General features: G+C 46.0%; 1 protein-coding gene across 3 annotated transcripts; it reads right to left on the bottom strand.

Moving 5' to 3' along the window:
- Positions 1-13,565: 13,565 nt before the first annotated feature.
- timm21 (translocase of inner mitochondrial membrane 21) lies at positions 13,566-59,599 on the bottom strand. 3 transcript variants are annotated; one of them, XM_085993425.1, is made up of 7 exons: positions 59,172-59,593; positions 42,484-42,546; positions 39,863-39,960; positions 21,931-22,065; positions 20,017-20,090; positions 16,782-16,884; positions 13,566-14,049 (listed from the first exon to the last, which is right to left on the bottom strand). In XM_085993425.1, exons 1-7 carry the CDS (start codon positions 59,491-59,493, stop codon positions 13,957-13,959), a joined length of 888 nt encoding a protein of 295 aa, XP_085849551.1. In that variant the 5' UTR covers positions 59,494-59,593; the 3' UTR covers positions 13,566-13,956. The 3 variants fall into 3 exon arrangements, with proteins under 3 accessions (XP_085849551.1, XP_085849552.1, XP_085849553.1); XM_085993426.1 differs by lacking the exon at positions 42,484-42,546 and having other exon boundaries at positions 59,172-59,599; XM_085993427.1 differs by lacking the exon at positions 21,931-22,065 and having other exon boundaries at positions 59,172-59,585.
- Positions 59,600-60,948: the final 1,349 nt, after the last annotated feature.

Genomic DNA, 60,948 nt, shown 5'->3' on the forward strand with positions numbered 1-60,948 from the left:
CTTTGCATCACCTAACTTACTTAAAGGTACTCACTAAAATAAAATAGTCTAAAGTAGACTGAAGAACCAAACTGTAAAGCATAACACTAGTGAATTATTAACCATTTGCCTTTTCCACTGATGATTCAAAGGACTTTGATCCAGTGAAAGCTGTACTTCGCTCAACACAAGAACCTTCAGTCCCAAAAGTCCCAGCTTCAAGTCCTATTACAGTGATGCCTCTAACTGTCAAACCTTTCCTAATAATGGTTTGCAAGCTCAAATATCAACAGAGACTTGGACTGAATTCTAGCTCCTCCAAACCAAATAATCTGCAGCTGGAATTTCAGCATAGTTCTCCTGATCTCCCACTGTAATTTTGGCAGAGAAACCTCAAGATAAACAGCATAAATGTTTAAAAACGGCCGTTTATGTTGTGCCTTCAAAGTTTTCGCTGATCTCACACTGAAGTTACAATGGAGGATCAGTAGAACATAGCGGGAATTCTCCCTCGATGTTTTCGAGCTGGAACTATTGTTCTACCCATATGACTGTTATTTATAACTGCTCTATCAGCTCATAATAGACCAAAAATGTACAAGCGTTGTGTCCTCATGGGCTACTTAGGTGCCTGCTATGGGACATTGTGGGCCACCTCTAAATTTTAAATCATGGCTTCTATGAATTTACATATACTTCAAGCTGTGAACACTAACAGGTCTAAAGGTTCAAATTTGGAATGTATCCACCAATGTAGTAATAGTGCTCAGAACAGATTTTTTTAAACCTGCAGGCCCATGAAATTCAACAACAACTTGCATTTAAAGGACACCTTTAACATAAAGAATGTCCCAAGGCACTTTGCACATAGGCTTAAGGCAAAAGGACACCCAGCCAGGAAAGGACAGATTAAGTGCGGTGATTGAAAGCTTGGCCAAGGACATGGGTTGTGAGGAGGTTTGTAAAGGCAGGAAAATGGTGGCAAGGTCAAGAGATTTAGGAAGGGAGTTCCAGAGGACCCAGGCAGTTGAAGACTCTGCCATCAATGGTGGAGAGAAGATAGCAGAAGTTGCATAGAAGACTAGAGTCAAAGGAACACAGCATTCAGCAGGAGACATTGGGGTGGGGGAGAATGCAGAAATAGTCCAGGGAAAGGTTTTCGACTCGAATTTCCATGGATGTTCTCCTGATCTCCCACTGTGACATTTTCAGAAGATTGGCGGAAATGCAGGAGAAATGGCGTAAATTGCCATTTTTCATTTTTCCACCAATTTTCTGCTGAAGTTATAGCAGGTGATCAGGAGAACTCTGCAGAGGTTCTACCCCGTTGGATTTAATGCATTGGAGAATGAAAGCCAACATAGCTCAGTCAAGGCAGGAATGATAGGCTGGTGGGACTTTGTGCGGGACAGGATATGTGTAGCAGTTGGAGTTTCTGGAGGGTGGAGGATGTGAAACCAGCAAGGAAAGCATTAGAGTGTTCAAGCCTGAGGTTCATTGGGCTTTTGGCAACACTGGTGCTGAGCTAAGGACAGAGGTGATCAATGTTGAGCAGATGTGGGATTTCAAGCTCAGCTCAGGGTACCAATCATGAATGGTCTAGTTCAGTATGAGAAACTGGCAGATGAAGTCAATGGTAAGGGAGTGTGGTTTGTGCTGGGGACTGAAGGCAGCGGTTTTGATCTTCCTGATGTTGAGCGGGAAGAAGTTGTAACCAATATGAGACGCTGGCCATGATATTTACGGGGAGGCGGGGATAGGGTGGGATATGTGTCGGTGCAGGCTCGATGGGCCGAAATGGCCTCTATCTGCACTGTAGATTCTGTGATTCTGTGAAGGTGGCTCAACACCACCTTCTCAAGGGCAATTAGGGATGGGCAATAAATGCTGGCCTTGCCAGCGACGCCCACATCCCATAAACGAATAACAATTGGACACAATACTCCAGTTGAGGCCGAACCAGTATTTTATAAAAGTTCATCATAACTTTTGTACTCTATGCCTCTATTTATGAAGCCCAGTATCCTGTATGCTTTTTTAACCGCTTTCTCAACCTGTCCTACCACCTACAACGATTTGTGCACATATACCCCTAGGTCTCTCTGTTCATCCACCCATTTTAGGATTGTACCCTTTAGTTTATATTGCCTCTCCTCCTTCTTCCTACCAAAATGTATCACTTCACACTTTTCTGCGTTAAATTTCATCTGCCACGTGTCCACCCATTTCACCAGCCTGCCTATGTCCTCTTGAAGTCTATCACTATCCTTCTCATTGTTCATACATTGGCCCAGAAATTCGGGTCCCCACGGGTGAGTACGCGCTGGGTACTCACCCGTAGGCCCAACGAAAGTACCGATTTCGTGCATGCGCGGGAAACCGGAACTTCCGTTCCCTTAAAGGAAGGGGTTCACAGGTCAAACGCATGCACCAGAGAGGCAGCGCGTTCGCCTGGAACTTCCGTTTTTTTTGCAGCTTTCTCCGGGAGGGTAAGTCTCCAGGAGTTACACTTTTAAAAAGCAGTCGCAAGGCCTGATTTTAACCAGGTAAGTGGTAAATTAAGTAAATTAAAACATTTTTTCCACAGGTTTATTATTTTTAAATACTTTAAAGAAAGGTAAGTTTATTTTTAGCCCCGTTAGAAACTGTAATTAATTTTTTCAAAAATTTAAATTATTGTTTAAAATAGTTATTTTATGCAATTTACAGTTATTTTAAAAATGTGATTTAAAAAAAAAAAAAATTATTTGAAGTTTTAGTTATGTTTTGGGGCTGATTTGTATTTATAGTTTTGACAGCTCTTCCTGTCAAATTTATGAATGGGCATTCCCTGCTACCATTGGCTCTCCATGGCCCACGTGATCCATGGGGACGCTTCGAATTAACTGCGCCCCTGGGACACGCAAGCACTGCGCGCCGGCAGTTGGAGGAGGCCCAGGATCAGAATACCATGCGGGCCCACAGCACAACGGCCGGCGCGCTAGGTAAGTGGAGGTCGGAGGCTTGCACCCGCGGGAAACCTCCAACCCGAATTTCTGGGCCTATATCTCCAAGTTTAGTGTCATCTGCAAATTTTGAAATTGTGCCCTGTACTCCCACATCCAAGTCATCATTATATATCAAGAAAAGCAGTGGTCCTATTACCGACCCCTGGGGAACACCTTCCTCCAGTCCGAAAAAAAACCTCTCTGTTTCCTGTCACTTAGCCAATTTTGTATCCATGCTGCCACTGTCCCTTTTATTCCATGGGCTTCAACTTTGCTGGTAAGCCTATTAGTGGCACTTTATCAAACGCCTTTTGGAAGTCCATATCCACCACATCAACCGCATTGCCCTCATCAACCCTCCCTGTTACCTCACCAAAAAACTCATTCAAGTTAGTTAAACATGATTTGACTTTAATATATCTGTGCTGGCTTTCCTTAATTAATCCACACTTGTCCAAGTGACTGTTTACTGCATGTTACGCAATACAGCGAGGCATTGTTGCAGTTCTGAGGAGAGGATGGCAATGGAAACAACAAGAGGCTTTGTAACCATAAGTAGCATCGAAGAAGACATAATCAGACATCGAATTGCTGGTTAATTTCCTTGGTTAATTGTTCCATTAAGATTCTGAAAACTTTAACTACAAATCATCAAATAGTGAAATGAGTGGTAGCTGGTGCAAAGTCTGGTGCTTTATTTTGCAATTGATTTTACTTAATTTGCAGTCCCGTCATGTTATGGTTTACTGCACTTGGCATATAACTTACAACATTGACATGCATTATGTACAGTACAGTTGACATGTGGTTGTGGGTGGCTTGTGGATGACATGGTACTCTGCTACTTACTGCTTCCCTTGGTGTTGAGGCGAGACTTTTCTTATATAAATGGCTTAGCCCCAGCTTGGCACTTTTGATGTCTTATTCATAATCAACAGAAACAGAAGTCATCCATCACACGACTGTGTGAAGTCTACACAACCCAGGTTGGAAGCTGCTAAGTATGAGTTACAAGGGATCTACTTGATCTGTTTTTACTGTCCTTTTTTATTCCTTCCTGGGATATGGACATCATTGGCAAGGCTGACATTTATTGCCCGACCCCATTTGCTCCAAGTTTGATACAACTTGCTGGGTACCTTAGGAAGGCAGTTAAGAAATAATCACTTTGGTATGGAACTGGAGTCACTTATTGGCCAGCAAGGACAGCAAGTTTTCTTCCCCAAAGGACATTAGTGAACCACTTGGGTCTTTGCGACAATCCGACAGCTTCATGGTCACTTTTACTGAGACCAGCTTTTGATTTCCAGACTTTTTAAACTAATTCAAATTCTCAAACTACCATGGTGGAATTTGAACTCACGTTCTCTGGACTTTTAGTCCAGACCTCTGGCTTAATAGGAACAGGAATAGGCCATTCAGCCCCTCGAGTCTATTCTGCATTCAGTTAGATCATGGCTAATCTGTATCTTAACTCCATTTACCCATCTTGGTTCCAACAACAACTTGCATTTATATAGTGCCTTTAATGTAGTAAAATGTCCCAAGGTGCTTCACAGGAGCGTTAATAAACAACATTTGACAACGAGCCACATAAGGGGATATTAGGACAGATGACCAAAAGCTTGGACAAAAAGATAGGTTTTAAGGAGTGTCTTAAATGAGGAAAGAGAGATAGAGAGGTAGAGAGGCGGAGAGGATTAGGGTGGGAATTACAGCCTCGGCAGCTGAAGGCAAGACCGCCAATGGTGGAGTGATTAAAATTGGGGATGTGCAAGAGGCCAGAATTGGAGGAGCACAGATATCTCATAGGGTTGTAGGGCTGGAGGAGGTTACAAAGGGAGGGGCGAGGCCATGGAGGGAATTGAAAACAAGGATGAGGATTTTAAAATCGAGGCGCTGCTTAACCAGGAGCCAATGTAGGTCAGTGAGTACAGGGGTGATGGGTGAACGGGACTTGGTGCGAGTTAGGACACGAGCAGCAGAGTTTGGGATGAGCTCAAGTTTATGGAGGGTGACAGATGGGAGGCTGGCCAGGAGTGTGTTGGAATAGTCAAGTCTAGAGTTAACAAAGGCATGGATGCAGCAGGTGAGCTAAGGCGGGGCCGAGTCGGGCGATGTTATGGAAGTGGAAATAGGCGGTCTTGATGATGGAGCGGTATGTGGTCGGAAGCTCATCTCAGGGTCAAATATGACACCAAGGTTGCGAACAGTCTGGTTCAGACTCAGACAGTTGCCAGGGAGAGGGATGGAGTCGGTGGCCAGGGAACGGAGTTTGTGGCGGGTACCGAAGACAATGGCTCCGGTCTTCCCAATATTTAGTTGAAGGGAATTTCTGCTCATCCAGTACTGGATGTCGGATAAGCAGTCTGACAATTTAGAGAGTGGAGGTGTCAAGAGAGGTGGTGGTGATGTAGAGCTGGGTGTTGTCAGCGTACATGTGGAACCTAACGTTTTTTCGGGTGATGTCGCCGAGGGGCAGAATGTAGATGAGAAATAGGAGGGGACCAAGGATAGATCCCTGGGGGACACCAGAGGTAACAGTGCAAGTGTGGGAAGAGAAGCCATTGCAGGTGATTCTCTGGCTATGATTAGATTGATAAGAGTGGAACCAGGCGAGTGCAGTCCCACCCAGCTGGACGACGGTGGAAAGGTGTTGGAGGAGGATGATGTGGTCAACCATGTCAAAAGTGGCAGACAGGTCGAGAAGGACGAGGAGGGATAGTTTATCACGGTCACAATCACATAGGATGTCATTTGTGACTTTGATAAGTGCCGTTTCAGTACTGTGACAGGGGCGGAAACCAGATTGGAGGGATTCAAACGTGGAGCTCCAGGAAAGGTGGGCACGGATTTGGGAGACAACAACACGTTGAAGGACTTTGGAAAGGAAAGGGAGGTTGGAGATGGGGCGGTAGTTTGCAAGGACAGAGGGGTCAAGGATTTGTTTTTTGGGGAGAGGGGTGTTGACGGCAGATTTGAAGGGGAGGGGGACAATACCTGAGGAGAGAGAACTGTAACCTTTATTACCCTTGCCTAACAAAAATCTATCCATCTCAGTTTTTAAACTTTCAATTCGCATAGCTTCAGCAGCTTTTTGGGGGACAGAGTTCCAGATTTCCACCAACCTTTGTGTGAAGAAATGCTTCCTGACATCACCCCTGAATGTCCCCTTGTTCTGGACTCTACCACCCGAGGAAATAGCTTCTCTCTATCTACCCTATCAAATCATCTTAAATGCTTCAATTAGATCGCCCTTTAATCTTCTATACCCAAGGAAACAGAAGCCTAGTTCTATGCAACCTGTCCTCATAATTTAACCCTTGTAGCCCCGGTATCGTTCTGGTGAATCTGTGCTGCACCGCGTCCAAGGCCAATATATCCTTCCTGAGGTGCGGTGCCCAGAACTGAACGCTGTATTCCAGATGGGGTCTAACCGGAGCTCGGTGCAGCTGTAACATAACTTCCACCGCTTTGTATTCCAGCCTCTTTAGATAAAGGCTAACATTCCATTAGCCTTTTAAATTCTTTTTTGTACCTGCCCAATAGTTTTCAGTGATTTATGTACTTGGACCCCTAAATCTCTTTGCTCCTCTGCAATTCCTAGTTTCTCATCATTTAGAAAATGCTCTGATCTATCTTTCTTGGGTCCAAAGTGGGTGACCTCATATTTCATCACATTGAACGCCATCTGCCATAGTTTTGCCCACTCACTTAATCTATCAATGTCCCTTTGCAACTTTCTATTCCCATCTACACTATTTACTGTGCCAGCTAACTTAGTGTCATCAGCAAACTTAGATATACTACTCTCTATTCCTTCATCCAAATCATTTATAAATATAGTGAAAAGCTGAGCCTGCTCCCACCCCTCTTCATCTAACCCTGCCAGCATAACCTTCCATATTTTTATGAATTAATTTTACTAATAATACTACTACATTGTAGAATACGATACACACGCATCTGGAAGTACAGACTATTCCTTATTTTTTGTTCGTTCATGGGATGGGGCATCACTGGCAAGGCCAGCATTTATTGCCCATTCCTAATTGCCCTTGAGAAGATGGTGGTGAGCCGCCTTCTTGAACCACTGCAGTCCGTGTGGTGAAGGTGCTCCCACAGATTTTGACCCAGCAACGATGAAGGAACGGCGATATACTTCCAAGTCAGGATGGTGTGTGACTTGGAGGGGAACTTGGAGGTGATGGTGTTCCCGTGCGCCTGCTGCCCTTGTCCTTCTAGGTGGAAGAGGTTGCGGGTTTGGGAGGTGCTGCCGAAGAAGCCTTGGCTTCCCAACAGAAAAATAATAGTATTGGGCAAAATGTTTTTATGGAGCTATCATGGCTTATATATAAATATATTGGCCTGGATTTTGTGGTCGGCGGAGTAATTATTGTATTTTTCTAGGGAGAATACAGCAGCTAATGTTGATAAAAGTTTTATGCAGTTTGTACCATGAAAGGTCAACTGAAGATACAGTGAGGGGAATAAGGGAAGTGCATTTTTGATTTTTTTTTCATTTGCTAAACTGTCAATTTCCTGGAGAGTCTCTCACTCTAGTCAGTCTGGATTTATATTCCTTTCATTAATTTAAACAAAAAAGCATCAGGTGAAGATTTTTTTATTGATGGGTGCCCCCTTGCGCTGCGCCTGTTTGCACCAGCCATAAAATTTCTGTACGTAATTGCTGGGCAGTTGGTGGGCAATTAGCCCAACTCTGTGCCAGCAATGAGGATATCAATGTTGGAGCGGATTTTCTGTCAAGTCGGAACTTGACAGATCGCAAGTTCGCCATTTAATGCACGTGTAAGCGGAAATCCCGAACTTTATTTATTTATTTATTTTAATTTATTCATTATTAATTGCCCTTGAGCAGGCGCTTGTGAGCTACCTTCTTGAACCGCTGTTCTTATTAGCGGTTGTGTACAACTGAGTGGCTTGCTAGGCCATTTCAGAGGGCAGTTAAGTGTCAACCACATTGCTGTGGGTCTGGAGTCACACATAGGCCAGACCGGGTAGGGATGGCAGATTTCCTTCCCTGAAGGACATTAGTGAACCAGATGGGTTTTTACGACAATCCAGTAGTTTCATGGTCACCATTAATGATACTAGCTTTTTATTCCAGATTTATTTAATTAACTGAATTTAAATTCCCCTTGCTGTCCATTTCAAAGGTGGTATGACGTCATACTCTGAGAGTACGCCAACATACCGACCGCAAATTCTGCCCCGTTATTCTCATATTACTTGCAGACACCCGTGCCATTGCTTACAGTGAGTTGGAGGATATGTTGGGGTCAATTTTAACCCACCCTGCCCGATGGGAATGGGGTGTGGGGACCTTTAAAATGGAGCATTGTGACCTATCCCCCTAGCTCCTGTGGTAATTGCACTGGCCACCACTTTAATGGCTCACTTCAGTAGGTGGCTGGTGCAGTCACCAGAAGCAGGAGACCTGTGAATTTATGGAAGTTGGGGTCCTAGTACGTTAATGGGAATATGATTGCATTTTAACCCGGGCCTGAACCGGATACTGCCACGGCTTTGCCGGCACATGAAAGCAGGTCAGAGCTGTCAGGAAGGATATAGAGGCCCTCCAAACACTTTCCTTTGTGGTGCTGGGAAGAGCAGACTTCCTTTCAGGCCTCACAAGGAAAGTCACCGCCTCCCCTGCCCTGGACTGCCGCCCTTCCTTCCTGCAAGACCCTCCTGAAGCAACCTTCCCGCAACTTACCTGCTGGCTGGGGAGAAATCCTTCGGTGCTGTTTGGCAATCTATGGCCGCCTGAACTTCCTCGTCCGTCCGCTGGCCAGCTGCCCCTTTCTGGGATGGGTACCATGCAGAGATGAGACCAGGGAGTTAAAATACCCCGCCCCGCAAACATAGGTCAGCGAGTGTGTTTTGCACCAAAACCCGCCGGGTGTTAAAATCAAACCACTGTTTTGTAACAATAGGGGTGATACACCATATAATGCACAACTTAGCATGCATTATCAGGGCCACTGATATACAGTAGTTGAATAACTCAAATTCTGTTCTCATACATGGTATTTTGAGATTGTTTTATTAGTGTTTTAGGAATGATTTCCATGAGTGTTCTGTGAAAACTGTAAATCCGTAGTCTTAATTACTCCTATTGCCAGTTGTGGCTCAGTGGTAGAACAGTCATCTTTGAATCAGAAGGATGTGAGTTCAAGTCCCACTCCAGAGACTTGAGAACATAATCTAAGCTGACACTTCAGTGCAGTGAGTGCTGCACTGTCGGAGGTGCCGTCTTTCAGATGAGATGTTAAACCAAAGTCCCGTCTGCCTGCTCAGGTGGACAGAAAAGATCCCATGGCAATATTTCGAAGAAGAGCTTGGGAGTTATCCTCAGTGTCCTGGTCAATATTTATCCCTCAACCAACATAACAAAAACAGATGATCTCATTGCTGTTTGTGGGAGCTTGCTGTGTGCAAATTGGCTGCCATATTTACATTACAACAGTGACTACACTTCAAAAGTACTTAATTGGCTGTAAAGTGTTTTGGGATCTCCTGAGGTCATGAAAGGCACTATATAAATGCAAGTTCTTTCTTTCATAAATTAATAGCCTTTATTTTACACATAACGGGCCAGTAATTCCGGTCCCAACGCGTGAGTACGGACGGTGTACTCACGCATGGGCCCATTGGAAGTGCCGGATTTCAGCATGCACAGCGCATGCGCGGGAAACCGGCATTTCCTCTCCATCGAACTAAGGGGTTTAAGAGGTCCAACGCGTGCGCGCAGGACTCTGCGCGCACGCGTTGAACTTCCTTCATTTTGACAGGTTTGCGCGTGTGCAAGGGCCTGGACTTTTTAGAAATGAAAAAAGGAGCCGTAAGGAGTGGATTCTTGAAGGTAAGTGGTCTATTATTTAAAATTATTACATTTTTTCCACAGCTTCATTGTTTTTAAGGACTTTACAGTAAGGTAAGTTTATTTTTAGACCCGATTTCGTAAAAAATTATTTTTTTCAAAAATTGTATTAATTGTTTTAAATAGTTTTTTTAAGTTATTTATAATTTATTTAATTATTGGGAGTTTTTTAAAATTTTAATTAAAGTTAAACTAGTCTTTTGGGTGCCCGTACTTTTCATGAGTTTGACAGTCTTTACTATCAAACTCATGAATGAGTTTCCCCTCCCCTGATTGGCTGCAGAGTGCTCACCTGATCCCAGCCGGCACATCGCACTAACTATGCCGCTGGATCAGGTAAGCACATCGCGCCGACATCTGAACCGGGCCAGTGACAGGAAATGCAAGCAGGCCCAGGCTTCAGATGTCAGCGCGCAGGGTGAGTGCAGATCGGGGGCTTGCACGCGCGGCAAGCACCCGATCCTAATTTCTGGCCCATTCTTTGCTTCCTGTAAAGCTGAGAATACACAAGATGGTATGCAAGATGTACCAGATTGGAGGTAGGGACCTGCTGCACCGCTGGAAGTGTGGCAGGGCAGGAATGCCAGATATCAACTGGCTCCATCACAAGGAGTCATTTTAAGAATCAGGATGGGCGGCCGAACTACAGAGGTGTCCGCGTGGAAGAAGTGCCAGGAAATCAAAGTGGCACCTTGGGTCTCCAATTTAGTCAACTCTTGACACTTTTGCTCAGTAGGGGGATGGGGATGTGCGATTCCTGTTCCATCCAAGAATTAGTGGTTTGTGGGGTAATGGTGACTATGGCTTTGTTCTTGTTGGGGCGGAGGGGGCGGGATGTGTTGGGAAATGAGATTGGCCGAGAAATTGGAGAATGCTGGAAACCTGCCGGTAACATCGGCGGCCAAGGATAACAGCCACTGGCCAAGACAGCGCAGGCAGTACCAGCATTTTGGTACTGCCTGCTCATTAACATCAGGGTCGCATTGATTTTCTAGTGTAACGTGATCTTTGCAGCGCTAATCTCAGGAGGCCAAAGGTCGCCTCTGTCTCCCACTTGCAGTCCAGGGGAACGTGGAAGAAAGGAGTGACCCAAACAGTTGCCATACTTGCTTCAAAAATATTAGAGGCCGCCCAATGTTTGTTGATTTTTTAATAGTTTATGATATGAATGCATCTGTGTTCTCTGTAACACTAATTTTTCCCCAATGGTTACTCTTGAAAGTGTTTAAATGTGTAGTCATTGTGGCAGCTTGCAGTGGGTCTTGCATACTTGACACAAAATAATTATTTGATAAATAATTGGTTATGGAATTTTGAATAAATTATTTATTATTCCTTAAAATCTTAAGCAGTTGAGTCCAGATTTGCTAGGGCTGACATTCTGGTGAGGCTATCATCATAAAGATAAAAGATCTTCAGAGATGATCTTCAATTGTTGCAATGGAGTTCATCCATTGATTTACTGACCCCGCAAGACCCACAAACACTGCAGGTCACCCGTGAGGAAAGCTGTCAGAAAATGCAACCCCCGCCACCCCCTCCGCCACTGATGGGCAAAAAATGAAAGTTTAAAAGAACCATGGCAAAGGAGGCGCTTGAAGTTCAAGCACCCATCTGAGATGTTTTCCACTTGTAAGTCCTGCCAGACTCCTCATGGCCGTTAACGCTGCTGAAAGACCTTTTAATGGCAGCAAATACTGGCGTGACTTAGTGCAGGCAGCAATGCGAGCAGAGAGCACAATTTCTACTCCAATGCTGGCTTGTTCTACCCCATTACCACACAGATGCCATTCTGCTGGGGTTAATAATTTGCAATATTCTCTGCTTGGTTTAGTGGCTACTGGAAAGCTACAAATGCATTTTTTATGTTTGGGGCTGCCCTGTAATGTTAGGCCCTGCCCCATTGTTTTCAGTTTGTCATGTAACATTACATTCACAGCACCAGCTACTGCCACAATACCGTTGGAACCGGAGACCAGCTCATCATTTTTAACATTATAATTCATACGTGGGTAGATCCCGTGTGTTCCTCATGTTTAAAAATGTTGCCTTGTCGTTCCTTCTATGGTTAGTGTTACCCTTGGACAGTGGTAGCACTCTTGCGCCTGTGAGTTTGAAGATTGTGGATTCAAACCGCAATCGAGTGACTTGAGCACATAACCCAGGCCAACACTTCAGTGCAGTACTGAGGGAGTGCTGCTCTATTGGAGGTGCTGCTTTTTGGCTGAGTCAGAAGGTTGTGGGTTCTAAGTCTCACTCTGGAGATTTGACCACATAATCAAGGCTGCTACTTCACTGCACTGACAGTGCTGCACTGTTGGAGGTGCCGTCTTTCAGATGAGATGTTAAACTGAGGCCCTATCTGCCTTCTCAGGTGGATATAAAAGATCCTATGGCATTATTCGAAGAAGAGTAGAGAATTCTCCAGGTGTCCTAACCAATATTTATCCTTCAACCAACATCACGAAAGTAGATTATCTGGTCATTGCTGTTTGTGGTATCTTGCCATGTGCAAATTGGCTGCCGCGTTTCCTACATCACAACAGTGACTACACTTCAAATAGTACTTCATTGTCTGTGAAGCACTTTAGGACATCCGGAGGTCATGAAAGGTGCTATATAAAGACAGGTTTTTTTTCCTTTGCCACTTCTTTTGCCTCCTTTAGTTGATGAGCATTTCACTTTTCCCCAAGTTATTAGGTTTAAAATGATACCCATTCCATACATTTCAATCCATCTTTCCTCACCAGCAGCCCATTATAAGTGCACTCTTCTACCATTTTGTGTGAGGCTTCTATAACAGAAGTTCTTTAATAAAACTGTCAGCAGGTGGGACAGTGGGCCATATATCCCTCTGTTAAATAATTTTATCAAAAAAGAAAAAGGGATGAAAATTAATTTTTTTTTTTTATTATTAGCACAATCCATTTCCATTGCAGATACCGTAGCCTGGAAATTCTTGGGGCCCGCTCCACGGGCTAAAATGCAGCGAAGAGGAACCACTCCCCCCAAAACGCGTCCTGATCCAGGCTGGAGACCCCATCCTAAATTCTAGGGACAGGGTCATTTGCATAGTTAGGGCAGACCACTAGGACCTGCAAGAGCGCATCAGTGGCAGCTACCTCTGCCGGAGATCAGCCACACTTTCAAGGAGGTTTGAGGTCTTTAGAAGGCCTGACGCACCAGGTCTCATGCAAAAAGCTTAATGTATTCTCACCAGTTAAACTCTGATGATCAGCTGGAGAATGGGGGCAAGGGCTTTTAACTCCTTCACAATTTCAGATTTCTCAAAGCCTGGTTAAGCCCAAAACACCATTTTTAAATTACTGTGCGCCTTGGAGCATCAACGTACAAGTCATGTCACTAAATGATAGGAAATGGGATAGTGTCCACAATTCCCCAATGGAATTCTGATCTTCAACGTGTTTGGAGGGGGATGCGGAGCAGAGATCAGCTGCTTCACCACAGGGAGGAAGGGAAGGAGGGATAAATAGGAGGAAGGGAAAGTACAGCAGGAAGAAGGGAAGGAGGGAGGAAGAGGGGAAGGAAATCAGCTCCTATCCTAGTAGCCTGCTTAAAAGTAGTATTGGTAGAGGCCTAAAAGCAGGCTGCTTGTGTGTCTGCTCAGTGTATGGTGCATATCTTGGGCAGGCCTATCAAAGAAAAAAGAGCAGATAATAATTTACAATAACAGATTATCACAATGTGTTTTATTTATAACTGTTCTTACAATTTTTTGGTACGACATAATTGAATTCCATTTGTTCAAAAAAAAGGACTAGCAATTAGTCCTTAAACTTGACATTATCTGTAAAACTTTTCAACATAACAGGCTAAACTCCATGATTTAATGCAGAGAGAGCACATTAATCAATAGACTGTATAAAAAGCCAGTATAATTTGCAGAAATTGTATTTCAGACCCTGAGTCTGGCCCCCCTGCATGATTAAATTGGGATGACAGCACCTGAAAAGCTTGATTAATTATCCAAATCTTTTCTCATTCACATGATTTATTCAATCTACAAAAGTATGAAGAAATCGCTGGTTTCGTATTGGCGCATGGAAAAGAATGCATTCAACTCCTTTACCGGTTGTCTTCAACAATAATGGTCCTTTTAGGATAGGTGTCAAAGTCCACAAATAAATAACGAAAGTCATACCTTCCACTTTCAGGGTTCTGCAATAAAGAAAACAAGACAGCTTTGTTCTATAATCAACATGCATTTTGTCTTCTCTCATCTATAGATGCAGAAACAAATGGCTTTGTATTCTGGGTTTGATGCCTCTTTGAAATAATTTTGATTTTTCTTTTGTCAATGTGGAAACTAACTGAAAATTCACTTTAAAAGCGAAACATCCCATCGAATCAGAAGCTAAACGCGCTGTTAAAATAGGTTTGCTGGCTTGTTCTGGTAAGCTGCAGGTAGACAACATTACTTTGAGAGATATATGAGCATTCAAACTTCTCACGGTGTTTCAAAGAGCCCCACTGTATTCTAGAGCAGAGGCTTTTAAGCAGATGTATGCTTTTAAATGAATGATGGAAATCTTGTGGGCATTTTATTCCAAATCCACTTTTTAATTTTTTAATTTTTACCTGTGCCCATCACAAATTAAATTCAATTATCCACTTCTTCTCACTTCCAGTTTGCAGCTGGAATCTACAATTAAACCCAGCTATTCACAATATATATTAATGATCTAGACAAGGGAACTAGATGTAATATCTCCAAGTTTGCAGATGACACAAAGCTGGGTGGGCCTGTGTGCTGTGAGGAGGATACAGAGAAACTCCAGTACGATTTGGACAGGTTGGGTGATTATACTGCATCTGCCATGCATCTGCCCAATGTGGATAAATGTGAGGTTATCCACTTTGGTGGCAAAAACAGGAAGGCAATTATCTGAACGGCAATAGATTGGGAAAAGGGGAAGTGCAACGAGACCTGGGTGTCCTTGTGCACCAGTCGCTGAAGGTAAGCATTCAGGTGCAGCAGGCGGTTAAGAAGGCAAATGGTATGTTGGCCTTCATAGCGAGAGGATTCAAGTACAGGAGCAAGGATGTCTTACTGCAATAACAACAGAAAATGCTTGAAAAACTCAGCAGCCCAGGCAACATCCGTGGAGAGAAATCAGAGTCGACGTATCGGGTGAACATTTTTCAAAACTGGAAAGGAAATGAAATAGATCGAAGGCAGGGCTGCGATAGAACAAAAGAAGTAAAGAGACATTAAGAGGTATTCAAAACCAGACGAGATGGTAATAGGACAAGTGGAGACAAAAGACGGCTCAGATTAGGTGTGAAGTGTACTGGCAGAATGAGAGGCAGCTGCCATGTGGGAGAGAGAAAAAAAAGGAAAGGGGGGGTGGGGGGAGGGAAAACCCAAAACAAAGAGGTGGAAAAAAAATAAGTAAAAATGTAATAGGGGCCGAGGTTATGATCTGAAATTGTTGAACTCGATAGAGTCCGGAAGGCTGCAAAGTGCCTAATCGGAAGATGAGGTGCTGTGCCTCGAGTTTACGTTGCACTTCCGTGGAACAATGCAAAAAGCCAAGGACGGCGAGATCCGAGTGGGAATGGAACGGTGAATTAAAATGACACGCGACCGGAAGCTCGGGGTCACCCTTACGGGCTGAACGGAGGTGTTCTGCAAAGCGGTCACCCAATCTGCGTTTGGTCTCCCCAATGTACAGGAGACCGCATCGTGAGCAGCAAATACAGTATACCAGATTGCAAGAATCTAATTTATCTCCATGGATGTTGCCTGGCCTGCTGAGTTTTTCCAGCATTTTCTGTTGTTATTTTGGATTTCCAGCATCTGCAATATTTTGCTATCGTACTAATGTCTTGCTGCAGTTGTACAGGGCCTTGGTGAGACCACACCTTGAGTATTGTGTGCAGTTTTGGTCACCTTGTCTGAGGAAGGATGTTCTTGCCATGGAGGGAGTGCAGCAAAGATTCACCAGATTGATACCTGGGATGGCAGGAATGCCGAATGAAGAGAGATTGGGTCGATTAGGCTTATATTCGCTAGAGTTTAGAAGAATGAGAGGGGATCTCATTGAAACTTATAAAATTCTAACAGGACTAGGCAGACTAGATGCAGGAAGGATGTTCCCGATGGCAGGGGAGTCCAGAACCAGGGGTCACAGTCTAAGGATAAGGGGTAAGCCATTTAGGACTAAGATGAGGAGGGATTTCTTCATCCAGTGAGTGGTGAGCCTGTGGAATTCTCTACCACAGAAGGCAGTTGAGGCCAACTTATTAAATATATTCAAGAAGGGGTTAGGTATATTTCTTAAGGCTAAAGGGATCAAGGGATATGGGGAGAAAGCAGGGACAGGGTACTTGGATGATCAGCCATGATCTCATTAAATGGCGGAGCAGGCTCGAGGGGCCGAATGACCTACTCCTGGCTCCTATTTTCTATATTTCTATGTTAACAGATGCAAATGGCAATACATTTTCAAAAATTATTTTAAAAAAAAATACAACTTATTTGTCATTTTTAAAAAATGTTGCAAATCCCCATTCTTCAGTCTGCATTGATTCACACTTCTGCCACCAACCTTCTCCCTGAACTAGGCTAATGACTGGTCGCTGAGTTACCACTCAAGCCTGGACTGCCCCACCCAATGTTCTCTCCTTCCTCACATCCTAAGGAGACACCACAGCCTCCAGTTGGCATTCCCCTCCTTCTACCTTGACTTTGTGCACCTCAGAGTAGGGGACACGCACAGCATCTGACTGTTCTGTGATGCTCACCATCGCTGCTCCAACACCCAGCATCACCCCAGTATTTTTTTAATTGTATCTTGGAGTCGGGTGGTGGGGGCGGGGGGGGGGGGGGGGAAACTTGACACTTAAAATGAAATTAACAAGTTCTATAAAACAAAAAAATAAATGACCTCCTTTGCATCCAAGTGCACTGTTCCTTTTATGGGCTCGGAGCCCTCAATGTAAAATTTGAGTTGAATATGCTTCACACCATCCTTCATGTATTCAATATGGCTGAAAGACAGAAAAGCAATATTACATCTCAAGATTTAAGAAAGGAAGAAGGAAGCAAGGAAAGAACAAATGTGCATTTAGACGGCATATTTTGTATCATCAGGATGTCTCAAAATGCATTACAGCGAATAAATTACTTTTGAAGTGTAGTCATCGTTGTTTTGTCGGCAATCAAAGCAGCTGATTTGCGCAGAGCAAGATCCCATAAACAGCAATGAGATGAATGACCAGAGAGTCTTTTTTTGGTGGTGTTGGTTGAGGGATAAATGTTGGCCAGAATACCAGGAGATCTCCCCTGCTCTTCTTCAAAGTAATGGAATGGGAATTTTTTTTTTCCATCTGCCCAAGAAGGTAGACAAGGGCCTCGGTTTAACGTCTCATCCGGAAGACAGCACCTCCAACAAGGCAGAAGTCCCTCAATATTACGCTGAAGTGTCAGCCTAGATTATATTCTCAAGTCCTGGAGTGGAGCTTGAACCCACAACCTTCTGACTCAGAGGTGAGAGTGCTACCCACTGAGCAAAGACCGAAAAGATGAACGAATACTTTTATAAGGAATCTTACTCCAACACTTCAGTGAAATAAATAAGCTAGCCCACTCTTGTCCTAGGATAAGCTCTAAAAAAAAAATCAATTGTCCCAGGAACCAATTTGAAATGAAGTCAAACATGAATGATTAGCTTCTCCAATTACAATTAAGCCAACCCCTACAACAGTCACCATAAACTATGTGCTCTGTGCTCATGCAATAATAATGCGGAGGTAACCTACTTCCCCAGATGAGAGTAATTAAAAAAATAAGAAATCTAGATAAAGAGCCAAGGCCTGGCTGCCAAGACTATTAAAAGAAAGAGAGCAGATGAGGTAAACTAGGAAGTAATGATTATGTGGCAACAAGTTTGGGGCTTAAAAGCCGGTATGTTGTAGGAGGAACGGAAGAATGAGAAAAATAAGATGCCTGAACCATCATCGGTTCAGGCTTCCTCGACTGCCGCCGCCAGTTGTGGGAAAGCCGGATATCGGCTGACTCCTGCGCTAAGCTGGCCCGCAAATCAGGTCTTGGGGTGGGGGGAGAAGATGCAGCGTGCAGGAATTCTTGTTCTAGGCCCCGGAGGACCACTCCTGCTACTCTAGGGTCCACAAAAATAAAAATGTTAAATTTGCTGAGCCAGTTTTTGAACAGCCTCTAGCATGCTCTTTAAGGACCGCTGGTTAGACTGCTTAATGTCTGGCACAAATGGGCGGAGCATGCGCGGACCAAACCCTGCCCATTTGTACAACCGTGTAGGACCCAGATTTGCATGTTTAAACAGTCGCAGGAAGCGGCAGACTGGTGCTCGGCTATTTACAGACATCACTTGGGCTTTGGCGTTAATGGGGAGGATGAGGTGTCTCATCCAAATTTTCAACTGCCAGCCAGCAGAGGAAAATTGCTTCCTTTTGTTTTTTAATACAAGGGACAGCTTTCAGTGCACACTCGATCCACAGCACATAAAGGCAAACATGTTTTGTCTCTCGTTAACTGAAAACCAGACTTTTCTTTGCAAAATGCCCTTTGTTTTGAGGTTAAGACTCCTGAATTTTCCTTAAGTGTCCTCACACCAAACAACATTGCTGATCGAAGAGGGCTTGCGACCTGTTCAACAACTTGTATTTCTATAGCACCTATAATGTAGCAAAACACCCCGAGATGCTTCACAGGAGCGTTATCAGATAAAATGTCACTGAGCCACATAAGGAGATATTAGGACAGGTGACCAAAAGCTTGGTCAAAGAGGAAGGTTTTAAGGACCATCTTAAAGAAGCAGAGAGAGGTAGAGACACAGAGATGTTTAGGGAGGGAATTCCAAAGCTTCGGGCCTAGACAGCTGAAGGCATGGTCGCCAATGTTGGGGCGAAGGAAATCGGGGACGCACAAGGTCAGAATTGGAGGAACGCAGAGTTCTCGGAGGGTTGTAGGTTGTATTTGTAGAGTTTTACCAATGATACTAAAGCCGTAGGCAGATGGACGTAATTTTAATCTTTAGTGATATCAGATCGGCTGTTTGTTATATATCTCTCCTGATTTTCCTGTCTATTGAAATCAATGGAAAGGAAAATCTGGAGAGATATAGAATGGTCGCCGATCCCATATTGCCCGTTCTACACTTTCAGTAAGAGTTAAAATGACCCCCAAGATGTCCAAAAGCTGTCCAACGTGACTCCCCCTCCAATATTTCCTCAATCCTTCTGCAGAAACCCCTGGGTTCTCCACTCTGTCGAGACATGATTTGAGATAAAGAGCTCAGCACAGACAATGACAGTAAATCTGTATCCTATAGGTGCTTGGGGGGGTAGTAGATTGGAAGTCAAATGCATCAGCTAGGATCTCCTTATTGCAGAGTTGGCTGAGGTAACATTGCACATCTCTGCCCTGCCTCAGCTCTTCTGCTGCTGAAACCCTCATCCATGCCTTTGCTACCTCTAGACTTAACTATTGCAACGCACACCTGGCTGGCCTCCCATCTTCCACCCTACGTAAACTTAAGCTCTTCCAAAACTCGGCTGCCCTAACTCACACCAAGTCCCGTTCGCTCATCACCCCTGTGCTCGCTGACCTACTTTGGCTCCCGGTTAAGCAACGCCGCAATTTCAAAACTCTCATCCTTGTTTTCAAATCCCTTCATGGCCTCGCCATCTCCAATCTCCCCATGCCCCACAACCCTCCGAGATATCTGCACTCCCCCCAATTCTGGCCGCTTGTGCATCCCCTATTTTAATTGCTCCACTATTGGGGGCCGTGCCTTCAGCTGCTAAGGTCCTATGCTCTGGAATTCCCTCCCTAAACCTCTCCACCTCTCTTTCCTCCTTTAAGACGCTCCTTAAAACCTACCTCTTTGACCAAGCTTTTGGTCACCTGCCCTAATTTTCCCTTATGTGGCTCGGTATCAAAGTTTGTTCAGTAATGGTCCCATGAAGCGCCTTGGGACATTTTACTACATTAAAGGCGCTATATAAATACAAGTTGTTGTTGTTGAGGTGGAAGGTAAAACAATCCTTCAATTGCTAGAAAAAGTACTTTTTTTTTTAATGTGCTTAACGCTACCCAAGAGGCACATAACAACTTTACTATATATCTACTCTTTAATTTACCTGACATGTCGTCTTCTACCCCGTCGTGATGTCTCTCCATAACCTTTTATAGGTTCTCCCAGCGCACCAATTATCTGTTAACACAAGTTGTCTTTAAATCTAAATATTTAGATTATAACTATATACCACTGTAAGTCTTGTAACATTAATTACAAACTCTATTCCATATTCAGTGCAAAAAAAAGCTGTGTTATAACCTGATTTTTATATACTAATCCATCACTTCGGAAAGGAACCAACGGACACTAAGCAGCAATATGGATTTAGCAGGACTTTACTTCCATAAGGATTGCGTGCTGTACATACTGATACATGTACATTGTATAGGCAGAGGAGACACATTATGCAGGCACATACACTTCGAATGCACCTCTGTAATTATTTTCGCAGAGAAACAAATGTCAGCTCCTCCACCAGCAGCACAGCTTGTCTTCATCTTAAGTAAATGTTAGCTCTTCAGCAATCGTGAGCTCGCAAATTCAAACAGGTCTATAGCACATCTGTACGTGCAAGCATTGATGAGCTCCATACCACATGGGAGGCAGCACTGAGGGCTTACTCAAGCCCCAAAATTGGACAAGTATACAAAAACACTTAATGCATTCTCTAGAATTTCTCTCTCCAATACATAGAGGCATAGAGTACAAAAACAAGGAAGTTATGATGAACCTTTATAAAACACTGGTTCCGCCTCAACTGGAATAGTGTGTCCAATTCTGGGCACCGCACTTTAGGAAGGATGTGAAGGCCTTAGAGAGGGTGCAGAAAAGATTTACAAGAATGGTTCCAGGGATGAGGGACTTTAGTTACATGGATGGACTGCAGAAGCTGGGCTTGTTCTCCTTAGAGCAGAGAAGGTTGAGAGGAGATTTGATAGAACTATTCAGAATGATGAGGGGTCTAGACAGAGTAGATAGAGAGAAACTGTTCCCATTGACGGAAGGGTCAAGAACCAGAGGACACAGATTCAAGGTGATTGGTAGAAGAACCAAAGGCGACATGAGGAAAAACTTTTTAATGCAGCATGTGGTTAGGATCTGGAATGCACTGCCTGAAAGTGTGGTGGAGGCACACTCAATCATGGTTTTCAAAAGGGAGTTGGATAAGTACCCAAGAGGAAAAAATTTGCAGGGCTACGGGGAGAGGGTGGGGGAGTGGGACTAGCTGAAGTGCTCTTGCAGAGAGCCAGCATGGGCTCGACGGGCCAAATGGCCTCCTTCTGGAGCTGTAACCACTCTATGATTCTAGTGGCGGCATTAACCCAGTTATTTTAAATGGGTTAGTGTCACTGCTAAAATAGCAGAGAGGAATTTCAAACAAATGTGTTACGTGTTTGTACTCTAGTATTGCAGGGGTATACTTGGGGTGGAACGTGTCTGACATATTGTGGCACAAGTTTTCATTATTAAAAGACAAGATTAGGCACTATTTTAATTAATAGTGGCCTAGTGGTTATGATATTGGACTAGCAACCCAGCGGTTGAGTTCAAATCCCATGGCAATATGTTATATTGAATTCAATAAGAAAGACTATTTTAATTAATCTGGTTTGGCTCATTCTTTTCCATTGCGAGACTCGTTAAGTATTAAACACGTGTCATTTTTAAAATTCTCTTCAGCTCTTTTTCCCCACCTTGAAGTCCTGTGAAAGAATGAATTAGAATCAGAAATATGATGACACGTAATAACCCAGCGAGGATGTAGAGAGAAGGAAGAACACGTACCATGTTGTATTTAGAACTCAGGGACAAGAGGAGGTGGTTCAGAAGACCAATGACATTGTGCATAGTATTGATAAATTGAGAAAAGGTTGTGACGGGAAGAAAGATAATTTAAAGGCTACAAGAGGGAAGAACTGATGAAAATACAGTTTGAACATTTAGCTGGCTAAAAGCGAACAGAGAAATAACCTACATGACAACTGTTGCAATCAATTCCTGCGTTCAAGGTGTTAATCTGCATAGTCCTAGAAAATCCTCTTTGCTGGAAGATAGCCACGTCTGCTAATTGGGAACAGGTTACAAACTGCTTCACGGACCAGTAATTTTGCTTAAATGGAAATTTAAAAATTGCTGTTAAAATGATGTATTAAGTTTCAATCATCATCAAGCCTGGAACCAGTTGTAATCTTTGTGGAACTATTTTAAGTGTGTCCTTTAATGGCTGGATGGATATTCGATAATCATCAAACAAACATCAGCTTGGACAGGCAAGGATGCTACTTACAGGGGAAAATACAAGCTCTCTTACAGCTCCATCTGTTTTGTTCTTCCCCTCCCAAAGGAGCCAGCTGAAGCAGATGAAACTCATTAAAAGTTGGAATCCAGTCAACACCAGAATAGAGGCTTGCAGTTAAAGAGATAGGAAGTTAAGCGCCTTAAGTGAGTGTGCAGTTCTGTCTTACACCAGTATATTGCAGTTTAAAGGATACAGTATTTTAGTCTGAATTTTCTTGTCAAATTTTAAAATAAAACAATTGTATTTACTCAGGAACGGAACAGTTTAAAAACTTGAACTATTTCACCCTCCCCTAAACCTTTCCTAGTTTAGAGAAACTATACCAAAAATGAACATGAATTAAATCAGTGCCAAACTATTTCCATGGTGTGGAGATGCCGGTGTTGGACTGGGGTGGACGAATGTAAGAAGTCACACAACACCAGGTTATAGTCCAACAGTTTTATTTGAAATCACAAGCTTTCGGAGCGCTGCTCCTTTATCAGGTGAAGTGGAGAGATGCATAAAGACACAGCTTATATAGTCAGAGAATAATGCCAGATGATTACAGGTAATCTTTCTAACTGCCATTTATCACACCTCGGCAGAGAGATAATCACAGCAATCAAAGGTGTGAGTGGTGTCCAAACAGGTTAGTCAGGAAAACATTACATCAAAGAACAATGAGGTGGGGTCACAAGGGGTCAAATGTTGCAGATGCTGGGGTCTGTATGAAAAACAAAAAACAGACAAAAAGTTTTTTTTTTGCTGGCAATCACAGCAGGTCTGGCCGCATCTGTGTAGAGAGAACAAGCCAATGACGACTCGAGTCTGGATGACCCTACGTCAGGTGGGGTTACATGTAGCGTGACATGAACCCAAGATCCCGGTTGAGGCCGTCCTCATGAGTGCGGAACTTGGCTATCAGTTTCTGCTCTACGATTTTGTGTTGTCGTGTGTCTCGAAGGCTGCCTTGGAGAATGCTTACCCGAAGATCGGAGGCTGAAGTGTTCCCCGACTGGGAGGGAACACTCCTGCCTGGCGATTGTTGCGCGGTGTCCGTTCATCCGTTGTCGCAGTGTCTGCATGGTCTCGCTGATGTACCATGCTCCGGCGCATGCTTTCCTACAACGTATGAGGTAGACAACGTTGGCCGAGTCACATGATGGGTGGTGTCCTCACGTGTGATGATGGTATCTGTGTTGATGATCTGGCATGTCTTGCAGAGGTTGCCGTGGCAGGGTTGTGTGGTGTCGTGGTCGCTGTTCTCCTGAAAGCTGGGTAATTTGCTGCGAACGATGGTCTGTTTGAGGTTAGGCGGCTGTTTGAAGGCGAGTAGTGGAGGCATGGGGATGGCCTTAGCGAGGTGTTCGTCGTCATCGATGACATGTTGAAGGCTGCGAAGAACATGGCGTAGGTTCTCCGCTCCGGGGAAGTACTGGACGACGAAGGGTACTCTGTTGGTTGTGTCCTGTGTTTGTCTTCTGAGGAGGTCTATGCGATTTTTTGCTGTGGCCCGTCGGAACTGTTGATCGACGAGTCGAGCGTCATATCCCGTTCTTACGAGGGCGTCTTTCAGCGTCTGTAGGTGTCCATCGCATTCCTCCTCGTCTGAGCAGATCCTGTGTATTCGCAGGGCTTGTCCATAGGGGATGGCTTATTTAACGTGGTTAGGGTGGAAGCTGGAGAATTGGAGCATCCTGAGGTTGTCCGTGGGCTTGCGGTAGAGTGAAGTGCTGAGGTGTCTGTCTTTGATGGAGATTCGTGTGTCCAAGAATGAAACCGATTCTGAGGAGTAGTCCATGGTGAGTTTGATGGTGGGATGGAACTTGTTGATGTTATCGTGTAGTCTTTTCAGTGATTCTTCGCCGTGGGTCCATGGGAAGAAAATGTCGTCGATGTATCTGGTGTATAGCATTGGTTGGAGTTCCTGTGCAGCAAAGATGTCTTGCTCGAACTTGTGCATGAAGATGCTGGCGTATTGGGGTGCGAATTTGGTCCCCATGGCTGTTCCGTGTGTTTGGGTAAAGAACTGGTTGTCGAAAGTGAAGACATTGTGGTCAAGGATGAAGCGGATGAGTTGTAGGATGGCGTCTGGAGATTGGCTGTTGTTGGTGTTGAGTACTGAAGCTGTTGCAGCGATGCCGTCATCGTGGGGGATACTGGTGTAGAGTGCCGAGACATCCATCGTGGCGAGGAATGTTCCTGGTTCAACTGGCCCGTGGGTGCTGAGTTTCTGTAAGAAGTCTGTAGTGTCGCGACAGAAGCTGGGGGTTCCCTGTACGATGGGTTTCAGGATGCCCTCGACGTATCCAGAGAGGTTCTCACACAGGGTTCCGTTGCCTGATACGATAGGACGTCCGGGTGTGTTGGCTTTGTGTATCTTTGGGAGGCAGTATAAGTCTCCCACGCGGGGAGTACTATTTCCACATCATCATCAATGGTGAGGCGAGACTGAAATTGGTCTTGTGCAGTTGCACAAAACTGGCGATAGTGAATCGGTAAAAAAAAGAACTTGCATTTATATAGCGCCTTTCACCTTAGGATGTCCCAAAATGCTTTACAGCCAATGAAGTACTTTTGAAGTGTAGGAAATCCATTTTGCACACTTCCTGATTTTTTTTTTTTTTAATATATAAACGGGTAGCATGTAAATCAGGTTGCCAAGTCAATTTCACTCCGCGGTGTCCTATACACTAAGTCTTATCCCTTCATCTTGGCTTCTGCCTACTTGCCACTGGTACTGGTTGAAAAAAGGCTAAAAAAACTGCTCAAATATATGGTAAGAGGTATTTGATATGACTTGTTCCATGCAAAATACTTGGCATAGTCCATGTTTTCTTTCAATGCATAATTCACATCTCCATTTGGCAGGGACACTGCTCAGCGAGAGAAAGCATGATAAATTTCAGCTCTGGGATCACACCACGATAAGAAAGGGCCCTGTGGGGTTGCCATTTACTCTATCTGATAGGCTTGGCTTTTCGCTTAGTTCAAACTCTGGTGCTGCAGCCATCTGTTCAGACATTTCTCATTTAAACAAGTCAGAAATCAAACCTTAAAGGAATAAGAGCTTAAGGGGGGAAAATTGGATTGATCCAGTTAATGCGCCCGGGGGAGGGAGGCCTGTAATAGCATGGCGCTACGTGCTGACGCGCATGGCGCTGTTGCACCGCGATATTCAGCGATAGCGCCCCAGGAAGGAGGGGGAACGATTCCAGTAGTGCCCCGCCTCCTGCTTGGGGCGCTACCACTGAATTTACAGCGCAGGGGCGTTAACTTTTCAGGGCGCTACGAAGTTAGAGCCCCAAAGGGGGCACCATCGAATTTTCCCCCCTAAAAGGTTTTTCAACGCAAAGATAAAAAGCAAAATACTGCAGACGCTGGAAATCAAACAAAAACAGAAAACGCTGGAAAGACTCTACAGGCCAGTCAGCATCTGTGGAGAGAACAGGCAAGTTAACGTTTCGGATATGGGCCTTTCTTCAGAACTGGAACGTAAGAGGTGGACAGGTACATTGATACAATGAGAACAGGGTGGGGGGAAACAGACAAACCGAGAGGGGAATCATGAGGGGAATGATGCAACACGTCAAGTAATGGACAGAAGCTTCAGCACATTAAAGAGACAGTGTGTATTCTGATAAAGGATCTAAATCTGAAACATTAACTTGCCTGTTCTCTCCGCAGATGCTGACTAACCTGTTGAGTGCTTTCAGCATTTTCTGTTTTTTAATTTCAGATCTTCAGCATTTGTACTTTTTTTGCTTTTTGTTTAAGGAATCGAGAGGCCTGGGGAAATGTGACAAGAGCTGCGAAACATGAAAAACCATGGTGGGTGCAGGGTCGGGTATGAAATGAACACAGGTTTGAAAATAAGGATCGAGCTAAAGGCTGAAGTTACTGAAGTCAACATTCAAACGAGAGGGTGGCAGGAAGTCAAAGAGAAAAATGAGATACCGTTCTTGAAGCTGGTACTGAGCTTTTTTGGAATGATATAAAGACCAATGTCAGAAAGGTCAGAGTGGGAAATTGGAGGGGAGTTAAAGTAGTGAGCCACAGGTCACTCGGGGTCACACTCGCAGTTAGTACAGAAGCATTCAGCAAAGCAGTCATCTAGTCTGTGCTTTGTTTCCCTAATGTAGAGGAAACTGTACCATGAGGTTAGGCTTGAGGCATATTGTTTGGACAGAACAGAGGGTGTTATTACTGAGCCAGCAGTGTTTGCCTGAAATGGAAAATGTTTCACCAACATCCAGCACTTCAACAGTCATGAACATTTGCAAAACAGTTTTCTTTTAAAAAAAAACAGAACATATGTTATACATTAAAGTCAGTAGATGGGTCATCAATTTCCATACAATACCCGTCAGGCCTGGAGGTGCTGCTTGGATAGCGTTTTTAATGGCAAATGTCAGCTAACATTTTCAGCTTAAAAAAACTAGCTTCCGTTGTATTCTGTTGAATTGTATTACACACACTAGCCACTGTGTGGCTGAGCACCAATGTGTGTGATTTATCCCAAAGGCTTACCTTAAGTATTACTAATTTTCAACATACAAAATATGTATTTTTTTTTTAAATCACTACAGTTGTCCACTGTTCAGTTGCGTCATCCCTGACCCATTCAGGAATTCCTGTGGCCTGCCAGTGGATGGTGATTTCCCTTGTTTACCTCCAAGGCCCCTGTGGTAAACCACTGTTATTGTTGCTCACCGTTGTTGTTGTTGCACACGGTTGTATCTATGCATGCCTCAGCTGGCTCCGCCCCTGGCTCCACCCACACGCCCAGGTATAAAGGTGACTGCTCTGCAGCCCCCTGCCTTCTTGGAAACCAGTCAACCACGAGAGGCATGCTCTGTTCTTTGTTAATAAAAGCCTTTTAGTTACTCTCCTAACTCTCCGTCTTTTATGAGTAATTGATAGCGCATCAATTTTATTAACAAAAACAAAATGTCGGCACCAAACGCTGAGCAGCAGGCGCTGCTGCATGCCCTCAGACCAACATGCCTGGACCTAGACCCTCAAGAGGCGGGTTCGTCTACCAAGTTCGCACAATGGCTGCGTTGCTTCGAAGCTTAGCTGGAAGCCTCAGCCGTGACACTAGATGGAAACAAACTAAAAATCCTGGCCTCCAAGGTGGGCCACCAAGTCTACACGCTCATCCAGGACGCGACTACCTACGCGGCGGCTATCGATCTGCTAAAAGGACAATACACACGCCCGGTAAATACGGTTTATGCCAGACACCTCCTGAGATCCCGCAAACAGCAGTCCGGGGAATCGGTGGAGGCATTCCTACGGGCACTACAGATACTCGGCCGAGCCTGCGATTGTAAAGAGGTATCGGCCGCGACACACACGGAGGGACTTATCCGAGATGCTTTCGTTGCGGGCCTCAAGTCCGACTACTCCCGGCAGAGACTGCTGGAGAAGGGCGAAATCGACCTGAAGAAGGCAGTGTCCCTCGCGCTCTCGCTAGACGCGGCCCACCGGAATATGGACGCATTCTCCCCTAACCGCTCCGCACCGTGGACGCCGCAACCTTGGGTCATGGGACCGCCACCCCCGGCACCAACTGCTGCAGCGATGTCCAAGGGCCCGAAATGTTACTTTTGTGGCCAGGCAAAACACCCCAGAGCATGCTGCCCGGCGAAAAACGCTACCTGCTCTGGCTGCGGGAAGAAAGGACACTACGTCAACGCCTGCAAAGGTAAAACCGCTAACGCCAGCAGCGCCGCGTGTGAACCGTGGGGGCAGCCATCTTGTCCGCCATCTTGGACACTTCCAGCCGCGTGGGGATCGGGATCATGGGTGCAGCCATTTTGTCCGCCATCTTGGACGCCTCCAACTCCAATCGCGGGTGACCCGGACTCAACCACCGCCTCGTCTGACGACCACAGCGACCATACACTGGCCTCCGTGACGCTGGACCAATCTCTCCCTCACCAACTGTCCAAGTCCATGATGGACATTACGGTAAACGGCCGCGCCACTACCTGCTTTTTCGACAGCGGGAGCACGGAGAGCTTTATCCACCCCGACACGGTGCGCAGTTACTCTCTCCCGGTCCTGCCAACGCGCCATCGGTTCTCTATGGCTTTCAAATCCCATTCAGCAGACGTCGGTGGCTACTGTGTAGTGACCCTTTCAGTAAGGGGCACAGAATACAAAAATTTTAAACTTCATGTCCTGCCCCATCTCTGCGCTGCCGTTCTACTGGGGTTGGATTTTCAGTGCCACCTTAAAAGTGTCACATTAGCGTACGATGGACCCCTCCCCCCACTCACAGTCTGCAGCCAGCAACTTTTAAATCGCCCGCCGCGCACCATTTGCAGCCTCTCCACGCTTAAAGTCTCCCCCCTCCCTTGTTCGCTAACCTCACCCGCGACTGTAAGCCCATCGCTACCAAAAGCAGACGGTACAGTGCCGGGGATAGGAGCTTCATTAAATCCGAAGTAGCAAGACTCCTGAAGGAAGGGATTATTGAGGGTAGCACTAGCCCATGGCGAGCACAAGTGGTGGTAGTGAAGACTGGCGAAAAACAGCGCCTAGTTATTGACTACAGCCAGATGATCAATAGCTACACCCAGTTAGATGCATACCCACTCCCCCGCATATCTGACATGGTCAATCAGATAGCACAATACCGGGTGTTCTCGACGATTGATCTGAAGTCGGCATACCACCAGCTCCCCATCAGGGCTGAGGACCGCCAGTACACAGCTTTTGAAGCTGACGGTCGTCTCTACCACTTCCTCCGAGTCCCCTTCGGCGTCACCAACGGGGTTTCGGTCTTCCAAAGGGAGATGGACCGAATGGTTGACCAGAACGCGCTGCAGGCCACCTTCCCCTATCTAGACAACATCACCATCTGCGGCCACGACCAGCAGGACCATGACGTTAACCTAGAGAAATTCCTCCGTACGGCCCAGCGGCTGAATCTAACATACAACAAGGACAAATGTATGTTTCACACCACGCGCCTCGCCATTCTTGGCTGCGTAGTGGAGAACGGAGTCATCGGCCCCGACCCCGACAGAATGCGCCCCCTTATGGAGCTCCCCCTCCCCCACTGCCAAAAAGCACTGGAGATGCCTAGGGTTTTTCTCTTACTATGCTCAGTGGGTGCCCAACTATGCGGACAAAGCCAGACCCCTCATCAAGTCCACCTCCTTCCCCCTGACAGCAGAGGCATGTGCAGCCTTCACTCTCATAAAAAGAGATATTGCGAAGGCCACAATGCACGCAGTGGATGAGTCCATCCCTTTCCAAGTGGAGAGCGACGCATCCGACTTCGCCCTAGCTGCAACCCTTAACCAGGCGGGGAGACCCGTGGCCTTTTTCTCAAGGACCCTCCAGGGCCCCGAGATTCGACACTCCTCTGTCGAAAAGGAGGCCCAGGCCATTGTGGAAGCGGTGCGACATTGGAGGCATTACCTGGCCGGAAAACGATTTACCCTGCTCACTGACCAGCGTTCAGTGGCTTTTATGTTTAATAATAAGCAGAGGGGCAAAATCAAGAACGACAAGATCTTGAGGTGGAGAATTGAACTCTCCACCTACAATTACGATATCTTGTACCGGCCCGGGAAACTCTGAGCCCCCAGATGCCCTATCACGTGGTACATGCGCCAACGCGCAGGTTGACAGACTGCAGACCCTCCACAATGACCTCTGCCACCCGGGGGTCACCAGGTTCTTCCATTTCATCAAATCCCGTAACCTGCCCTACTCCATCGAGGAGGTCAGGACCATGACCAGGAACTGCCAAATCTGTGCCGAGTGCAAACCGCATTTTTATAGGCCAGGCAGAGCAAGCCTGATCAAGGCCACTCGCCCCTTCGAGCGCCTGAGCGTCGATTTTAAAGGGCCCCTCCCCTCCTCTGACCGCACCGTGTACTTCCTCAACATAATTGATGAGTACTCCCGTTTCCCGTTTGCCATCCCTTGCCCAGACATGACCAGTACCACGGTCATTAAATGTCTGAATGACCTTTTCGCCTTGTTCGGCTTCCCTAGCTATATCCATAGCGACCGGGGCTCATCCTTTATGAGCGACGAACTCCATCAGTACCTGCTCACGAGAGGTATTGCTACAAGCAGAACCACCAGCTACAACCCCCGGGGGAACGGCCAGGTGGAAAGAGAGAACGCGACGGTTTGGAAGGCCGTCCTCTTAAACTTAAAATCTAAGGGCCTTCCAACCTCTCGCTGGCAGGAGGTCCTCCCCGCAGCCCCAGGACCCGTCATTGACCACCCAACCACTCAATGAGACGCCAGATTCAACGTTGGATGCTGCACCATCACCGCCGCCACGACGACGATCAGGACGGCATACAAGGCCACCTGATAGACTTACTTACACGAACCTTTAGTACACTTCACCCCGTCGGACTCAAATTTAAACAAGGGGTGAATGTGGTAAACCACTGTTATTGTTGCTCACCGTTGTTGTTGTTGTTGCACACTGTTGTATCTATGCATGCCTCAGCTGGCTCCGCCCCTGGCTCCACCCACACGCCCAGGTATAAAGGTGACTGCTCTGCAGCCCCCTGCCTTCTTGGAAACCAGTCAACCACGAGAGGCATGCTCTGTTCTTTGTTAATAAAAGCCTTTTAGTTACTCTCCTAACTCTCCGTCTTTTATGAGTAATTGATAGCGCATCAGCCCCTACAATGGACAATTGTGAAAACGAATCCCACTGCCTTTCCTCTGTGCACTCCATGACTAACAGAGCGCTCACCATTGGGACTAGACAAGTGTGAACACTGCCACCACCGCCTCCCTCATCCACTGAAAGTGGGGCTAGAATATCTTTTGAGAAGGCCTTAATGCTTTCGCCGACTAGAGACACCATGGGCCTCCCTTTGCTCTGGTAGTCTTTTTCATGTCCTCTGAACCTCTGACGTACCCCCATAGGAGATAGCCACAGAACTGGCCCAACATTGGGTGAACCCACCCCTCACCTCCAGCTGAAACAGTGGAGTTGTCAATGGCCCCCGACGATGGCCCCAGCACCCCGGATCAAAATCGGAGCCTCTTGAAGCATAGAGACGATAACACACCCCTACCCTCCTGAAGATAGCAAAATCAATGCCACAGGCAGGCAAGGGAGGGTAGAAAGTTAACCAACCCCTCCTGTTTCTGAATTTCAAATTTAGTGGATATAGGGTAGCTTCATTCGCATTCTCTGCTCCCCTGCACCCCTTCTCTTCCAATGTCCTTTCTTCCCTCCTCTCTCTCTCTCTCTCATACGCTATTAGATCAGCTAAAAGGATAATGGAACAAAGAGGATCGTAGACAATTGTGGAAAGTAATGAGAAAAGGTTTTTCAGTTATGTTAAAAGTCAGAGGACTGTCAAAGACTGTATTGGGCCATTGAAGGATGTTCAAGGACAGATTACAAAGGATTCACGGGGTATAGTGGAAATATTGGGCCTGAAATGACGCTGTGCGTACGCTGTCGGAAGCCCTCAGAATGGCTCCGCAAGTTCTGGGCTTCCACATGTGCTGTGCATGCACGAAAACCCGAAACTTATGACCTGTCAAGTTTCGCTTGGACAGATCCTTCACATCTGCTAGAAGGGGGATAGAACATGTCCAGGGAATTATAGACCAGTCAGCTTAACATCAGTGGTAGGAAAAATAATGGAATCCCTACTAAAGGAGAAAATAGAAGAACATCTAGAAACCAAAAATATAATAATGAATAGTCAGCATGGATTCCAATAGGGAAAGCCTTGCTTGACCAACCTCATTGAATTTTTTGAAGAGGTAATAGAGAGATTAGACAATGGCAATGCAATAGATGTAATTTATCTGGATTTTCAAAAGACCTTCGATAAGGTACCCCATAATAGACTGATGAGCAAGGTCAGAAAATGCAGTCAGGGGACAAGTAGCAGAATGGATTGCTGGCTGGCTTCAGGACAGAAAGCAGAGAGTAGGGGTAAAGGGTAGCTATTCAGTGGCAGAAAGTGGGTAGTGGTGTTCCACAAGGATCAGTGCTGGGACCACTACTGTTCACAATTTACATTAGCAATTTAGACTTTGAAATCAAAAACCCAATTTCTGAATTTGCAGATGACACCAAATTGGGGGAATAGTTAATACTGAGGAGGACTGCAACAAGTTATAGGAGGGTATTAATAAACTTGCAGAATGGGCATATAATTGGCAAATGAAGTTCAACACAGATAAATGTGAGGTATTACATTTTGGTAGGAAGAATAGGGAGGTCACTTATCACTTGGACGGTGCGAGTCTAGGGATAGAGGAACAAAGGGATCTCGGAGTACAAATACACAAATCACTAAAAGTTGTGACACAGGTTAGCAAGGCCATAAAAAAGCAAACCAAGCACTAGGGTTTATTTCTAGAGGGATAGAATTAAAAAGTAGGGAAGTTATGCTAAACCTGTATTGAACCTTTGTTAAACCACACTTAGAGTACTGCATACAGTTCTGGTCGTCATATTATAAAAAGGATATAGAGGCACTGGAGAGGGTGCAGAGAAGATTTACAAGGGTGATACCAGAAATGCAAGGGTATACATATCAGGAAAGGATGAACAGGCTGGGTTTCTTTTCTCTTGAAAAAAGGCTGAGGGGTGACCTAATAAAGGTCTTTAAAGTTATGAAAGGTTTTGATAGAGTGGATACAGAGACAATGTTTCCACTCGTGGGAAAGAGCATAACTAGAGGCCATCAATATAAGATAGTCACCAAGAAATCCAATGGGGAATTCGGAAGAAACTTCTTTACCCAAAGTGGTGAGAATGTGGAACTTGCTACCACAGGGAGTGGTTGAAATACAGATGTATTTAAGAGGAGGCTAGACAAGCATATAAGGGAGAAGGGAATAGAGGGTTATGCTGATTGATTTAGATGAGGAAAGACGGGAGGAGGCTCAAGTGGAGCATAAACGCCGGCATGGACTGGTTGGGTCGAATGGTCTGTTTCTGTGCCGTATATCCTGTGTAATCCTATGCTACAAAAATCACTTTTCGCTGGCACAGAGTGTGGCTATTTACCCAACTACTGCCCAGCGAATGCCCACAGGCGTTAACAGGCGTAAAGCCTTCTTTTACCAGCGTAAGAATGAAAATAAATATTAAAATAATTTTCTTTTAAAGATTTAAACATAAACATACACATACATTTAAAATTAGTTTAGGTAAATTTTGGCCCATTTTAAAATGTTTAAATTTATTTTTCAAAAAATTAAATTTTTATTTTAAAGGATCTTTTAATTAATTTTGAACATGGAAACGTTTATTTTTATTTAAGCGGTGTGAATTCTTATTTATTTGGGGGATTCCTATGAAGTTTACGGGGATTCCGTACGTAAATGGAATCCCCATAAGCATCATGGGAATCCCCCTTTTTGATTAGTTGACTGGGTCCACGTGATCCCAGGGACGCCGGTGAACCGCCTGCGTCCCCGGGATCAGTAGGCGTTTACGCAGGCGTACGCCTGCAGGCCCAGCACCCGAAGAGTCCGAAGCCCCGGAGACACCAGGTACGTTAGGATTTTCCTTTCAGTTTGGAGACGTATTCTTTTGGTACGCCTCTGACCACAAATTCAGGGCCATTAAATGAGCACTTTGCATCGGTCTTCACTCTTGAAGACGATGCATGACTGTTAGAATTTAATTACATAGAGAGGAACATATTAGGAACACCCAACATGGCTTTAAGAAAAGGAGGTGCTGTGGCAGAGCCACCAAAGGACTCAGCAGTTGTACATAATTCCTTTAACAGCAATGTAGTTGCAGCCTGTGTCTGTACCTTTAATTACACTGTTTAACTGTACTATGTCTAGTTACCTTTACAGCGCGGTTTCAACGTGATGATGTCATGCCGTTCATCACATGATCCCCCAATGGCAGGAAGAACGTGATGACGTCATGACGTCAGCTTGGGGACCAGAGAGGCAGTCCTCGTGGAGCCTTCAAAGAGAGTAGACCTGTATTCAATGTATTCCAGCAATTTCTAGTTAAAACCTGTTTTGTTCCATTAAAGTTCGTTGTTTTAATTGCCTGAGTCGAACTCAGTCTTTTCGTTAGGAACCTCCGTTCCTACATTGGTGACCCCGACTTCTACGAACAGTATTCGTGGAAGATATTCATCATGGACACGAACGCCGTGACCCTGAAACTGCCACAATTCTGGGAGCAACAACCAACCGCGTGGTTTATCCAGGCTGAAGCTCAATTTGCCATCCGGAACATCGTCACGGATTCGACCCGTTACTACTACGTGGTCTCTGCCCTCGACAGCGCCACAACCTCGCGGATCGTCAGCCTCCTCGGTAGCCCACCGGATGATGGCAAGTACGATACTTTAAAGGCGCGGTTGCTGCAGGTCTTCGGCCTCTCGAAGTCGGAGCGCGTTCGCAGACTTCTCACTATGCCCGGCCTCGGGGACTCCAGACCGTCCGAGCTCATGAGCCAAATGCTCACGCTCTTAGGTGCCGAACCGGAATGCTTCCTTTTTAGGGAGTTGTTCCTCTGCCAGCTTCCAGAGCCAGTGCAAGCTGCCTTAGCCAGTTCTGCGATCACAGACTGTGCTGAACTCGCGGCAGAAGCCGATAAGATCTTCACCGTAACCCAGGAGTGCTGCGCGGCCACGAAGCACCCAGCCCCTACAGGCGCAACTCCAGCTCCACAGGCGGCGGGCTGGTGCTCCTACCACGGCCGTTTTGGCGCGAAAGCCAGACGCTGCCGTCCTACCTGCAGCTTTTCGCCCCAAAAAAAAAACCAACAATGCTCCCGCAGCGTTTTTCGCGAAGGAAGACCGAGTCTAAAGGGCGCACCGCGACCGCGATGTCCATCGGATCTTCAGGGAAGCTTCTTTACATCACAGACTCCCTATCTGGTCGCCATTTCCTTTGTGACACCTGCGTCGAGGCTTGATCTCCAAGCTGGGGGCCACGGCCTTTCCCTCGAAGCAGCTAATGGCACGGCTATTCGTACCTTTGGGAAGCGACGGATCCAACTGTGCTTCGGCGGTCAGCGCCTCTGCTGGGAGTTTGTCACGGCCAAGGTCTCACAGGCCATCCTAGGGGTGGATTTTCTATGTGCAAACGGGTTCCTCGTCGATGTCCAGCACTGCCGGTTGATCAATGCGGCCACTTTCCACTCGATCCCCTGCCACCGCAGCACCGCCGTGTCGTTGTCTGTTGCCTGCGCATACCCATCCCCGGATTAATTCACTCGTCTCCTCGGGGAGTTCCCGGAGCTGACCAGGCCCACTTTCTCTTCCTCGGTCACGAAGCATGGTGTGGAGCACCATATCACCACGACGGGCTCCCCGGTTTATGCACGGGCTCGAACCCAGCAAGCTCACGGCTGCGAAGGTGGAGTTTGATACAATGGAGCGGCTGGGAATTATTCGACGATCAAATAGTCCCTGGTCTTCGCCTCTCCACATCGTGCCGAAACCTGGTGGCGGCTGGCGGCCATGCGGCGACTACCGACGCCTGAACGACACCACTACAACCGATCGGCACCCGATCCCACATATACAAGATTTTTCGGCCCATTTGGCGAGAAAGTCCATCTTCTCTAAAGTTGACCTCGTCCGCGGGTATCACCAGGTGCCCGTTCATCCGCAGGACGTTCCAAAAACCGTTGTTATCACACCGTTCGGGCTTTTTGAGTTCCTATGACTGCCGTTCGGTCTAAAGAATGCAGCACAAGCTTTCCAACGACTAATGGACTCTGTGCTCCGAGACCTGCCTTTCATTTTCGTTTATCTTGATGACATCCTCATCGCCAGTGCTAGCAAGGAAGAGCACTTCGGTCACTTGCGTACTCTTCTCACACGCCTTAGCCAGCATGGGTTAATCATCAACCCGGCCAAGTGCCAGTTTGGCCTGCAAAGCATCGATTTTTTGGGACATCGCATCACCTCGGACGGCGCCATCCCCCTGGCGACGAAGGTGGAAGCTGTTACTTCTTTCCCGCGCCCGCAGACCGTCAGGGCCCTCCAAGAGTTCCTGGGATGGTGAATTTCTACCATCGATTCGTCCCCAAGGCGGTTCTGCTTATGCAGCCTTTGTACGGGGCCCTCAAGGGCAAGTCTGGCAAAGACCCAATCGGCTGGACGGCCGAGATGGACCAGGCATTCGGGAACACCAAGAGCGCCTTGGCTGCTGCAACCATGTTGGCACACCCTCTTCCAGGCGCCACCATCGCCCTTACTACAGACGCATCCGACTACGCCATAGGTGCAGTACAGGAGCAATGGGTCAATGGCATTTGGCAACCGCTGGCGTTTTTCAGCCAGCAGCTGAGAAAAAATGAAAAAAAATACAGCACCTTCGATCGGGAGTTGCTGGCCCCTTTTCTGGCCATCCGCCATTTCAGGTTTTTGTTAGAAGGATGTCCCTTCACGGCTTTTGTCGACCACAAGCCGCTGACCTTCGCCATGTCAAAGACTACCGAACCGTGGTCCACTCGTCACCAACGTCACCTGACGTTCATTTCGGAATTTACTACGGACATTCAACATGTGTCTGGTAAAGACAACCTGGTGGCAGATTGCCTCTCCCGCACGACGGTCCACGCGGTCCATCTTGGAATTGACTACGCTCGCATGGCTGAGGATCAGATTTCGGACCCAGAGGTTCAATCCTACAGAACCGTCCCATCGAGTTTCCAACCGGCCGACGTCAGCTTCCAGGTCGCGGGCACCACGCTCCTTTGCGATGTCGCCATGGGCGTTCCCCGACCTATTGTGCCAGCCGCGTGGCGCCAGAAAGTTTTCGACGCAATACACGGATTGTCGCACCCTGGTATGCGGGCGTCACAACGTTTATTGTCGACGAAGTTCGTCTGGAAGGGTATGCACCTGGATGTCCGGGACTGGGCCAACACCTGCGTGGTCTGCCAGAAGGCCAAGGTCCAGCGGCATGTCAAAGCACCAGTGGCTCCGTTCGTTGTTCCGGAGCGTCGTTTCGACCACATACATGTGGACCTTGTGGGACCACTACCGCCTTCCCGTGGTTTTACTCACCTCCTCACCGTGGTGGACCGCACCACCAGGTGGCCAGAGGCAAGTCCTTTGGTTTCCACCACTTCGGCGGACGTCGCTAGAGCCTTCATCTTCTGTTGGGTGGCTCGTTTCGGGGTGCCGGCAGACATCTCCTCCGATCGGGGGCCACAATTTACCTCGGAGCTTTGGAACGCTGTAGCTCAGGGGCTCGGCGCCAAACTTCATCGCACCACCGCCTATCATCCACAGGCGAACGGCCTGTGCGAACGATTCCACAGGTCGCTTAAAGCCTCCTTACGGGCCAGTCTTCAAGGTGCGGGATGGGTGGACAGGCTCCCTTGGGTCCTGTTGGGCCTTCGCACGACGCCCAAGGACGACCTGCAATCTTCTTCAGCAGAGCTTGTTTATGGCCAGCCACTCCGAGTTCCTGGTGATTTCCTCCCTTCGCCCATGGAGCCATGGTCCGCCTCCCAGCAGCTCGCCAGCCACCAGGAAGCGGCCAAGTGTTTCGCCCCAGTGCCTACATCCAACCACAGCCTACAGAGCTCCCACATGCCGGTTGAGCTGAAGAGCGCCGAGTACGTCTTCATCCGTCATGACGCTCACCGGGACCCGCTCAAGCCTCCTTACACTGGTCCCTTCCGTGTCATCGAACCAGGAGACAAGTCCTTTGCGGTCGACGTCGGAGGGAAGCCGGATCACATTTCGGTGGACCGCTTGAAGCCGGCTCATCTGGACTTGGATAGCCCAGTCGTCATCGCTCAGCCACCGAAACGTGGCCATCCACCCGCAGCCACCGTGCCAGTTCGATTACACCCGCTGCACCAGCTCAACCACAGTCGCCTGCCAGTTTGACCACTGGTCATCAACTTCCTCTGCCAGGTTATCAAAGTCGATCGGACAGACTTGTCAGACCTCCTCCTCGTCTCACTTTTTCTGTTAAAGACAATTCTGGGGGGGGGGGGGGGGGGGGGGCGCATGTGGCGGAGCCACCAAAGGACTCAGAGCAGTTGTACATAATTCCTTTAACAGCAATGTAGTTGCAGCCTGTGTCTGTACCTTTAATTACACTGTTTAACTGTACTGTGTCCAGTTACCTTTACAGCGCGGTTTCAACGTGATGATGTCATGCCGTTCGTCACATGATCCCCCAATGGCGGGAAGAACGTGATGACGTCATGACATCAGCTTGGGGACCAGAGAGTCAGTCCTCGTGGAGCCTTCAAAGAGAGCAGACCTGTATTCGATGTATTCCAGCAGTTTCTAGTTAAAACCTGTTTTGTTCCATTAAAGTTCGTTGTTTTAATTGCCTGAGTCGAACTCAGTCTTTTCGTTAGGAACCTCCGTTCCTACAATGCTGTCTTACAAATGTTATTGTATTTTTTGAAGAAATCACCAAGATGGTGGATGAAGGAAACCCAGTAAACGCTGTCTACATAGACTTCCAAAAAGCTTTTGACAAGATTCTGCATAAGAGGCTTCTCTACAAGATCTGAGCCTCTAGTATTAGTGGTAATATATTGAGCTAGGTTGAGAACTGGCTGATAGGCCGTAGACAGAAAGTAGTTGTAGATGGTTTTGGATCCGCTTGGAGACCAGTCACCAATGGTGTCCCACAGGGATCGGTGTTGGGACCATTGCTCTTTGCTATGTTCATTAATGATCTAGATGTAGGTGTTGGAGCATGATCTGCAAGTTTGCAGATGATATGAAGATGCACAAGGCCTCACAATTGTGTGGCACAGACTAGATTACCAGAGGGTCTTTTCATTTTTCGTATGCGCTCCCTCCCTCTCCTATACCTTCCAGCCCTCATCTGTCTACCTCCCCCCTGCCCTCCCTGGTCCAATTATCCCCTGACCTCTGCTTGACCTAAATACTGTTCTTGATCTCGACTCCCTACATGCGCAATGCCATGGGAGATCGACTAGCTTATGTGAAAGAAGCCAAAGAACACCAAGCAAAATAAACACTGGCTAAACAACATTTCCCTTAGAACAAAGACTAATTGACATTATTAAAATACTACAGGGTACAATAGCTATTCTACTTAGTCCTAGAATGATACAGCACAGAAGGAGGCCATTCGTCCATCGTGCCTGTGCTGGCTCTGTGAAAGATCTATCCAATCAGTCCCACTCCTCCGCTCTTTCCCCATAGCCCTGCAATTTATTTATTTTCAAGTATAAATCCAATTCCCTTTTGAAAGTTATTACTGAATCTGCTTCCACTGCCCTTTCAGGCAGTTTTTCCTGATCATAACAACTCACTGCATAAAAAAATTCTCTTCTTCTCTCCTCTGGTTCATTCGCCAATGATCTTAAATCCGTATCATCTGGTTACCGGCTCACCTGCCAGTGGAAACAGTTTCTCCTTGCTTACTCTATCAAAACCCCGCATAATTTTGAACGTCTCTATTAAATCTCCCCTTAACCTTCTCTGCTCTAAGGAGAACAATCCCAGCTTCTCTAGTCTCTCCAGATAACTGAAGTCCCTCATCCCTTGCATCATACTATAACTCTACAAAGTTTTCACAGGGGAAGGCCGATAGCTTGTGGAGTGTGATGTACAAGTAGTGTAACTTAGTAATTAAAAAAAAAACACAAATAAATATATAACATACATACCTCTGGGTGGGCTCTACACTTCTTCAGAGCATCTCCATATATTTTGCTCGGACTTGAGGAGGAGAATAGCTCTTTAAATATTACATAGAATAATCCACCTGAAATGACAGAAGTCCAAGTTAAAAGAGAAGCATAGTGTAGTGCTGGAGTATTTTCAGTATAAAGTGCTTGCTCCATGTAAAAACTTCATAAGGGATTTATCCCTTAATTCCTATTTTTCTTATTGATTTTTGCATTCACTAAGATTCCTCGTCCCTCTGAAAGCTGGGGAACATCGAACATGCCTCGGTTCATTATTCACTTTGAGCACTTCTAGATCTGCATTCAAGGCAAAGTAAAATGATGATATCTCGGTCAGTTGATGGAGCCTCACTGGGCCATGCCTGTAACTTGTCTTGTCAGAGCCACTCCTGGGTGTGCGAGGAGACTTGAAATGACAGGTTTCCATGGGAGACAAAAACCAGAGACGAAAATGATGCCACGTTCTACAAAGCATTTCATTTTTTGAACTTACGTAAGTGGACTTGGGTGGTGCTGGGGCCGGGGTGGGTGGGCCGCAGGAAAAGGAGTTGCCTTCTTTCAAAAATCTCAGACTTGGCCAAATGTGGCAATGTAGAAGGGCACTAACTCCTATCGCTATGGAGCTGAACTAGAGCCTCTACTGTAATCTTGCTGCTAGTTCAGTCTCGACCACCCGTTCAGAAGGGCTACAGGGGGAAATAAATGGGTTTGATATCTAGAATCCTGCTTAAAATCATAATTGACAGATGCCCAGCAACGGCTCTAACTATCATAGTCAGAAAAGGAGTTATGGTACAGGAAGGCCAATGAAGGAATGGCAGGAGAGAAGGAGAAACATCTGAGTGTTTGAGGTGAACAAGAGGAGAATCAAAAATAAATGGCACACTGGAACACTTTTCATTCTATCCATGTATATAACTGGCACATAGATGTAAGTGGAATGAAAGAAAGTGTTCCATGGTGCTATAAACCCATATTGACAGATCTGAACTGGTATGATATTGCTGTTTAAGTGATAAACTGTTAAGCAGGTTTGATTAGTATTCAGCTGAGTCACTGTACAGAGATTCATGGCAAGATACAGAACTCCACCTTGAGGAGACAATAGATGATCGGATACCAACTTAGTCTCTTTTGCCAGCTGACTACTAACTAGTTTGGCATTTAGAGGCAGTGAATAGCTTAAGGCAGTAAGTTTGAACTGGAATACATGGCCCCTTTCAGCGTGCGCACGAGACTCCCTAGGGAACTGCAAGACTATAATTACTAAAGAAAAAAGTGTGTAGGAGGAGGAGCTAGTGAAATGAGACGAGACATGAACGAGTTAGAAGTGAGTTAGTTGTTTCGTCTGAGATTACACTGCGAGGTGGCAGCAGGAGTATACACAGCGGGAAGCTGACTGCGGGTTTCAAGACCGTCTGTGGTTGGGCAGCTCACTGTTCCTAAAAATGCGTTTCCATGGCTCAAGGAAATAGTCCATTGCTCAGGACAGGAGACTCCAGACACACAGAAGCATCATCCCTTTACAGTCCCCTTTTTCCCCCCCCACACTCGGGCACAATGCAGTACAGTACGTTGAACTTCGGATGGCAGACTTAAATCAAACATTTTTTAAAAAAGATTTACTGTCTGAACTTTGGTAACCTATAAACAATATTTTGGAAATACTTCCTCATCTTTATCAGTAGCAATTTACAAGTTCCACTTCGGCTTTCTGCTTCATCAAACTGTTGAGCTCACAGTAAATCAAAGAAACACAAATGCAGGCTTTGGTTTTATGAACGTTAAGCAGTTATCATATATGCACATATGTAATTTACTGTAGATTTATCTAACATCCTATAATAAGTAACAGTAAAAGTGAAATCTTATTACAACATGTCAGGTCCCAAATTACATTTCCTCCGATCTATTCAAAAGGTTTTAGGTCAGGATTTCGACAATCTTTGTCAGCAGTCCTCCACCCAAACATTGAAAAATCATCGGTGGTATCGGTATATTTTGGTTAATTTGGGATGAAGAAGTGACTAATCCCACACATTGATTGTCGACATCTCCAACTTGTTGAGCAGACTTTCTCAATGCTTCCCAATGGAATATCATTTTCACTTCCACAAAGAGTACATGCAGTCAGTCTACTTAGTAAGAAAGGGGAGGGGGGGGGGGGGAAAATCAGGAAAATAATTATCCCAGGCCACCATCATACTCCTTCTAGAACTAGCTGAGAACTAGTTCTAGATCCAGCATTCCCAGGAGAAAGTCTGCAGCCTACCACAAGGTATACATGGTCTAGGAAGATGGAGACAATTAAAAACAAAAATATTGAAGACTATTCTTTTGCTTTCCCCAACCTCCCTAAAAGAGCAATTTAAAACCATCCGAAAGTTAATTATTTACTTGCAATTAATTTATAGATTTGTATATGAGGCATTAATCCCTAAACACTCTTTCCCCTCATTACTCCTTGCACGCCTATTAAAATAAACCGTACAAATGGCTACTGTGATATCGCGACTGTGGAATTATGCAAAGCATTCAACACTTGCCAACCTTCATAAGTGGGATAGTACAAAGATATACACACACAAAAGATCTCTTACCCGTTATGCCAATCCCGACCAACACCACTAGAAGATAGGTCAGGTCTTTTCCAGCTTCCTTCACTGAAGGACACAAGAATTTGAAACAAGCCTCAGCCATGTAACTGTAAACCTTGCGGTTTATAAAAGGTATAAATTACCAGTATTACCACGATTTGATCGATAATGATGGACATCATTCTTAAAACCTTCCATCAATTAATGAAATACTCAAGGATAAAAAAAACTTTACAACATATCCTTGGGTTATTATTGCAAGAAAAATACTCAATTTCTTTAATGAAATTGATTTCTACATTTTGGGGGGGGGGGGGGGGGGGGAAATCACTTTTTTTGTACTAAAGAAATAATTTGCATTTACCTAGAGCGTTTCATGCCCTCAGGACAACCCAATGTGTTTCCTAGCCAATAGGGAAAATGGATGCCGTCTTTCCTTACTGAATTTCAAAATGGAGAATTGTCTCCAGGGAAATAGGTCAGACTGATTGATTTGATAACGTGATAAGAGAAGGACAAAATGTACAGTGTTTAAATCCATGGCAGGTGTGAGAACCAGGCAGTGTGTAAAACTGCCGTGTAATAATATCTGACCTTGGGTGACTGAACTCGTCTTTGGCGAACCAGAAACTGCATAACCACTGTGGGCTTTTCTGTAATCTTCAGATTCTAGAAGTGACTTGTACAACATCCACAAACCTCATCGTGTAGTGGGCTATACAAGAAATACATTCTAGAAAGTGGTATTTTCATAGAGTCATAGTTATACAGCACAGAAAGAGGGCCCTTCGGCCCATCGCGTCTGCGCCGGCCATCAAGCCCTGTCTAATCTAATCCCATTTTCCAGCATTTGGTCCATAGCCTTGTATGCTATGGCCTTTCAAGTGCTCATCCAAATGCTTCTTGAATGTTGTGAGGGTTCCTGCCTCTACCACCCTTTCAGGCAGTGAGTTCCAGATTCCAACCACCCTCTGGGTGAAAAAGTTTTTCCTCAAATCCCCTCTAAACCTCCTGCCCTTTACCTTGAATCTATGCCCCCTAGTTATTGACCCCCCTACTAAGGGGAAAAGTTCCTTTCTACCTACTCTATCTATGCCCCTCATAATTTTGTACACCTCAATCAGGTCCCCCCTCAGCCTTCTCTGCTCCAAGGAAAACAACCCCAGCCTGTCCAGTCTTTCTTCATAGCTGAAGCGCTCCAGCCCAGGTAACATCCTGGTAAATCTCCTCTGCACCCTCTCCACACTATAGGAAGGATGTGATTACTTTGGTGACCAGAACTGCACACAGTACTCCAGCTGTGGCCTTACCAGCATTTTGTACAGCTCCAACATAACCTCCCTGCTCTTATATTCTATGCCTCGGCTAATGAAGGCAAGTATCCCATATGCCTTTTTAACCACCTTATCTACCTGTTCTGCTGCCTTCAGGGATCTATGTACATGCACACCAAGGTCCCTCTGATCCTCTGTCTTTCCTAGGGTCTTACCATTCATTGTATATTCCCTTGCCTTGTTAGTCCGTCCAAAATGCATCACCTCACACTTTTCAGGGTTAAATTCCATTTGCCACTGTTCCGCCCATCTGACCAACCCATCTATATCGTCCTGTAGCCTGAGGCTTCCCTCCTCGCTATTTACCACCCCACCAATTTTCGTGTCATCTGCGAACTTACTGATCATAACTTTTACATTCACATCCAAATCATTAATGTAGACCACAAACAGCAAGGGACCCAGCACCGATCCCTGCAGTACCCCACTGGACACAGGCTTCCAGTCACAAAAACAACCTTCCACCATCACCCTCTGCCACTAAGCCAGTTTTGGATCCAATGTGCCAAGGCACCCTGGATCCCATGGGCTCTTACCTTCCTGACCAGTCTCCTATGCGGGACTTTAACAAAAGCCTTACTGAAATCCATGTAAAGCACATCCACTGCACTACCCTCATCCACACACCTAGTCACCCCCTCGAAAAATTCAATCAAATTGGTCAGACATGATCTTCCCTTGACAAAGCCATGCTGGCTATCCCTAATTAATCCTTGCCTCTCCAAGTGGAGACTAATTCTGTCCCTCAGAATTTTTTCCAATAATTTCCCTACCACTGATGTTAGGCTCACTGGCCTGTAATTCCCTGGTTTATCCCTACTACCCTTCTTGAATAATGGTACTACGTTAGCTGTTCTCCAGTCCTCTGGCACATCCCCTGTGGCCAGAGAGGTTCGGAAAATTTGTGTCAGAGCCCCTGCAATCTCCTCCTTTGCCTCACATAGTAGCCTGGGATACATCTCGTCTGGGCCTGGGGATTTATCCACTTTTAAGCCTGCTAAAACCATTAGTACCTCCTCCCTCTCGATGCTAATATGTTCAAGTATATCACAGTCCCCCTGCCCGATTTCTATGTCCACATCACGGCAGCACGGTGGCATAGTGGTTAGCACTGTTGCCTCACAGCGCCAGGGACCCGGGTTCGAATCCGGCCTCGGGTGACTGTCTGTGTGAAGTTTGCACATTCTCCCCGTGTTTGCGTGGGTTTCCTCCGGGTGCTCCGGTTTCCTCCCACAGTCCAAAGATGTGCGGGTTAGGTTGATTGGCTATGATAAATTGACCCTTAGTGTTAGGGGGATTAAATACGTGGGGTTACGGGGATAGGGTGGGATATGTGTTGGTGTAGGGGTTATGTGGATCGGGTGGGATATGTGTCGGTGCAGGCTCGATGGGCCGAAATGGCCTCTATCTGCACTGTGGGGTTTCTGTGATATCGTCCTTCTCCATAGTGAACACAGATGCAAAAAATTCATCATTCATGGACAGATTGTATCTATAAATATCTTACTAGTGGCTACATTCATACATTACTTCTTCTGTGTAGTATTTTACTTGCAAATAACCAAATTTGTTCATCTTAGCCCTAATATAAAAAGGTCTGACAATGTAGCATTTCCCATTTTTCAGATTAGACAGGAGAGCGTGGTGGGCGTCCCACGTGATCACCAGTACAATAAATCATAACTGAAGGATAATTGCAGCACGATAGCACAATACTGCCGATGTTGGAAATCCAAAATAACAACAGAAAATGCTGGAAAAACTCAGCAGGTCAGGCAACATCCGTGGAGAGAAATTTGAGTTGACGTTTCGGGTCGAACCCTTCTTCAAAACTGGAAAGAAAAGCAAATAGATCGAAGGCAGGGCTGCGATTGGACAAAAGAATTAAAAGAAACAAAAAAGGAGTAAAAGAGACAATAAAAGGTATTCGAAGATAGACGAGATGGTAATAGGCTGAGATTAGGTGTGAAGTGTACTGGCAGGGCAAGAGATAGCTGCCAGGTGTGAGAGAGAAACAAAAGGAAAGGGGGGGGGGAAAAGGAGTGGAAAAATTACAAGAAAAAATGTAATAGGGGCCGAGGTTATGATCTGAAATTGTTGAACTCGATATTGAGTCCGGAAGGCTGCAGAGTGCCTAATCGGAAGAGGAGGTGCTGTTCCTCGAGTTTACGTTGAGCTTCCATGGTACAATACAAGAGGCCAAGGACGGTGAGGTCCGAGTGGGAATGGAGCGGTGAATTAAAATGACAGGCGACCGGAAGCTCGGGGTCACCCTTACGGACTGAACGGAGGTGTTCCGCAAAGCGGTCACCCAATCTGCAGCACGTGCTCTCACCCAGGGCATGCATAAATGGTGCAAGTTTCCGTTTTGGTGGAAGTTCAGTCTGCTTATACAAACCACCTTTTTACTGTGAAAACAAGTTACCTTTTGGGAGAAAGCACAAACTGTAACAATCAGTGCTTTAAAATATTCATTCGTTTAAAAAGTAGACATGGGCGACGATGAACGACCTGATACTCAGTGGATAATTGCATCACTTGGTGGTGCACTGAGCTACACAGACCAGAAAGGCCCCAGGTTCAATCCCGGGGATGATAGCAAAATACTGCAGATGTTGGAAATCCGAAATAACAACAGAAAATGCTGGAAAAACTCAGCAGGTCAGGCAACATCCGTGGAGAGAAAGACGTTTCGGGTCGAGCCGGGTAGATGTCTTACAATCAACCTTAGTGTCCATCACACTTTGGGAGCAGGCAGAAAGCACCAAAGGGTCGTACACCAGATCACAAGATAAATATGATTTTCCTCATCCATTCAGCCCACCTTTAGCTTATACAATTGGTGAAACCCTCAACTCCCACCCCCCATCACAGCATCCACTATCTCTTAAATGAATTCAACGCATTTTCTTTCATTACTTGAAAATCAATTTCAATTGTGGACCATTTTGTGTGAAGAACTTCTTGACAGCATTCTAAGTCAGCCCCTTCTGCTTGTCCTATCAAGGTTTATTTTGATTCTGCCCTCGAGCATTCCTGAATATAAATCGCTCATCCAATCGGTGGCCGTACCGTCAGCTGCCTAGGCCCTAAGCTCTTGAACTCCCTCCCTAAACTTCTCCGCCTCTCCACCTCTCTTTCCTCCTTTAAGACGCTCCTTAAAACCTACCTCTTTGGCCATGCTTTTGGTCACCTGCCCTAATTTCTTATGCAGCTCGGTGTCAAATTTCTGTCTTCTAACACTCCTGTAACCCGCCTTGGGACGTTTTACTACGTTAGAGGCGCTATATAAATAGAAGTTGTTGTATTTACCTTTTATATGTGATCAGTTCACCATATTCAGTTTTCACTAAATTACCGTTTGCCAACAACTAAAAACCAACAATAAACCTGCCCCACAACTATAAAAATGGATACACTGGGCTAAGTACATGACAATGATCACAACTATTGGGTTCCAGGGCAGGTAGAAGATGCTGATGCTTGTTTTGTCTTTCTGTCTTTCCCAGGCAACATTCCTCTCTCAAACAAACACCACCAGAAACAGAATAACTGGTCAATCATCTCATTGCTGTTTGTGGCACCTTGCTGCGTACAAATTGACTGTCACATTGGTCCACAGCAACATGGACTATACATCAAAGTAATTCAGGTTTAAAAAAAATTAATTCAAGGGATGTGGGCGTCGCTGACAAAGCCAGTATTTATTGCCCATCCCTAATTGCCCTTGAGAAGGTGGTGGTGAGCCACCTTCTTGAACCGCTGCAGTCTGTGTGGTGAAGGTTCTCCCACAGTGCTGTTAGGGAGGGAGGGAGCTCCAGGATTTTGACCTAACGACAATGAAGGAACGGCGATATATTTCCAAGTCAGAGCATCGGACCTGGGTGAGACTTGCAGCGCGAGGCGGAGCTTATAACCGGCAGCGAGAAGCGAGGCCCGACCAGAGCATCGGACCTGGGTGAGACTTGCAGCACGAGGCGGAGCTTATAACCGGCAGCGAGGAGCGAGGCATACCAACTCAGCAGCAGGGGAGAGAGGTAAAAAGTAATCAAAGTGTGACGTCAGCAGGAAGCAGGTGAGTGATTGGTTGGTGAGTATTTCTCTCTTTTTTAAACTTTAACTCTGGTTTATAGTTTCTAAGGTCTCTCTGGTGTAGCGGGCACTGTTGGTAAACTATTTAACTGTAGTATAATTAGTGGGATTGATTGATTTAATTTAAATTCCATTAATTAAAGGGTAAATCATGGCAGGACAGCCCGGCCCTGTGATCTGCTCCTCCTGCGATATGTGGGAACTCAGGGACACTTCCTGTGTCCCCGACAACTACGTGTGCAGGAAGTGCACCCAGCTGCAGCTACTGACAGACCGCATTGCGGCGCTGGAGCTGCGATTGGATGCATACTGGAGCGTTCACGATGCTTGGGACATCGTGAATAGCACGTTTAGGGAGTTGGACACACCACAGGTAGAGGTTGGACAGGAAGAAAGGGAACGGGTGACCAACAGGCAGAGTACTAGGCGCAGGCAGGTAGTGCAGGGGTCCCCTGTGGCCATCCCCCTCTCCAACAGATACACCACTTTCAGTACTGTTGGGGGGGATGGCTTATCAGAGGAAGGCAGCAGCAGCCAACTTCCTGGCACCAGGGGTGGCTCTGCTGCACAGAATGGGAGGAAAAAGAGTGGTAGAGCTATAGTAATAGGGGATTCAATTGTAAGGGGAATAGATAGGCGTTTCTGCAGCCGCAAACGAGATTCCAGGATGGTGTGTTGCCTCCCTGGTGCAAGGGTCAAGGATGTCTCCGAGCGGCTGCAGAACATCTTGGAAGGGGAGGGTGAACAGCCAGTATTCGTGGTGCATATAGGCACCAACGATGTAGGTAAAAAGCGGGATGAGGTCCTAAAAGCGGAATATAGGGAGTTAGGGGGTAAATTAAAAAACAGGACCTCAAAAGGTAGTAATCTCAGGATTGCTACCAGTGCCACGTGCTAGTCAGAGTAGAAATAGAAGGATACTTCAGATGAATACGTGGCTAGAGGAATGGTGCCAGGGGGAGGGATTCAAGTTCCTGGGACATTGGAACCGGTTCTGGGGGAGGTGGGACCAGTTCAAACCGGATGGTCTGCACCTGGGCAGGGCTGGAACCGATGTCCTAGGGGGTTTGTTTGCTAGTGCTGTGGGGGAGGGTTTAAACTAAAATGGAAGGGGGTTGGGAACCTGAGCAGGGAGACAGAGGAAAGGGAAACAAGGATAAAAGCAAAAGATAGGAAGGAGAAAAACAAAAGTGGCAGTCAGAGAAATCAAGGGTTTAAATCAAACGTGGCCACAGTAAATAATAATTCTAATAGGTCTAAGAGCGTTAAAAAAACAAGCCTGAAGGCTTTGTGTCTTAATGCGAGGAGCATTTGTAATAAGGTGGATGAATTGGCTGCGCAAATAGAGGTAAACGAATATGATTTGGTTGGGATTACGGAATCGTGGCTCAAGGATGGCCAAGAGTGGGAACTCAACATCCACGGGTATTCGATATTCAGGAAAGATAGGCAAAAAGGAAAGGGAGGTGGGGTAGCATTACTGGTTAAAGAAGGCATTAACACAATTGTAATGAAGGATATTAGCTCTGACGATGTGGAATCTGTATGGGTAGAATTGAGAAATACTAAGGGGAAAAAAACATTAGTGGGAGTGGTATATAGACCTCCAAACAGTAAGGCGGAGGTTGGGGATGGCATTAAAAGGGAAATTAAAGAAGCGTGCAATAAGGGCACAGCAGTCATCATGGGTGACTTAAATCTACATATAGATTGGGCTAACCAAATTAGTAACAATACTGTGGAGGAGGAATTCCTGGAGTGTTTACAGGATGGTTTCCTGGACCAATATGTCGAGGAACCAACCAGAGATCAGGCCATCTTAGACTGGGTATTATGCAACGAGAAAGGATTAATTAGCAATCTTGTTGTACGAGGCCCCTTGGGTCGGAGCGATCATAATATGATCGAATTCTTCATTAAGATGGAGAATGAAGTAGTTGACTCCGAAACTAGGGTCCTCAATTTAAATAAAGGAAACTACGATGGTCTGAAGAGCGAGTTGGGTAGGATTGATTGGGGAATGGCACTCAAAGGGTTGACGGTGGATAGGCAATGGCAAACAACCAAAGACCGAATGGATGAACTACAGAAGTTGCTCATCCCAGTTTGGCATAAAAATAAAACAAAAAAGGTGACTCAACTGTGGCTAACAAGGGAAATTAGGGATAGCATAAGATCCAAGGAGAGGACATAAAATTGGCCAGAAAAAGCAATAATCCTGAGGATTGGGAGCAGTTCAGGATTCAACAAAGGAGGACAAAGGGATTAATTAAGAAAGGGAAAATAGAATATGAGAGTAAGCTTGCAGGGAACATAAAAACTGACTGTAAAAGCTTTTATAGATATGTGAAGAGAAAAAGATTGGTGAAGTCAAGCGTAGGTCCCTTGCAGTCAGAATCGGGGGAATTTATAATGGGGAACAAAGAAATGGCAGACCAATTAAATACATATTTTGGTTCTGTCTTCACAAAGGTGGACACAAATAACCTCCCAGAAATACCGGGGAACATAGGGTCTGATGAAAGGGTGGAACTGAAAGAAATCAGTATTTGTAGGGAAATGGTGTTCGGAAAATTGATGGGACTGAAGGCCGATAAATCCCCAGGGCCTGATAATCTACATCCCAGGGTACTTAAGGAAGTAGCCCTAGAAATAGTAGATGCATTGCTGGTCATATTCCAGAACTCAATAGACTCTGGAACAGTACCCATGGATTGGAGGGTAGCTAATGTTACCCCACTATTCAAAAAAGGTGGCAGAGAAAAAGCGGGGAATTATAGACCAGTAAGCCTGACATCGGTAGTGGGGAAAATGCTAGAGTCCATTATAAAAGATGTAATAGCAGAGCACTTGGAAAGCAGTGACAGGATCGGACAAAGTCAACATGGATTTACAAAAGGTAAATCGTGCTTGACTAATCTACTGGAATTTTTTGAGGATGTAACTGGTAAAATAGATAAGGGAGAACCAGTGGATGTGGTGTATTTGGACTTTCAGAAGGCTTTCGATAAGGTTCCGCATAAGAGATTAGCGTGCAAAATTAAGGCACATGGGATTGGGGGCAAGGTATTGACGTGGATAGAGAAGTGGTTGGTGGACAGAAAGCAAAGAGCTGGAATAAACTGGTCGTTTTCCGAGTGGCAGGCAGTGACTAGTGGGGTACCGCAAGGATCGGTCCTAGGACCCCAGCTGTTCACAATATATATTAATGATCTGGACGAGGGAATTGGATGTAATATCTCCAAATTTGCAGATGACACAAAGCTGGGTGGGAGGGTATGCTGTGAGGAGGATGTCATGAAACTCCAGTACGATTTGGACAGGTTAGGTGATTGGGCAGAAACATGGCAAATGCACTATATAATGTGGATAAATGTGAGGTTATCCACTTTGGTGGCAAAAACAGGAAGGCAGATTATTATTTGAATGGCAATAGATTGGGAGAAGGGGAAGTGCAAAGAGACCTGGGTGTTCTTGTGCACCAGTCGCTGAAGGTAAGCATGCAGGTGCAGCAGGCGGTTAAGAAGGCAAATGGTATGTTGGCCTTCGTAGCAAGAGGGTTCGAGTACAGGAACAAGGATGTCTTGCTACAGTTGTACAGGGCCTTGGTGAGACCACACCTTGAGTATTGTGTGCAGTTTTGGTCGTCTTATCTGAGGAAGGACGTTCTTGCCATGGAAGGAGTGCAGCGAAGATTCACCAGGCTGATACCTGAGATGGCAGGAATGACGTATGAGGAGAGATTGCGTCGATTGGACTTATACTCACTGGAGTTTAGAAGATTGAGAGGGGATCTCGTCGAAACCTATAAAATTCTGTCAGGCCTGGACAGACTAGATGCTGGAAGGATGTTCCCGATGGTCGGGGAGTCCAGAACCAGGGGTCATAGTCTAAGGATAAGGGGTAGGACATTTAGGACTGAAATGAGGAGGAATTTCTTCACCCAAAGAGTGGTGAACCTGTGGAATTCTCTGCCACAGAGGGCGGTGGAGGCCAATTCATTAAATATATTCAAGAGTTGGATATATTTCTTAAGGCTAAAGGGATCAAGGGATATGGGGAGAGGGCAGGGACAGGGTACTGAATTTGAATGATCAGCCATGGTCTCATTGAATGGCGGAGCAGGCTCAAAGGGCCGAATGGCCTACTCCTGCTCCTATCTTCTATGTTTCTATGTGTGTAACTTGGAGGGGAATTTGGAGGTGGTGGTGTTCCCATGCGCCTGCTGCCCTTGTTCTTCTAGGTCAGTGATGGGTAAAATACAGCCCGCAGGCCATATCCAACCTGTCAGTTCATTCCATCCAGCCTACTGGAGCTCAAGCTGCACATTTATCTGAGGCTTGCGAGGGGGACCCCCTCTGAGGAAAGCTCGCTCAGGATTAATGCAGCCTGGGAGTAGGCTGTGACCTTGAACCGGGGCAATTAAAAATAAATAAAGCTGCCGGGACTGCTGCTATATGTCTGTTGCAGATCTGCTTCCCCGGTTTGTCTCAGAGCTGGCCTAACGTCTGTCTATGGCTCTCTCCCCCTCTGACTCAGTGAACCACTTTTCTAAAACCCACCAAAACCATCACTCATTGCTGGCTGGTGGGGCGCTGCTGCGCGTGCGCACTGGACACTCCGCCTGCATCCAGTTATGGCCGCTCATCTTGACAACTCTTCATTTTACCGAAGAGACTAGTGCTGCGTCTTTCCTCTCCCTGACCTCACAGCACTTTTCAAGCCATGAGCTTGCCCCGCCCGAACCCTGACGACTTTTAGTTTTACCTAAGAAAGAGACCAGTGCTGCGTCCTTCCTCTCCAGAGTACGACGGCAGGGGAGTTCTCATCACCGTCTTAGGCACGGGAGTGGATCGTGGAGCACAAGGACTCCAGGTAACGCGATTGTAGTTCAGGCCTTGTGAAGCCTCGAGCTCCCGTACTCAGCACATTAAAAAGACAACACCTCTCGCGTCGAAATCCCCGCAGACTTGAGCCACGTAGACTTTCAGTACAACATGTAATCGATCGATTAATCATTTCATTAATTTAATAACAGAAGATTTTACTATTTTACACTACATTTTGTGTAGTTAAGGTAGTATCTGACTACTATTTAAAGTTATCTTTATGCAATGTTCTCTAATTTTTTTTCGTGCGCATCCCTTTAAATTTGCTGAGCGGCTGCACACTGTACAATATCTCCAAGCTACAGAAGCTGGTGAGCGAACTGCATGGGACCTCGCGATTGGTACACGGCCATGCACCTTAGGAGGAACATGGGTGTGCGGCCCTTAACAGCTCACTAAAACTTGTTAAGTGGCCGTCCGACTCCAGCCCAAATAATTGCCTACCGCTGTTCTAGGCGATAGAGGTCGGGGGTTTGGGAGGTGCTGTCGAAGAAGCCTTGGCGAGTTGCTGCAGTGCATCCTGTAGATGGTACACACTGCAGCCATGGTACGCCAGTGGTGGAGGGAGTGAATATTTAAGGTGCCAATCAAGTGGGCTGCTTTGTCCTGGATGGTGTTGAGCTTCTTGAGTGTTGTTGGAGCTGCACTCATCCAGGCAAGTGGAGAGTATTCCATCACACTCCTTACTTGTGCCTTGTAGATGGTGGAAAGGCTTTGGGGAGTCAGGAGGTGAGTCACTCAGCACAGAATACCCAGCCTCTGACCTGCTCTTGTAGCCACAGTATTTATGTGGCTGGTCCAGTTAAGTTTCTGGTCAATGGTGACCCCCAGGATGTTGATGGTGAGGGATTCGGCAATGGTAATACTGTTGAATGTCAAAGGGAGGTGGTTAGACTCTCTCTTGTTGGAAATGGTCATTGCCTGGCATTTGTGTGGCACGAATGTTACCTGCCACTTATCAGCCAAAGCCTGAATATCATCCAGGTCTTCCTGCATGCAGGCATGGACTGCTTCATTATCTGAGGAGTTGCGAATAGAACTGAACACTGTGCAATCAGCGAACATCCCCACGTCTGATCTTATGATGGAGGGAAAGTCATTGATGAAGCAGCTGAAGATGTTTGGGCCTAGGACACTGCCCTGAGGGACTCCTGCAGCAACGTCCTGGGGCTGAGATGATTGGCCTTCAACTACCACAACCATTTTCCTTTGTGCTAGGTATGACTCCAGCTAGTGGAGAGTTTTCCCCCCTGATTCCCACTGAATTCAATTTTACTAGGGATCCTTGATGCCTCACTCAGTCAAATGCAACTTGATGTCAAGGCCAGTCACTCTCAGCTCAACTCTGGATATCAGCTCGTTCGTCCATGTTTGGACCAAGTCTTTAATGAGGTCTGGAGCCGAGTGGTCCTGGCAGAACCCAAACTGAGCATCGGTGAGCAGGTTATTGGTGAATAAGTGCTGCTTGATAGCACTGTCAACAACACCTTCCGTCACTTAACTGATGACTGAGAGTAGACTGATGGGGCAGTGATTGGCCAGATTGGATTTGTCCTGCTTTTTGTGGACAGGACATACCTGGCCAGTTTTCCACATTGTTGTGTAGATTCCAGTAAAACACTTTGGGATGTCATGTAACATGATAAGGTGCTGCCTAAATACCAGTTCTTGAGTATTCATATCATCTGTAATAGACTATTTCCCTGGGATCACTCACATAGAAACATAGAAGACAGGAGCAGGAGTAGGCCATTCGGCCCCTTGAGCCTGTTCTGCCATTTAATGAGATCATGGCTGATCATCCAAATTCAGTGCCCTGTCCCTGCTTTCTCCCCATATCCCTTGATCCCTTTCACCTTAAGAAATATATCTAACTCCTTCTTGAATATATTTAATAAGTTGGCCTCAACTGCCTTCTGTGGTAGAGAATTCCACAGGTTCACCACTCTCTGGGTGAAGAAATTCCTCCTCATCTCAGTCCTAAATGGCTTACCCCCTTATCCTTAGACTGTGACCCCTGGTTCCGGACTCCCCCACCATCGGGAACATCCTTCCTGCATCTAGTCTGTCTAGTCCTGTTAGAATTTTATAAGTTTCAATGAGATCCCCTCTCATTCTTCTAAACTCTAGCGAAGTCCACCAATGTCCACTAACCTCTTCTAACTTGTATCTTTTGATTCTGGGCTAATGTGGAGGCTGAGGGAAAGAACATAAGAAATAGGAGCAGAAGTAGGCCAATCGGCCCCTCGGGCCTGCTCCGCCATTCAATACGATCATGGCTGATCTGATCCTAACCTCAAATCTACTTTCACTCTCCATCCCACCTGAACCCATGTGATCTCCCAGGAGAGGCGAAAAACCAGATTAAAAAACCCAATGGCCAATTTGGGAGAAAAAAATCTGGGAAATTCCTCTCCGACTGATCTAGGCAATCGAAACTCATCCAGGAAATCACTCTGTCCCTGTATTTCCTGCAGTACTTACCTTCTGTAAGAGGTGATCTCCACCCCAGCCAGGAACAGGCCCAATTTACTCTTGAAGGACTCCTAGCTGGCAGCCTATTCCCGAGGTCTCCACTAATCCCTGTGAATTGAACCATCTCCTGAAATCTAACACAGAATGAGAACACAAGTAGGAGCAGGACCAGGCTACACGGCCCCTGGGCCCGCTCCGCCACCCACAGGGCCATGACCGATCCGAACCTAGACTCATGTCCGATTTCCTACCCACTCCCCGTAACCCCTAATTCCCCTTACTTCCAGGAAACTGCCTATTTCTGTTTTAAATGTATTTAATGATGTAGCTTCCACAGCTCTCTGGGGCAGCAAATTCCACAGACCTACCACCTTCTGAGTGAAGAAGTTTCTCCTCATCTCAGTTTTGAAAGAGCAGCCCCTTATTCTAAGATCATGCCCCCTAGTTCTAGTTTCACCCATCATTGGAAACATCCTCACCGCATTCACCCGATCAAGCCCCTTCACAATCTTATATGTTTCAATAAGATCGCCTCTCATTCTTCTGAACTCCAATGAGTAGAGTCCCAATCTACTCAACCTCTCCTCATATCAACCCCCTCATCCCCGGGATTAACCGAGTGAACCTTCTTTGTACTGCCTCGAGAGCAAGTATGTCTTTTCTTAAGTATGGACGCCAAAACTGTATGCAGTATTCCAGGTGTGGTCTCACCAATACCTTATACAACTGCAGCAATACCTCCCTGTTTTTATATTCCATCCCCCTAGCAATAAAAGCCAACATTCCATTGGCCTTCTTGATCACCTGCTGCACCTGCATACTAACTTTTTGTGTTTCGTGCACCAGGGCCCCCAGATCCCTTTGTACTGCAGTACTTTCCAGTTTCTTGCCATTAAGATAATAACTTGCTCTATGATTTTTCCTGCCAAAGTACATAACCTCACACTTTCCAGTATTATATTCCATCTGCCAAATCTCTGCCCACTTACTTAGCCTGTCTATGTCCCTTTGCAGGTTTTTTATGTCCTCCTCACTCACTACTTTCCCTCCCATCTTTGTATCATCTGCAAACTTTGATATGTTACACTCGGTCCCTTCCTCCAAATCGTTAATATAGATTGTAAAGAGTTGGGGTCCCAGCACTGACCCCTGCGGAACACCACTAGTTACTGATTGCCAGTCTGAGAATGAACCATTTATCCCAACTCTCTGCTTTCTATTAGACAGCCAATCCTCCACCCATGCCAGAATATTACCCCCAATCCCGTGATTTTTTATCTTGAGCAATAATCTTTTGTGTGGCACTTTGTCAAATGCCTTTTGGAAGTCTAAATACACTACGTCCACTGGTTCCCCTTTATCCACCCTGTATGTTACGTCCTCAAAGAACTCAAGCAAATTTGTCAAACATGACTTCCCCTTCGTAAAACCATGCCGACTTTGTCCTATTAAATTATGTTTATCCAAATGTCCCGTTACTGTCTCCTTAATAACGGACTCTAAAATTTTACCAACCACAGATGTTAGGCTAACTGGTCTATAGTTTCCAGCCTTCTGTCTCCTACCCTTTTTAAATAAGGGTGTTACATTAGCAGTTTTCCAATCTGCCGGGACCTTTGCTGAGTCCAGGGAGTTTTGGAAAATTATTACCAATGCATCCACAATCCCTACCGCCACATCCCTCAAGACCCTAGGATGTAAGCCATCAGGTCCAGGGGATTTATCCACCTTAAGTCCCATTATTTTACCGAGTACCACTTCCTTAGTGATTTTAATCGTCTTTAGCTCCTCCCCCCTTAGAGCCCCTGTTTGTCCAGTGTTGCGATATTCTTAGTGTCCTCTACTGTAAAGACTGATACAAAATATTTGTTCAGCGTTTTTACCATCTCCATGTTTCCCACCATTAATTTCCCGGTCTCATCCTCGAAGGGACCAACATTTACTTTGGCCACCCTTTTTCTTTTTATATAACTATAGAAACTCTTGCTATCTGTTTTTATATTTTTTGCTAATTTACTTTCATAAATGTATCTTCCCCTTCTTAAATCAATCTTTTAGTTATCTTTTGCTGTCTTTTAAAGACTTCCCAATCTTCTATCCTCCCACTAGATTTGGCTACCTTATATGCCCTTGTTTTTAGTCGGATACTATCCTTTATTACTTTACTCAGCCATAGATGGCTGTTTTTTCTTTTACACCCTTTTTTCCTCAGTGGAATATATATTTTTTGAAAGTTGTAAAATAACTCCTTGAATATACACCACTGATCCTGTACCGTCTTACCCTTTAATCTATTTTCCCAGTCCACTCTAATCAATTCCGCTCTCATACCTTCATAGTCTCCTTTATTCAAGCTCAGTACATTTGTTTGAGATCCAACCTTCTCAACCTCTAATTGAATATGGAATTCAACCATGTTATGGTCACTCATTCCAAGGGGATCCTTTACTAGGACATTTTTAATTAATCCTGTCTCATTACACAGGACCAGATCCAAGGTTGCTTGCCCCCTGGTTGGTTCAGTTACATACTGCTGAAGAAACCCATCCCTAATACACTCAATGAACTCTTCCTCAAGGCTGCCCTGCCCAATTTGATTTGTCCAGTTAATATGAAAGTTAAAATCCCCCATAATTATAGATGTTCCCTTATTGCAAGCCCCAACTATTTCCTGATTAATACTCCGTCCAACAGAGTTGCAACTGTTAGGAGGCCTATAGACTACGCCCACCAGTGTTTTTTTTCCCCTTATTCTTCCTTATCTCCACCCAAACTGTTTCATTATCCTGATCCTTTGACCCAATATCATTTCTCTGTATTGCAGTGATTCCTTCCTTTATTAACATAGCCACCCCACCTCCCCTTCCTTCCTGTCTGTCCTTCCTGATTGTTAAATACCCTCGTATGTTTAATTCCCAGTCATGGTCACCCTGCAGCCATGTTTCTGTAATGGCCACAAGATCATACCCATATGTAGTTATTTCTGCCGTCAACTCGCCCATTTTGTTACGAATGCTACGTGCATTCAGATAAAGAACTTTCAAATATGTTTTGTGACACTTAGTTCCTGCTTTTTCCCCTTTTACTACTTTACCTTTTACTCCATACATTCTGTCCCTTCCTGACACTCTCTGGTTTTTAATTCCCCCACTGTTACCTACGTCTATGACCTTCTCCGTTGTCATTTTTATTATTTGCTCTCTAGAAACCTCCCCCCCCACTAATTAGTTTAAAGCCCTCTCTACAGCCCTAGTTATATGATTCGTCAGGATTCTAGTCCCAGCACTGGCCAAGTGAAGTCCGTCCCAACGGAACAGCTCTCTCCTGTCACTCATTTTTCCCACACCAGTCTTTGAGCCACGCATTTAACTCTCTAATTGTTTTTATCCTAGCCAAATTCACTCGTGGCTCAGGTAATAATCCAGAGATTATTAACCTTGAGGTCCTGTTTTTTAATTTGACCCCTAGCTGCTCATACTCCTTTAACAGAACCGGCTTCCTTGTCTTATCTACGTCGTTGGTACCAACATGGAGGACAACTGGATCCTCCCCCTCCCACTCCAAGTTTCTCTCCAGCCCAGAAGAGATGTCCTTAACCCTGGCACCGGGCAGGCAACACAGCCTTCGGGACTCCCGCTCTCAGCTGCAAAGAACCCTATCTACCCCACTAATGATACTATTCCCTACCAGGACATTTCTTTTTACTTCCCCCCACTTGAATGGCCCCCTGCTCCACGGTGCTGTGGCCAGGTTGCTCATCCTCCCTGCAGTTCCTGCTCCCGCCCCCACAGGGAGAAAGAAGTGGAACAGCTGAGAATTTTGGCACTAACCTTGTCCGCGGTGAACAAGCACTCGTGGTACACACAGTTTCAGTTCAGAGGCGCCCCTTTACAACAATTACCTTTCTGAGTTGTTGATGCGGGTAGCGCATGCCTTCTGAGGGACACTTTGTTGTCTTGCTTCCTCTCTGGAGCGCCGCTATTTCTTCTCAGCCTAGTCTGTGTAAAAATGCACCGACTGGGAGTTGGCCCAGCCCAGCAAAGCAAGTCCAATTTCTGCAGCAAAGAAGCGCTGGCGGCTGCTGCTGCAGTCCCGGGCCTCGCTGGGAACGAGGTGTAGATTCCGGGCACTGCGGAGTAGCGCAGCCGAAGTTGCGCTTTGCACTGGGACACCAGCCTTACTGTGTGTGTGGGCGCCGCTCGCAAAAAAGAAACGTACGCCATTCTTTTAATCGCAAAGCCGAGAAATCGTATTTCACGTAATATGTGTTGCTACATCGCTGCCATTCTCCAGCGGAATCAGAGTTTGAACAGAACGGTGGGACATGTAGTCCACTCTGCTTGTTGGTTGCAAGAATGCAACGAGACAGAAAACTACAACTCCCGTGTTGCAATTTCCGCCTTCCCTCAGTTTTGGTCTCAGCTGCAGTAAGGCATGTTGCTAAAATGGTGGGAGCACATATGTTCCAAGGCACAGAGCTACTGCCAGTTTCTTAAAGACATTGCAAGACTAACTCTTACAAAATGCCAATTAGGATGACATCAGTCGAACTCAAGTTAACAAAGGTGCCCCCTCTTTAAAGGGGCACAATAAGTACAATAGAACAAGACATCATAATGTTGCTCCGGGTGATGACTGTGCACTTCAGTCCTTCCGGCGGTTGCCTCAGATATACTGGCGGACACACCGTGCTCCCTCTCCAGGGACACCCAGGTGCGGACACAGCCGCGAAAGAGAGGCAGGCATTCGCTGTTTGGACCCGTGGGTGGCCACTTTGGCTAGGCCCAGGAGCAGTCCCACAACGTGGTCCTCCGACTTGCCCGCTACCCCCCCCGGCACTGAGTGGCCAAAGATCAGGAACGTGGGACAGAAGTGCAGCCAGAAATTGAGGAGCAGCTCCTCCAAATAGTGGAAGAGAGGCTGCAACCTCTCACATTCATCATAGACATGAAACACAAAATGATCCAGGCTGCAAAAATTGCAGGCAGCCGAGGAGTCCGTGAATCTGCTTAAAAGCCTATTGGATGGGACTGCTCCGTGCAACATTGGTCAGGCCAGACCCCCAACGGAACAGGTGAGGTCTCCCGCATAGAGAGCCCTTCAATGGGGTCCCCAGCCTGCACCGGCCGGCAAGATCCATCATAATGCAAGTCTAGGGATGAACATTTACTAGCACTCAAAGCTGTAAATGAAAGAAGACTTTGAGGACGGAATAGGGAGCCGTATATCCAAGTTTGCTGACGGCGCTAAGTTAGGAGGCACCGTAAATAGTGTAGATGGGAGCAGAAAGTTGCAAAGGGATATTGATAGATCAAGTGAGTGGGCAAAACTGTGGCAGATGCAATTCAATGTGGGAAAGTGTGATGTCATCCACTTAGGACCTAAGAAAGATAGATTAATTTCTAAATGGCGAGAAGCTAAGAATTGTGGATGAGCAGAGATTTAGGGGTCCAAGTACAAAAATCAGTAAAAGCTACAACTACAAAATTCAAAATTTCCTGGCGCAAGTTATCAGCAGACCACCTCCTAGAAATAGTTTTTGCACCATCACTGCCTACTTACATTTGTTAAACATTAAGCAAAGTGTCGGGGCACGACACAACGAGAAGAAAGAAGACACTGAGTGGGGATCACAGAACTTAAGTGGGGAGGCAGAACTGAAATAACAGTCATAAGAG

Source organism: Somniosus microcephalus, chromosome 7, assembly GCF_052327205.1.
Source record: "Somniosus microcephalus isolate GS21.2 chromosome 7, FLI_Smic_1.0, whole genome shotgun sequence".
Lineage (NCBI taxonomy): Eukaryota > Metazoa > Chordata > Chondrichthyes > Squaliformes > Somniosidae > Somniosus > Somniosus microcephalus.

Coding starts and splice junctions, on each gene's coding strand:
- timm21 (XM_085993425.1), bottom strand. CDS start 59,493: ATGGCGTACGTTTCTTTTTTGCGAGCGGCGCCCACACACACAGTAAGG. Junction 22,066..39,862: donor AGTGTAGAGCCCACCCAGAG/GTATGTATGTTA, acceptor TTTCCATTTAAG/CAAAATTACTGGTCCGTGAA. Junction 20,091..21,930: donor TTGATTGCAACAGTTGTCAT/GTAGGTTATTTC, acceptor TTGTGTTAACAG/ATAATTGGTGCGCTGGGAGA.